The 72,089-nt window shown below is 46.6% G+C and overlaps 1 protein-coding gene across 2 annotated transcripts; it reads right to left on the reverse strand.

Moving 5' to 3' along the window:
• Positions 1 to 11,796: 11,796 nt before the first annotated feature.
• LOC149348660 (uncharacterized) lies at positions 11,797 to 23,283 on the reverse strand. 2 transcript variants are annotated; one of them, XM_089588237.1, is made up of 7 exons: positions 23,100 to 23,283; positions 19,375 to 21,708; positions 19,250 to 19,291; positions 17,038 to 17,124; positions 15,089 to 15,336; positions 12,816 to 12,975; positions 11,797 to 12,263 (listed from the first exon to the last, which is right to left on the reverse strand). In XM_089588237.1, exons 2-7 carry the CDS (start codon positions 19,598 to 19,600, stop codon positions 11,812 to 11,814), a joined length of 1,215 nt encoding a protein of 404 aa, XP_089444363.1. In that variant the 5' UTR covers positions 19,601 to 21,708; positions 23,100 to 23,283; the 3' UTR covers positions 11,797 to 11,811. The 2 variants fall into 2 exon arrangements, with proteins under 2 accessions (XP_089444363.1, XP_089444364.1); XM_089588238.1 differs by having other exon boundaries at positions 12,861 to 12,975; positions 23,100 to 23,282.
• Between the last annotated feature and the right edge of the window lie 48,806 nt (positions 23,284 to 72,089).

Genomic DNA, 72,089 nt, shown 5'->3' on the forward strand with positions numbered 1-72,089 from the left:
TACCCTTTGTTTGGTCAGGTTGCCAGTTGCCAGATCACTGAAAAAAATATTCTTTCGGAAAACTCTGCATTCATTTCCTGACAATCCCGATGTAATATATATATAGATGCATTCGAGAAGTGTGTAATTTTTGTGTGTAATTTTTGTAGTGCCTTGGAGTGCCCAGTGGGAAGGAGTACAATGGTGAAGGTTAGATTAGAGCGCGCAGGCTGAAGATGCCACTGGGTTCGCTGTGTCCGGAGGAAGTGCATCTTTGACCACACCTTGAGTAGACCAACGTACCTTGCGCCATGGCTCTCCTTGGGCGCAGATGCACTTGCACCACAAGAATTCACAGTCATCATCATCAGTTTTCATCTTTTCAGTATGCCTTGTAAAATCAGAGTACGTAGAGTCTTAAATTCTTTGTGAAGGGGGATGTTAAATAACTCTTCTCCTAAAACGGCTGAACCGTCAACCTTTGTGGGTTGGCGCAATAACTTCTACGTTCAAAGTTCTTGTGAATATATTGGCCCTTCCGTTGCACCCACTCTTTGCAATATTTTTTCTGAGCCCTACTGACAGAAACGTAAAATCGAACCTCAGTGACCTTTACTTTCGCAAATTTAGTTATGTTGATGACTTTCTGGTATTTACAAAAACAGACAACTTCAATAGGCGCGTTGGTGATATTTTAAATGTCTTAAAAAAAAAACAGCTCTGAACTCTCCTTCACCTTAGTAAATTTTCACAGGTTCGTTTCTTCTTCGCACCGGAGGTGCTCCGCCAGAGACGGTTTGTTCCAACTGGAAGACTGAAGCTTGATCTCTGCACCAGGGGTGCCCCGTCAGAGACGGTCTCAAGATGTGTGGACACGCAGGGATAAAAAAGGGAATAACTGAAGATTTATATACGAATATTTAAAGAATATAATCTTTACAGAATATACAAGTTCGATACAACGGCAAAGAGACAACCAAAAGGCGGAACTGGCTAATACTAGGGGAGGCCCCTACTCGGCGTAGCCGATGATGCGTAGCATCTCACCTTAGCGCAGAACCCCGCTTCCGGCTCCGGGGCCCAGTTTTAAAGCCCTAAAGGCCCGGCCCACATTCCGCAGCACCCAATCATTCTGCATTCTTCATAACATTGGCTAATCGAGAGCATGGTCAGCCCTCCAACTACCGTAGGGTAACACCCTTTCCAGAAAAACAAACGCACGGTCGTGCCAGCATGTGCGCGAATCGGTTCCGCGGGGCGGGTGGACACCCGTACTTCCCGGTGCGTTCGCGAGCGGCCGCGTTCCAAGAAAGGAGACGATCCGCTTTGAGTGCCCCCAGCCGCGTTCCAATGACCCCCGCGAACGCTACCGATCCCTTACACGCCCTTCCCAATATTCTACAAAGGGCTCAAATGCCACATTTAGAATTATAACAAAGGGATCGGTACGGACCCCAAAACCACCCTGTGGGTGACATGCCGCAGCTACACCACGAACAAAACCACAAACAAAAAATGCACACGGGCACCAACACAACATTACACAAAATGCACACTTAAATACACACAGTGGCATGCCTGCCGTGCGCCGTAACACAGCGTCCAAGTTGGTGCGTTGCACCCAGTTCACCACCTCCAAGTGGACACCCTCGTTCTGCTCGCGTACTAGCACACACACACACACAGACACTCGCAACTTGAGCGTTCAGTAGCACTCGCACGACGTCCGTAAGTGGCCACGTGAGCCTCCTTAGTCGCACCGAGCGTCGCTGTGTGCGTTTCGAGCCACCACGCGTCTCAGTCGATACGATCAACGCCCAATGGCTACTACGCTCATTAGGCCGGTGCCACAGCGGGGCAAGAATTCAAAATTGCTGCCCTCCAGGATCGGAAACAATGTCCTGATCCTCGATCGGTCCAAATCTCTGACCACACGACGCACCTGAGGGCCTGCTCTCTCTGGCACGCCGGTACCAACTGCGTACTGCGTAAGGAGCATAGCCCTTGCCCCGTATAACCATACCAATGCGGCCAGTCCGGCTACGCTTGATTTGGCGACCTGCACCACGGAACGCAATGTTCCACGTACCGACCTTCAACATGAAAGCCGCGCACCTGCCTCCTGGCACTTCGCCTCGCTTAAAGCCATTTGCCTCGTTCCTGCTCGGGCAAACACTGACGTTGCCGTTCTCTGCTTGATAGGCATTTGCCGGCTTCGTGGCATAGTCTAACACCGAGGCTCCATGAGCTCCCTCGCAGTCACTTGACCCGAGCTTGCCTTGCGGCAAGTCGCCACTCATTTCCGGGTCCTCAAATGACCTGGCCGGACACACACCGGGTGCGTTCGACAACTGCGCGGCGCTCTGCCCGGTCGGCCCAGCGGTCCCACCTCCGCTCTCTGCCTCGGATGTAGAGCTGTTGTCACCAGGAACGCTACGGGGCACTTCTTGCCCTATGGCCGACACAGTGTGTGTTTGCAGCAACGCCAGATTTTCACCGGTTACTAGCTCCGTGTCGGAGGTCACAATCTTAGTCATAGAGCCTGCAGGATTTAGATCACTCTCCTGCTTGGTTTCGGACAATTTGGTCTCGACTGGCCCTAGACCATCAGAATTGGGCTGCTCTTTTTCTTTGCTAGCCGCCCGCAGTGGCGAAGCTGTGATCCCTTCAGAAATCTCGTTTTCGCTCTCTGCGGCATTTCCCAACAAAGAGGCGTCCGCGCATATCGGCTGATTGCCTACAGCGACCTGACTGCTCTTTCCTCCACCTGTGCTTGAGCAGCATAAGTCTTTGTCTTCCAGCACAGGCGGCCTCACATCTCTGGACTCGGAGCAGTTCTCTCTGGCTGATTCACCGGATCTTCTACTCTCCTTGAGCTTAGAGATCTCGAGCTCTACCTGCTGGCGTCTTGCTTCTATTGCCTCCAAGACATACTTGACATCCTGAGGTTCTTCCTCGCGAAGCAGCGCCTTTCCGCCATTTACTTTCGCAAGTTGAGCCTGAAGGTCCGCTAAGCGCGCCTTCGCTAACTCAACCTGGTACTTCACATCGAGTGAGGGCCGGCATGGATAACTCTCCATACCGCCGTCTGTATCTCTCAACTGTCCTACCGGCTCGAACACATACATGCACAGGGACGCTAACAATGCGACGAAGGAAACTCACAGTTTCGATGCGTCGATCCGCATTGCCAACTCCTTGGCGTCGCAGTCCACCGCCATTTTCACCGGACGCTGCGATGAGCTGTCGCACGCCGCTGGTCCGCCGCCGGTGACCGTCAAGTTATCGACGCGCTGCTTTTCTGGACCGTATGCAGTCCCGCGTCGCTGGACTACTGCCGTGGTCCTTGCATCCCTGCCGCCGTCTCTCCGCAGGTCCATTCTCGAACGCTGCTGTTGCCTGACCGTCGCCTTTCTCCCTGCGTTCAATCTTCTTCCTGCGCCGTCTTCCGATGGCCGCAGGATCCTGTCGACTGCGCCAGTAAATTTTCACAGGTTCTTTTATTCTTCGCACCGGAGGTGCTCCGCCAGAGACGGTTTGTTCCAACTGGAAGACTGAAGCTTCATCTCTGCACCAGGGGTGCCCCGTCAGAGACGGTCTCAAGATGTGTGGACACGCAGGGATAAAAAAGGGAATAACTGAAGATTTATATAAAAATATTTAAAGAATATAATCTTTACAGAATATACAAGTTCGATACAACGGCAAAGAGACAACCAAAAGGCGGAACTGGCTAACACTAGGGGAGACCCCTACTCGGCGTAGCCGAAGATGCGTAGCATCTCACCTTAGCGCAGAACCCCGCTTCCGGCTCCGGGGCCCAGTTTTAAAGCCCTAAAGGCCCGGCCCACATTCCGTAGCACCCAATCATTCTGCATTCTTCATATCATTGGCTAATCGAGAGCATGGTCAGCCCTCCAACTACCGTAGGGTAACACCCTTTCCAGAAAAACAAACGCACGGTCGAGCCAGCATGTGCGCGAATCGGTTCCGCGGGGCGGGTGGACACCCGTACTTCCCGGTGCGTTCGCGAGCGGCCGCGTTCCAAGAAAGGAGACGCTCCGCTTTGAGTGCCCCCAGCCGCGTTCCAATGACCCCCGCGAACGCTACCGATCCCTTACAACCTTCGAACTTCCAAAACAGCAAAAGCTTCAGTTTTTAAATCTGAACTTGCGCTTTCTGCCTGATCATGTCTGCTGGTGTTACCCGTCCAGAAGTTCAAAACATTTGATGAATTACTTTTCTGCGCATTCAAAAGCCATCAAGCATGGTCTAGCCGTTTCCGGGCGGTCACTAACAATACTCACGGACTCTGAAACACCCTGCATAAATTACATTAATGGCAGGATAGGTCGTCATGCGCTCCGTATACTTCTCGCAGCGAGCGACAGAATTAAAAACCAGGAAGAACAAAACGACAAGATCCCACACAAAATTGTGTGGGTACCGGGGCACAGGGGGGTGGCAGAGAACCAAGAGGCCGACAAGATAGCTCGAGGATACATCACTTTCCGAGCATCCGAGGAGACCGCGGAACTCGCGCCAGCACCCAGGGAATACTCGGCCATACTACAAAACTACAGAGGCAGAAAAATGCGATATCCCCCACCGCACAAATCTCTCAGCAGAGAGGAAGCTGTTACGTGGAGACAATTAGAAACAGGCTCTTTCCCAAACCTACATATACTAAACAAAATGCACCCTACGATATACGCGGACAAATGTCCCTGGTGCGACGAAAAACCTACTCTATACCACATCACATGGGCCTGCCAAAACATAGACGTGGTCCCCAAAATACAAAACCCGAGTGCGGAGCAGTGGGAGACTCTGCTTTCCAGCGACCGCTTGAAGACCAACAAGGGCTGGTACAGCCAGCTCAAAGGGCGGCAGTGTCCAACGGAGCCCTGGACTGAGGGCAGCCGACCACTGATTAGAGGCGGACGACTTCGACAGAGAAGGGTCCTGGGGGTGGAACCAAGACGTCTCTGAAGATGCCCCCAAACCGCAGGAAAAACCATTAGTGAAAATAAACTTTCCCCTTCCTTCCTTCTGTGAGATCGGACCTGGTAAAATTATGTCTGCACAATGCTCAAAAAGCTGTTCATGAACAGGTAACTAGGCTGAGAGCATCGGGGCTCCCTGCAGCGGCCCGCTAAAGTCTGTGTGAGAGGCTTGCAAGTTCTGTCAGGTCCGACTTTGCCAGCAGTAGACACAAGCTCAAAAAAAGAAAGGTTGCTGTCATCCCGTGCATTCATACAAGTTCACATTCGCTGAAAAAAGTAGGTGGACGCTGTGGTTTTGACGTCGTTTTCTCCGCCCCTGCCAAGCTTTCCCGTCTGTGCGCAGCCGTCCAAAAACGGGTGGACGCAACACCACGTCCCGTCAAGTAAAGTATGTGGCGTCAAGCACGTTAACAAATATGTTGAATGCTGGAAAAATGTGGTCTACAAAATTTCTATGACCTGCGGCCATGCTTACATCAGCCAAGCCGACCGCTGCTTAAACATACGCCTTATGGAGCAAACGTATTCCTTTAACCAAGACCGCTCTAACATGTCTGCCCACTGCTGGGAATGTGACCGGCTAGGAAAACGTAATCGATTTGCGGCAAAATTTGATAACACTACTGTTCTTTTTACAGATCTTAATCAACTCACACGCTAGCTGAAGGAAGTGTATTACATCGGAAAAGCAATCGGCATGTCTATTAGCACCCCTTCAGTCACCCTAACAAGCCATGAAATTGCTTTTTTTGATGACACTTGAGTTTGCCTCGTGTATTTGTTCTTGACTTCATTTCTTGTTTACTGCATTGCTTTAGATCTCTTGTTGATGCGCGTATAATGGGTTCCTGATTAAAATTCCTGGTGCGGCGTCATTGAACCTTAGTCTCTTGCTTCTTTGTATTTTCACAATTTTGCGTACATACTGTTGTTTTTTTTCCTAATAAAACGTTCATTTGAGAGTGAGCGCTTGTGTCGTTATGTCGTCTTCTTCTCTTCTTCGTCTTTTTTGCTCTCGTTAACCCTGAGTATTTCGTCCTTCCTGATTACGTACTTTTTCCTTGCTTAGGTTTAATTATCTTTTCTTTCTGTGCGACGGTAAACAAGTCCTTTTGAGGCCATGAAGCATAGCGACACTAGTGAGGCACAGTGCATTGAGATGGAAGAATTGAAGCAACGACCTTTGCAAAATACTTAGCTATGGCAATTTTCGTTATTCCGAAAACCCTGCAATTACAGTGCTCTTAAACATCATACGATGCATCCGGACACATTTTACCCATTTATCCATGCTTGTGATACGCAGTTTTCAACTGATCTCTTTTGTGACGTACAAGTTTGATAAACAAAATGCGAACAGCACAGAGCCAACGAGAGGCCAATGATTTTGCAGTTGATGCTTCTAGCTTTTTTTCCTTCCATCCAGCTGCAAGCAGAACTAAAAGACGTAAGAACTGTTGATCGCGCAAGCGCCGCACTCTTCGCATTTCTTTTTACCGCGATATCACTCAGTAAAGTCATATATGTCTTCCACATGTCAACGACACTTGCACTGGCTTGTTTCCTTTCAAAAAACAAGTGTGCACATCCTTCTGAGCTTCCTTGTTGTGCTGCTCCGAAGTTCGCTGCACTGTTTCTAAGCAACAATTTGTCAGGCCACCATATCCTTCATTTCTAAGAAAAATAGATGGGAACTAAATGAGATTTTTTTTTAAACTTATGTGTTTATTTATTTTTACAAGCGTAAACAGAAAACGTCATCTCGAACGTCACTTTCGAAAATCACCTCAGGAAAACGATGGTGCTGCTTTAACGTTCATGTTTGTTTGCCCAAACAATGATGAAATGGCTGCGAAGCTGAAGCGGCATTAATTAGCAGTCAATTAGTATTTAGTCATTAATCGGTAATTAGTAATTAATTAGCAATTTGTCATTACTTCGTCATCAATTATGTGTGACGTCACCAGTGCCACATAGGCTTTCGGCTTTCGGCTCTAGGCACTTTAGACAGTCAAAGCGCACCCTAAATTTTTTAATTTACCCTACATAACCTCACTCGCTCCTCTCTCGTCAAACTCCATCTATTCTATGTTTGAAAGTGTTTTGGTACCTTTTGTTTGGTCAGGTTGCCAATTGCCAGATCACTGAAAAAAAAATATTCTTTCGGAAAACTCTGCATTCATTTCCTGACAATCCCGATGTTATATATATAGATGAATTCGAGAAGTGTCTTCTTACTTATTTTAAGTAATACTCAAAAATCTCAACGACGACACCTTGCCTTACATGTCGCCGCTTTTTGTGTGTAATTTTTGGAGTGCCTTGGAGTGCCCAGTGGGAAGGAGTACAATGGTGAAGGTTAGATTAGAGCGCGCAGGCTGAAGATGCCACTGGGTTCGCTGTGTCCGGAGGAAAGGCATCTTTGACCACACCTTGAGTAGACCAACGTACCTTGCGCCATGGCTCTCCTTGGGCGCAGATGCTCTTGCAACACAAGAATTCACAGTCATCATCATCAGTTTTCATCTTTTAAGTATGCCTTATAAAATCAGAGGACGTAGAGTCTTCAATTCTTTGTGAAGGGGGATGTTAAATAACTCTTCTCCTAAAATGGCTGAACGGCCAACCTTTGTGGATGGCGCAATAACTTCTATGTTCAAATTTCTTGTGTATGTATTGGCTCTTCCGTTGCACCCACTCTTTGTAATATTTTTTCTGAGCCCTACTGACAGAAACGTAAAAAATCGAACCTCAGTGACCATTACTTTCGCAAATTTAGTTATGTTGATTACTTTCTGGTATTTACAAAAGCAGACAACTTCAATAGACAACTTCAATTTGGCCGCCGCGGTGGCTCAGTGGTTATGGTGCTCGGCTGCTGACCCAAAAGACGCGGGTTTGATCCCGGCCGCGGCGGCTGGAATTTCTTTGGAGGAGAAATTCTAGAATCCCGTGTACTGTGCGATGTCAGTGCACGTTAAAGAACCCCAGGTGGTCGAAATTTCCGGAGCCCTCCACTACAGCGTCTCTCATAGCCTTAGTCGCTTTGGGACGTAAAACCCCCGTAAACACACCAACCAACTTCAATAGTCGCGTTGGCGATATCTTAAATGTCTTCAAAAAAAAAAAAAACAGCTCTGAACTCTCATTCACCTTCGAACTTCCAAAACAGCAAAAGCTTCAGTTTTTAAATCTGAACTTGCGTTTTTTGCCTGATCATGTCTGCTGGTGTTACCCGTCCATAAGATCAAAACCTTTGATGAATTACTCTTCTACGCAGTCAAAAGCCATCAAGCATGGTTTAGTCGTTTCCGGGCGGTCACTAACAATACTCACGGACACTCAAATAGCCTGCCGAAATTACATGAATGGCAGGATAGGTCGTCACGCGCTCCGTATACTTCTCGCAGCGAGCGACAGAATAAAAAACCAGGAAAAACAAAACGACAAGATCCCACACAAAATTGTGTGGGTACCGGGGCACATGGGGGTGGCAGGGAACCAAGAGGCCGACAGGATAGCTCGAGGATACATTACTTTCCGAGCATCCGACGAGACCGCGGAACTCGCGCCAGCACCCAGGGAATACTCGGCCATACTACAAAACTACAGAGGCAGAAGAATGCGATATCCCCCACCGCACAAATCTCTCAGCAGAGAGGAAGCTGTCGCGTGGAGACAATTACAAACAGGCTCTTTCCCAAACCTACATATAGTAAACAAAATGCACCCTACGATATTCGCGGGCAAATGTCCCTGGTGCGACGAAAAACCTACTCTATACCACATCACATGAGCCTGCCAAAACATAGACGTGGTTCCCAAAATACAAAACCCGAGTGCGGAGCAGTGGGAGACTGTGCTGTCCAGAGACCGCTGTGAAGACCAACAAGGGCTGGTACAGCGAGCTCAACGGGCGGCAGTGGCCAGCGGAGCCCTGGACTGAGGGCAACCGACCACTGATTAGAGGCGGACGACTTCGACAGAGAAGGCTCCTGGGGGTGGAACCAAGACGTCTCTGAAGATGCCCCCAAACCGCGGGAACAACCATTAGCGAAAATAAAGTTTTCCCTTCCTTCCTTCTGTGAGATCAGACCTCGTAAAATTATGTCTGCACAATGCTCAAAAAGCTGTTCATGAACAGGTAGCTAGGCTGAGAGCATCGGGGCTCCCGGCAGCGGCCCTCTAAAGTCTGTGTGAGAGGCTTGCAAGTTCTATCAGGTCCTACTTTGCCAGCAGTAGACACAAGCTCAAAAAAAGAAAGATTGCTGTCATCCCGTGCATTCATAGAAGTTCACATTGGCTGAAAAAAATAGGTGGACGCTATGATGTTGACGTCGTTTTCTGCGCCCCTGCCAAGCTTTTCCGTCGGTGCGCAGCCGTCCAGAAACGGGTGGACGCAACACCCCGTCCCTTCAAGTAAAGTATGTGGCATCAAGCACGTTAACAAATATTTTGAATGCAGTAAAAATGTGGTCTACAAAATTTCCGATGACCTGCGGCCATGCTTACATCGGCCAAACCCGCCGCTGCTTAAACATACGCCTTATGGAGCATAAGAATTCCTTTAACCAAGACCGTTCTAACATGTCTGCCCACTGCCGGGAATGTGACCGGCTAGGAAAGCGTAAGCGATTTGCGGCCAAATTTGATAGCACTACTGTTCTTTTTACACACCATAATCAACTCATGCGCTAGCTGAAGGAAGCGTATTACATCGCAAAAGCAATCGGCACGCCAATTAGCACCCCTTCAGTAACCCTAACAAGCCATGAAATTGCTTCCGTTGATGACACGAGTTTGTCTCGTGTATTTGTTCTTCACTTCACTTCACTTCTTGTTCACTACATTGCTTTAGATCTCTTGTAGATGCGCGTGTAATGGGTTTCTGATTAAGATTTCTGGTGCGGCGTCATTGATCCCTAGTCTCTTGCTTCTTTGTATTTTCACAATTTTGCGTACATACTGTTGTTTTTTTTCCCAATAAAACGTTCATTTGAGAGTGAGCGCTTGTGTCGTTATGTCGTCTTCTTCTCTTCTTCGTCTTCTTTGCTCTCGTTAACCCTGAGTATTTCGTCCTCCCTGATTACGTACCTTTTCCTTGCTTAGGTTTAATTATTTTTTCTTTCTGTGCGACGGTAAACAAGTCCTTTTGAGGCCATGAAGCATAGCGACACTAGTGAGGCACAGAACATTGAGATGGAAGAATTAAAGTAACGACCTCTGCAAAATACTTAGCGATGACAATTTTCATTGTTCCGAAAACCCTGCGATTACAGCGCTCTTAAACATCATACGATGCATCCGGACACAGTTTAGCCATTTATCCATGCTTGTGACACGCAGTTTTCAACTGATCTCTTTTGTGACGTACAAGTTTGATAAACAAAATGCAATCAGCGCAGAGCCTACGAGAGGCCAATTATTTTGCAGTTGATGCTTCTAGCTTCTTTCTTTCTTCCATCCAGCTGCAAGCAAAATTAAAAGACGTAAGAACTGTTGATCGCGCAAGCGCCGCGATCTACGCATTTCTTTTTACCGCGATATCACTCAATGAAGTCATATATGTCTTCCACATGTCAACGACACTTGCACAGGTTTGCTTCCTTTCAAATAACAAGTGTGCACATGCTTCTCAGCTTCCTAGCTGCGCTGCTTCGGTATTCGCTGCACTGTTTCTAAGCAACAATTTGTCAGGCTACCATACCTACCATTTCTAAGAACAGTGGATAGGAACTAAATGAGATTTTTTAAAACTTATTTCTTTATTCTTACAAGCGTAAAACGAAAACGTCATCTCGAACGTCACTTTGGACAATCACCTCAGGAAAACAATGGTGCTCCTTTAACGTTCATGTGTGTTTGCCCAAGCAATGAAGAAATGGCTGCCAAATTTGTCCTCGGATAACAAGTCGTGATATTTTCTCATTATGAATGTTTTCACATTTGGAAATTAAAGAACTTATCGGCGCCCCTGGACCGCGCTAGAGTTTGCAGGAACAGACAGGTTTCTATCCTAACCGCTGTTTGCGGAACATCGTGAACAAACAGCTAGCCTGTCCAAACAATATTTCATGGGCTTTTAAAAAGCTTTCTGTTCGCTTTCACTCTCACAGGCTCCCAACTGGTATAACAGGTATAACTCGTGGGTATAAAAGGCGGTTTTTTTTCGAAAAAAAAAATGTAATTGAATAAATAAAGCCACGTCCTCCTGAAGGTAACCATTCTAGCCACGCGTTACTAGAAGCATGAATCGCACTGGCATGCGGAACAAAAGTAGCAAGTTTATAATCAACGAGGCATAAGTATCAGATTAGGACACTTAACCCAAGCAGCACACCAACAATGGACCGACGCTGGCATAATGCTGGTCAAAACCGGCTCGAAAGTCGTACCGACGTCGGCATTGGGGCAAAAAGTTACTTTTTCCAACCTTGGCCTGATGTTCGGACCAACACTGAACCGATATTCATGCCACTATCAGACCACTGTTCAGCCGCTCTACCAACACTGAACCGACATTCATGCCACTCTCAGACCACTGTTCAGCCGCTCTACCAACACTGAACCGACATTCACGCCGCTATTGTACCCACTTTCAGCCGCTCTACCAACACTGAACCGACATTCATGCCACTATCAGACCACTGTTCAGCCGCTCTACCAACACTGAACCGACATTCATGCCGCTATTGTACCCACTTTCAGCCGCTCTACCAACACCAGCTTGACATACCACAATTAGGCCACTGTTCAGCCTTTCTGCTAACGTTTGCCCGAAGTTTATGCCATTGCATTTCCAGTTCAGCGAATATTCACATTCCAGTTAATGTTCGCATTGGGAAAGCCATGGGTTTTGGCATTGCAAAGCTGCAATCATCTCTTCTATACACATGCACAACAAAATGAGGCAACGAAAGAATCCAACTGAGAAACAATTTATTAAATAATTAGGCACCGTGGCTGGGGACGCGCGGTTGCGCGAGTCCTGCGAGGCAGCGAGGGCCGCGCAGGAGGCGGGACCTTGGGAAGGAGCCAGGGCCGCGCGGGAGGAGGATTTCTGGGAGGTGGGGGCCGCTTGGGGAAGGGAGGGCACTGTGCTGGGGGCTGAAGCACAGGGGCTCGCAGTGGTTGCCAGGCCGGCAGCGGTACTTGGCAGAAACGCTTCGGCAAAACGCCTTTTGCGTCCGCCGCCACGGTCCACTGAACCTGGCAACCACTTCCTAATAAACCCCTGCGCTTCCACCACATCCGCCCCCGTCTTCTCACAGATGGCATCTGCATAAGATAAGCGTTCATTTTAGGCCAGCAGAAAAAGTTTGCTCGTTAACAGAAATCAAGATTATTTCCGCAACAGAGAAAACAGAAAAGGCCACAAGTACATGTTAACTCAAAGTGCGTGCCAGAATGAAAGGACTACAGTATCCAAATACAACTTGAGGAGAAAATCCACCTGAAAGCTCTTCTAACCAACTGTATAAAGCTGCTGCGACATCACGGTCGACCACTTTGCACTACTAACATATGGGAGCACAAATGGCTGGCAGATACAAGGCACGACTACGATCCATGACAAGAGATGGATGTGACTGATGGGAGGGCTTTCTTTGAAAGGCATCTGCTGACTCATATATCTTCAGATGCACATGGAAGAAAACTGCAGATGACTACCCCCATAAAAACAGTAACAAAATATTCACCTGTAATGAAAAAGAAAACTGGTAAAGTATCAACTGAAAAGAAGAAAAGAAAACAAAGCGCAGCAGAACCTGGTGCATGTTCTTCCACTCATCTTTTAAAATTCAGTTAAAAGCTACTGCAACAACATACCTGTTGCCACCTTGCATAACTTGAGGGCAATAAATGACCACTTGCCCTTGCGGCCATGGAGGCTGTACATCCTCTGTACAGCCACCCCTATGATGGCGGTCATTATGTTGGAGCCCACCTCCCTCAGGCCCTTGCCCCCCAGGCGGACCAGCTGCTTTCGCTGAAAAGAAACACCACAGGTGCACAAGCTATTAGGCACAAACATCAATTATAATTTCATTTAGTTTAGCAGAATCGAATAGCTAAGACAATTGTGTGACTACCTGTCAACAGCCCATGCGAGTACCTACAATCATAATGCATAATTTCTGTATGATACAATAGCTTGACTAGTTGCTACCAGCAGAAAGCACCACCACCAATATGGACATTCTTTTTTTTCCCAGTTTACTAAGAGCAGGGAAACTTTAGCGATTAAGCAAAGGTGGCCAACTCCTACCCATTATGCTTTGCATCTTGGACATTATTATATTATAACTATAATGCTTTTTGCAGATATCTATGTACTGGATGTGTTTTCTCTGCACAGCCGTTACGCTAAAATTGATTTGGTTTGTAGAACTTAAAGTTCCAAAGTGACTCAGGCTATGATGAGGGACACCATAGTGGAGGGCTCCGGAAGTTTCGACCACGTGGGGTCTTTAACATGCGCCACTGACATCACACTGCACACGGGCGCCTTGCTTTTCGCCTCCATGGAAAACTGGCCATCACGGCTGGGTTTGAACCTGAGTCTTTGGGTTCAGCAGTCGAGTGCCCTAACCACTGAGCCACCATGGCGGGGCTCACTACCCTGAAATTGAGCAGTCTAATTAATGCTATACAAAGGGCGCTTATTTAAATCCCCAAGCACCTGAGTAAAGCTGCGTGCTTAGCAACCACATTTAATTAAACGATCTTGCTTGTTTTTGGCAGCAGATTAAGTAATGAAATGTGCATAATGTGAGCAAAATACAGGGAAGATGGTGGGTTAAAGCTGCCCCATTATTTGGGAAACCTAGCCGAAATTAAAGACGCGCTGAGAGAGGACCAACTTCCAGCTGTGTTCACAGCAGTTCATGCAACCGTATATTAACCGAAAGCTCAGCTTCCTGTAAAACAGACCTTACAACATCCTTAATGTTAGCTACAAAGTCCACTGCTGAACTAAATTAAAACAGCACAACAATAAATGACAAATGTAAGGAAAATGAGGGGCTCGTTATGAGACACCTACGAAGAAAGGCAGCCACAGGCAACAAAAGCATAGGGGATTTTTTTTTGCTGTTGATCGATGTAAAACAATAATGTAATCACAGAAATATTTGACTGAGAAAAAAAATTTGTTGGAACCAAGTCTGTTATGCAACGACCGGCCACTGGCAGAGCTCTGGAAAACTACATCGAATGACATTGAGTGACACCACCTGAGAGCAACTGCCCCAAAAAAGCCTGTGACTGCACCGCCAAATACCAAGCTACTACAAGATGTGACAGGTGCAATGCTTCGCACAGAACCAGCATCAGTAGCTTGGTTTGCTGTTTAGCGCTCCTTCTCGCCTAAACGCTCTGATGCGACAGCAGTCTCGCAGGTGGCATTTTCTTTGCATTGCGTGGCTGAAACATGATGTGACAATTGGCACTTGCCGTAAGCAATATTGCGAGCGCCACATGTTCAGCACTGCTACTGAGCCCAACAAATTGATAGGAGCCAAAGAGCAGATAAAGAGAGTCCCCTAACAGCTGTCCCGACACGTGATGCAGTTTTTGCAAGCTCTGCTACCGGCTGGGCATTGCGTACCACTTTTGCTTCCAACAGTAAATCTCACCACACAAGGAATCGACAGGGCGTTCCAGTGAACACTCTCAAAAATTCCTAAAGAAGCGCAAGTTCGATATGGGAAAACAAATTTTTTTTTTGGAGGAACGATCTCTCAGCAGTGGTGGACATAATTTACTGCATAACTGTGCGTGTGTACCTGCAAATATTTCTTCTATTTTGAACTCCCTATTCTTAGGAATTCCTGAAAATGTTCACTGAAACAGCCAGTGTGTATATCAGCAAGCAACTTTCATGAACAAGACATTTACATTAACAAAACACACTGTGACAGCACACTCCAGCACAACAGTAGGAATTATATCTATGAAGAGCATGTTATTCACAGAGCACGGCATGCAAACACTCTTGGAGCTCAAGATTTCTTCACAAACCTCGCAATTACATTATGCATGCAAATCGTTAGTAGGCATTCATTTTTTCCAGACACGAATTATCAGAAACATTAAATCACCAGTCCAGCAGCCACGCTGTCGTCCTGGACGGCAGCTTCCACAGTGTCCAACTCCTCGGGGGAGAATGCGGGCAGTGCAAGGGTGGGAGGCGGTGGCGAGGGGGACACTGGCCGAGTCCTCTGCTCCAGCTGCCGGTCCGACCGCAGCAGCACATGATCCTCCAGCCTTTGTAACCGCTGCATTAAGTCGCGCTGCTGCTGTCGGACCTCCAGCACCAGGCACATCAGCTTCAGCAGGGTAGCTGAAACTGAAGCAATCAACAATTTCAGTGAGAGCAGGGTTAACCTGGGCGCAATAATATCATTTGCGCACTGAGGTACAATAAAGAACAGTATGAGGCTAACAGTAGGCAGCAACACACTCTGTACTATGCTCCTAAACTTCCACCAGTTTTTATCCTCCAGGACACTTCTAATTCATGTTCGATTCCTTGCTAGCCTAATTTAAATGCCATAAATGTCACCATGCACTGACAAACCCCTAGGTGAAATGGAGCTGCTCTATGTGTGATAGCTAGCACAGAACCTGCAGCCTTGTTGTGTAAAGGACTTCTCAGTCTATGAGCTTCGCCAATTTTTACATTGCTTCATGGGCATTTCCACTGCTATTGCACCATGGCAGAGATGGCAGCAGTTAGTCGCAAATGGATTCTTCCAGTGTCATGAGAAGCATGTGCTAATAGAAGCGAGAAAGCAGAGCAGGCCTGTGCCCTTAATATAGCATTGCACCATTTGGAAAGTATTGCTCACGGCAAAACCCACATTGGCCAAAATGCTGGAGGTAGACATCTGTTCTAACTGCAAGTGCTGGCAGGGATCAATGCATTAAAACTGCAACAAAGATAGCCCTTATGGAATTATAGCCCTTAGCTGACAGGCGAAATGCAACAAAGAGATGGACCAAATGTTTCTTGCTAGGCACAGGAGGTGCCAAACCGTTGAGACATAAAACAAGGTCACATTTATCTCTTACCACGCATCCATTTTGCTGCAGGCAAGACAAGACTAGGAGCCAGCTGATGTGCTCCACAAGGCAGTTAGGCTGTTCAGTTCTTTCCTAAGCAAGAGGTCCTCCTTCAGAGCATGCCACTATTATTGGCTGCTTATCTCCTTCAGCACCCTTTATGGGAGCTTTGTGATAGCGCAATTAATTTTTTTTCAGCACATTTCGCTGCATCCAAGGCACTGCATTGACTTCCAACCAGTAAACTTTTAAAATACTTTGAAAGACAATGAAAAATTACAATATGGGCCTTGCTGACCAACCGCGACCAAGCGACCAAATTATGCTGGTAAGGAAACAAATGCACAGAACATGGGACTACTGTGTAGAGTGCAATTCGTAGGAGTGGCTTCCTGGTGGTGATGTAGGCCGAGAGAGGCAACAGAAATGCCAGGATCCAAAAGAACCCAACAAAAGCACAACATACAGCTCTTGGGAAGGGCACAGAACAACCACTCCACTATGAATCACAAGAGGAGAAAGCAATGGAAGTACTAGGTTGTAAATTCCAGTACCACTTCAGTTCAATACAATCGTTTTTGAGAAATACATGTGATGATTTTCAGAGTGACCCCTTTCAAAGCACATAGTTTGAAACTAGAAATGTGCTCCTAGCACCGTTTCAAGAGCCACTGAGGAGAACTCCGTGCAAATATCTTCCTGAATAAGTATATTCTCTAGGTCTTTCTGGGCCCGTTGACTGCTGCTCGGCAGCAGCAGGTACAATGAGAAATTTAAAATTTGCTGTTTTTCTTTAAGGCAAAGCAGATCTAGCTTCTATATTTTGTTGTGTCACTTGATACTAGACAAAATAGGAGTGTAATTAAAAGAAAGGAACACAGTGAAAAGACGAGACAAGCAGCATTTGTTCTGTCCTCTCACTGTGTCCCCATGTTTGGCTTGCATTTCTCTTTTTGCACAAAAGTAAACAAAGTGAAAATCTCACCATCAACAGTCCCAGCTGTCGACCCCTCCAGCTTGCTGGGTGGCTCACTGTTTTCGTTCACGCTCTCCCCAGCGTGATTCAGTGGGGCTGGAGATGAACATGCGTCATTGATGGCAATCCAGGAAGTACAGAACACACTACTGTGTACAACCACAATGTCACATTTCTATCCTAATTGAATGCAGAAATGCTACTTCAGGATATTTTTGGAGAAGGGACAGAACAGTTGCATGGCCAGGCTGTTTTGCATACAGGTGATCTTTTTAAAACACAATAGACACAAAATTACGAAGTTCAGAAACAAATTCCTGGTTATATAGAGATGCCCCCCAGGCAATAGTAACACTTCCTTTGGCTGAAAAGATATTTTAATTTGGTTTCAATCACAGGCTGTACAAAGACTTCATAATTCAAAACCCATCAAAACCGACACCTCCATGACAAGTAGTTGACGTGACAAACAATGTCACATCATGCAGATACCTATGACACATAAAAGAACGTTGTGATCCGACTGCGGCGGCGCGTTTCGATGGAGGCGAAACGCAAGAGGTGCCCGTGTGCTGTGCGATGTCAGTGCACGTTGAAGATCCCCAGTCGGCTGAAATTATCCCAGGGCGCTATGGCACCTCCTTCTTCCTTTCTTCTCACACTCCCTCCTTTATCCCTTCTCTTATGAATGTCCACCGAAATGCGAGAGAATTACTGCACCACTTTCTTTCCTGAAAAATCAGTTTTCAATTTTTTTAAATATGTGTCTATAGTACTTCAATAATTACATTTCTCATGCACCAGCATGGTGCATTGGTACCGTATTTTCCGGTGTATAAGACGCGGCTTTTTTCAAAAATCTTGCTGGTGCGTCCTATACAAGGGTGCGTCTTATATGCGAATTTTTCGTTTTTTTTTTAGAGAGTTCAGAAATTACTCAGGTTCATGTTCAAGCCTTTTTTACCGAAAAAATATCACTAGCAAAGAAGCGGTTGTAACACGGTTAATACTTCAATACGGGGACCACCGTGCGCAACTTTTTTTAGGTGAACTTTATCATGAAACGACGGGGATGACGACTTCCAGGATCACAAACACACCACCGTTTCGGAGGCCCCAAGCAAAAGTAATGTGAAATGCCAAAAGATGACGACAATCACGCTTCTCGCCATTGTCAAGACAAGCCAGGACAAGCCGGCGTTCTTTTTTCAGCCACCCTTTGCCACTTTGTTTGCTCCATGTACGTAGTGCGAAGAGAATATTTCAGTCGCGTTGCCACCAGAAATGGGCGAACTTTTTGATAGCGCATCCGAAGGTGAAGACTTCGAAGGTTTTAAGTAGAAATAAAATGTTCTTATGGACATGTGGGAGAGTTTTTTCGTTTTTCTTTCTTTTTTTCCAAAACGTGGGCAGGAATGACGTGAGTGTTGCCTTTTTCGACCACTTAGCGTTGCTTAAGAATTTCTCACAAGTACGGTGAATTTCGTGATGGTCGCGCAAGCGTGTTTAATTGATCCTCACTAGCCCAACTGGGAAAACTGGGGTGCGTCTTATATAAGGGTGCGTCTTATATAGCAACTTTTTCAATTACAGCCTGCATATATGGCGGGTGCGTCTTATACACTGGAAAATGCGGTTCATTTAAGGACACAAAAGAAACTGTCATGGCGAAACCAAAAACAGAGAGCGGAATATATGTCATGTGAATAGAAACCTGTTCGCAGTACTGTTAACGTGGGTAAGAGAGTTTGCCACGAAATGGTTACTGGCAGATTCACTGCTGATCTGAGAGCATGGCAAATGTAAAAAGCTGATGCCAAGTCTGAGCACGTTCCATTTCTCTGCAAGTGCAATTAGCTACGGTGGAGTTTTTTTCCCAGATTTTGCAAGCATACTACCATAAATCCCCAATCAAAACTAACACAATGTCGACCTTACATTAAATAGAAATGAGAAATGGTGTTTTAGTTTTAAGGCGGTTAACATCCAAAGGCGACTCAGGCTATGAGGGACGCCATAGTGAAGGGCTCCGGAAATTTCGACCACCTGGGGTTCTTCAACGTGCACTGACATCGCACAGCACACGGGCCTCTAGAATTTCGCCTCCATCAAAATTCGACCGCCTTGGCCGGGATCGAACCCGCGTCTTTCGGGTCAGCAGCCGAGCGCCGTAACCACTGAGCCACCGCGGCGGCTTAACAAATGAGAATTCATGTCTTACGTGGTGACGGCAGCTGTACAACATCGTTGTGGCCCTCATTTCCTAAAAAAGAATTGCACATGAACGTCTTGTTGAGTATGCAAAATAATTTCTCATCAATAAAGAAATATGAGAATTTCAATTACCAGAAACTGCCGAGCTTTCTAGGGCTGAAGTGAACTCGTAGCGCCGCACCTTTTTTTCGGCGCTCTTGTAGGATCCTGCAAACATTCTCAATATCTCGACAAAAACCATGTCATCTCCAAGCAACAGTACGGATTTAAAAAAAAACAAAACAACTGAGGCCGCCTTACTGGAAATCAAAGAAAAGCTAATTGAAAATATAGAAAATAAACTGCTAACAGTTGGCATATTCCTTGATATGAGGAAAGCGTTTGACTCGGTTAACCATAAGATATTGCTTGAAAAAATGCAGTGTTATGGAATACGCGGCGTTCCTTTAACCTTATTTGCTAGCTACCTTGACAACCGATCTCAAACAACTATCATTAACGGTATTTCATCTGGGATCGGTCAGATTGTGTCTGGTGTGCCACAGGGCTCCGTTCTAGGACCAACGTTGTTCTTATTATATATTAATGATATCGTCAACCTTCATCCAGCAGACAACATTATAATCTATGCAGACGATACTAACGTATTTTTTTCAGGGCAAGATAGTAATATTTTGCAAGCAGCCTCCAATAGTTGGTAATCCCAATTGTCTGTTTGGTTAAAATCAAATAGGTTAGAACTTAATGTCAGGAAAACAAAGTACATACTGTTTAGAGCCAAAAATAAGGAAGTTCCGAACAACTTCCAAATTCACTTCGAGCAAGCTCCTATAACTCGTGTCAGCTCTACAATGTTCCTTGGAGTCATTTTTGAAGAACATTTACTCTGGACAGATCGTGTAAACTACATTTGCACTAAAATGGCTCGCTCTGTTGGTATCCTAAATAAATTTCGCACAATACTGCCTCGAAAATTCAAACTACAAATTTATTTCTCTCTAGTCTTTTCGCATGTACAATATTGTTTGTTGATCTGGGGAACGACTACCTCAACCAATTTTGTGAAAGTACTTACTTTACAAAAAAGAGCTGTACGAGCGATTGATAACTTACATTACAGTGAGAGCACGGGTCCTTCCTTCCTCAACCATAGACTGCTAGCCATCACGGCCGCTTACCACAAGAAGCTTGCTGTTTATATCAGAAACCTTATGAAAGGAAACTGGCAGACTTTCGAGAGCACATATTTAATTGCCCAAACAGCATACAGTCTTAGGCACCCTCAATACCATGCACCAAAATCTCGTACAAACTATGGGTTTCAAAAACTAACTCACATAATTCCTCATAATTAAACACGTATCCATACTTAACAGAATTGTCACTACAAAATATGTCCGAGGGCTGCTTTGCTGACTTGATGCCCGTTCAGCTGCCTGTATAGCAACACTCAGGCCAACAGACTATCAGTTTGAAAGCCTGTGAAACACTCATGTGGCAGAGGCATTGTTTTATTTACAATTAAAAGTGTGATTCTGGTTTCTAGGATTTAACAGCTTTAAGCTATGAAGAATGACGTAGCGGAAGACTCCAGATTAATTTAGACCACATGGGGTTGTTTAACATGCACTGATATTACACAGCACAAGCGCATTCTGCACTGCTCCATTTCACCACAGACAGGATGTAACCTGGGCCCTCGGCTCAGCAGCATGGACCACTCAGCCACTGCGACAGGCTAACAATTCAAACTGAACTAAATGTAAACAGCTGGATGAGTTGGTTCTGAATTTGCATTATGAAACACTGTCTCAGTGCACAACAAACATGGATGAGGAAAGAGCACACAACGCAAAGCATCAATTGACGTCTGGCATTTGTATTGTGTGCTCTTTCCTTGTCTGTGCTTTTTGTGTGCCAAAAAATGTTTCATAATGCAAAAAAAAAAAATTACCATACTAAACCTTTCTGTACTAAATATTATTAAGCATACTGAGTGCAGCACTAATTCTGGGAACTACAGGTCTTCAAAAACAACGCACTAATGAGTTTCAGAAGTAGTTCATCAGCTTACAAGTGCAATAGCTAACAGTTCATTCTGCTCCTCTTTTTGACAGCTGGCTAAGCGGTGGCTATCAACATGACTTCTTAGTCGTAATTTAGCCATGCAGAGGTGCAGACTCACAGAATCTAGCAAAGAGGCCTTTACAATCGCTGATGAAGCTACCATCAATATGTCTGCAATAAGACTACTTATGGCAAGTGGTAACGACGACCACTGGGCAACGCATCCACTCCCCTCCGAGAGCTGGCTCGGCCTCAGCTTTTGCGAGCCGCGTCACCTCCGAGCTCCTGGCCACAGGCCAGTAGCACTCTTCTTTTGTCTCTGTGAGCCATCCGACAGGAATGACTGCAAGGCAGTCGTCCTCAAGAGGAAACTTCACCACAGCGAATGGTTTTGACATGCTGCACAGAGGAAACACGACAAAAGATTAATGGGGAAACAAAGATTTTTACCAGACACTGTCTGTGCCATACTCTACTGGCACTTGCCTGTTTGGGTGCCGAAAACTTCACACTACCATGACAACTGACAGGTACTCTTACAACCATCTCGTTCTACTTCGCAACGCACTTCTGAACTTTCATGAGTTGAGAGTTACAAGTGTCACGAGCGCCTGCAATTTGGGACTTATTTAAACAATATTTCTGTGCCTGCTGTCATGTGAACCAAATAACAGCCAGCAATAGTGGCGTGCAACTTCACTTCATTGAACATCAAACTGAGTGCAGTCTACCAGGAGCATAGTGATGAAAAAAGAAACCAGTAAAACGCAAGATTGACCAAATGAGGAAGAGAGAAAACAAGCGCGTTCAATTAGCGAGCTCGAAACTAGCACTCGCTATATGTAGAGTCACACTGATCTAGACTTTGTAATACAAGGCTCTCAGTAGCGGGAAGGGACACACATAAATAAAAAGTACTCTCAATTTTTTTTCTGTAACCGATCACTGGCAGGAGCAGCATTACTTCTGGCAGTACAGAAGAATTGTGTTCATTCATCCTGTTCTTGTCACATTTCTCTCATCGCACGGAGACTCGCAACGCAACAATGTCAACACTGCCATGGAAGCATTTTTCAATCAGGCACAAGGCATGCAGGCTGCGACTCTATGACGTCTGACATGCATGCCTGAACCAAGCGATTAGCCTCACAAAAGCAAAAATTGGCGATGAAAAACACTCAACTGCATCGCACGTGGCAACTGGTTGGTCATGGGGGGCGCCGCAGAGAACGGCTCCGGAAATTTCGACCACCTGGGGTTCTTTAGAGTGCACCGATATCGCGCACAGTACACGGGCCTCTAGAATTTCGCCTCCATCGAAATTCGACCGCCGCAGCCGGGATCGAACCCGCCTATTTCGAGTCAGCAGCCGAGCGCCGTAACCACGTGACGACTGTCATTGCGATCATGATCATAATATCTATACACGTACATAAATGTACGATGTGCCGTGAGAAACAAACCCTCTCAGAAGCAATGCGCCAACAAGATTTGCCGGGATAGTGCGTTCACCCTGATGAAGGAACACACAAACACACACGACGTTTAGAAGCGCTTCCCTTCGTGTACGTGTGTGTTACTTCATATTACCCCAACCCTTACACGCAGTTACACCTTGCAATGCGCCGCTGAGTTAATCAAAAGACAACTGCTGACAGATGCCTACAGACAAGTTAGATAAAGGGGCGACACACGAGGCGTGCTCATTGTCCTCACTCTTGACAAGTTCACAAGTAAATATTAGCTGACAACTAACATGAAAGGGAAAAAAGGACAGAATGTATACTTACGCAAGCAGTGCCTCCTGGTTCCCCTCGGTGACTCACGCGTGCCGCCACCAAACTTCAAAAAGCTTGAAGAAATAAAAATTCACAAGCGAGCGCTTTGCTGCCAAACGTCCAAACGAAATGACCACAAGCTATGGATTGGGATTGGCTTGGAACGCACGTGGGAGCGAGAGCGGATGCCTACGTTTATGCGTAAAGCGGTGGATAAACACACGTTTAGTTTCGGAAAATTTCTTTGAAGCTTAGTGTTGACAACACCGCCAAGAATAATTTTTATCAATTTTTTTACACTTCAATTTATTAATGAGCAAAACATCGTATTTTATGCGACAGCTAAGATGGAATGGCATGGCTACTTTTGACTACTTTCAGCTCAAGTTTTGGCTCCTTTTAAAATGTTCCCAACGGCAACCCTGCCCGCGAGTCATGCCGCGAGTGCTCGCGCTTGTTTTTCTTTTGTGGTGTGGAGGTGTTGGTCGTACTGCCTGTCTGCTGTCCCTTTGTGCGGCTGTTGCGGTTCTCGTCTTTCACCGCAAAGCTTCTGCATTTCGCCATGAATGCAAAGCAACGCAAGTACCGTATCGTTGAAAAAGAATACCGTGAGATCTTGCAAGATCTCGGTATTTCACAACGGCCGGTCGCATCTACGTCTTCAAGCTTGGATCAAGGCGGCAGGAAACGATCGCACTCCGAAACATCAGTCGACGTACGCACCCCCCAACTCTTGCTACCGTCCGAAGCAACCACGCGACGCAGAAGCGAAGTGCGCGCTGAAGACGCGTGATTGAAATCTATGACCGTAATCAATATGAAGACGATTAACCGATAGCGATTAATACGTCCCTATCGAAAAATCTCGTATATATGTGTCATATGTGTCTGGTTCATACGAGATTATGGAATATCTCGTATGTGTCATATGTGTCTGGTTTACAATTTTTGGGAAAGGAAAGGGAAGGGCTGGGGTGGAATTATAAGGCAATTAACAATAAAATAGCTTCCATTGAAGTTAGTAAACTAAAGAAAGTAAAAAAAAATTCGGACGCGAAAAAAAAAACTACGCGCCGTTCCGGATTCGAACCACCGACCTAGAGATCTACAGCTCACTGCACTACCCAAGACACCACTGCTGGCATGGTAAAAACTGCTTTACATTTCGATGACAAGACTTATGCTATGCTTCCCACTACTTTAGAATTCGACGGTTAGGTGCGAGGACAAATGTTTATTTTTAAGGTATAGACCTTTCCAAAAAGGGCTCCCTGGGCGCTGCCATATTGTTCCCTGGACTGCAGTGGGCACCTCCCGCTAGCACGGTGGAAGCGGCGAAACTCCTCCTCTCTGGACTGCTAGAAACCGGTTCCGCCGCCGGAAACAATATGGCAGCGCCCAGGTTGGAAAGGTGTTTAAGGAGCTGAACTACAGCCGATTGCACTTCCACTGATATTGTGGATCTTGATGTGCTCTGTGATAAGCACTGAAAGATCTGATATTTGTATGTATTTTAATTTTCACAGCGCCTGCACCATTGATCGTAGTACTCTCATTGCGCACATATTGTTAACTACAGTCGGAGCTCTTGCATGAAAATACCTGGCGTTATTAGCTCAACTAAGCCCAGAAGGCAACATTTGCCTTCTGGCTGAACGTTTGTCCAAGCACATTGGAAACGCCTAACGTCATACTGTTTGGATAGGCGCGGTTTACAACAGGAGGGCACAAGCAGAGAATCAAGGAGAAAAATATTTGAAACAGGCCAAGAGTTTTTTTTTATGCGTTGGTTGGGCACTTGTTAATCGCTTGTTCATCCCTTCTTTTCCGCGTGTTTCAAACAGCAAGGCCCACTCTATGAGAGGCACTCATCAGCGGCTGTGTGTTTCGCACGAGATTGATGTAAGCTGATACGGTGCATATCGGAGCTCCTGTGTACGCACGAGTGTCGCGTGTCAGTTAAGGTATGCCACATATGTAATCCATACAAGTCACCTTTCCGTAGCGCGTGAACTACTATATATGCAGCAGATGTGTTCATCTGTGACATTTGTGACGCGTATGAGCTCGTACGCAGCCTATACGCGTTCATACGAGACACATTAATTTGTGACACACATGAACTCGTATGAAGTATATGTGCTGATACGAGGCGCATTTGTCGACACATATGGCTCATATGGTGCCCATATGAGTCAAACGAGGCACATATGAACTCGTATGAAGCCTATATGTGTTCATATGAGGCACATATACTGACACATATAACTCATATCGGCTGCATACGAGGCAAAGGGAGAGAACGAGTACCGTGGAGGCGCAATGCCTTCGTATTCTTCCAATTCGAGTTCCCGCAGACGATGTAACGTTTTTTTCTTAAGCTATATGTATCTCTTATATAAGCGCATGGTCAGCGCTGTCCTATCATGGAGCAAACGCACGTTATTGTTTACCCATTCCTGCTTTAATGGAGTGCTCGACACGTTGCGCCATGCATATATGTTTTGGTGCTGTTCTGCAGGTATACCGCATTAACTGCGACGCCCAAGCACATCAAGGTACAGCGTATTTAACGTTAGAGTCGAGAAGTTATTTTTATAAAATGCTATTTATAGTTTTTGAAATTCAGGCCTGAAAATCGGTGCTGCATGTATGTTTCTCCGACTCGCATTCTTTCATTGCACGACTGGACTTTTTACATTTACACAGAACGAAGACCACAACCTTAAAGGGGGAAATAATCGCATGCATGCATGCAACTTTGCATATTTTAGTTTAAAAAACTGAGATTTAAAAAATCTCACAGGAGGTTATGCGGGTTTTTACGAAGATATCATTATCTACGCCCCGAACTATATATGCTTATAAATAATTAACAATGTGCGAGCTATATATATATATATATATATATCGCGCCTATCGCCGCAATTGAGAAAACTAAGAAGTCACAATAGCAACTGCATGATGCTCCATAGCAGTCGGCACTTCAAAGTTGCGTTGCCTATTGCAGGAATTGGCCAGCTTCTAAATATGGCAAAGTCAATGCAGGGGAAACATTCGAGAAAGTGGTCCAATACTGCCAACTTCTAAAAATGGCTGAGCCAAGGCGGGTGAAACGTCCGAGAAATTGGTCCAATACTACCAACTTCTAAAAATGGCTGAGCCAAGGCGGGTGAAACGTCCGAGAAATTGGTCCAATACTACCAACTTCTAAAAATGGCTGAGCCAAGGCGGGTGAAACGTCCGAGAAATTGGTCCAATACTACCAACTTCTAAAAATGGCTGAGCCAAGGCTGGGAGAACGTCTGAGAAACTGGTCCAATACCGCCAACTTCTAAAAATGGCTGAGCCAAGGCTGGGAAAACAGAGGCAACGCGGGGCCTTCACAGGGCTGTCGTTTGCCAACTCAGATCCTACATTGGACCGATGTCATGTGCTGCTTGGGAAGCCAGAGTCTAATGCCATTGGTAAGGAGAGCCGCCAACAGACCACCAAGTTCCTGGGCTCCTAGAAGGATTTGTTGGAAGTGTTCCAGCATTGCGTTAGAAAAATCTCGATGAAATCCGGTGAGCTACAATATTTTGTGTCGTCTTATTCTTGCAGGATGCTCATGCGACTGAGACGAACGAGACCAGCGATGTTTCTTTTTATGCATGTTTCTGATGTTTCTGTTTATGTTTATGTAACTCGCTCCACTCTCCTTAGACCATCTATTCCCTGTTTGAAAGTCTTTTGGTACCTTTTGTTTGGGCAGGTTAAGAGTTGCCAGATCACTGAAAAAAAAAATAATTTTTCGCAAGACACTGGATTAATTTCCTCATAATCCTGATGTTACTTATATAGATAAATTCGAGAAGTATCTTCTTACCTAATTTAATTTATACTGAAAAATCTCAACGACGACACTTTGCCTTACATGTCGCTGCTTTTTCTGTGTAATATTTAGAGTGCCTTTAAGCGTTCGTTTTCATATGCGCTCAAGATGTTCAAAATTTCCAAAAGGTGTTAGTTTACATACATAAATTTCTTACACTGCCTCCGTAGTGCGCGAGGCACTTACGCTATGGTTTTTGGGAAGGATACTCTTTGGCTAGCTTGGTAGTCACGTCAACTTCGTAAAATACATGGGATTACTACTTTCCTTACTGTCCAATTTATATTGCCCAAGTTTTGCCGGTCTTCCTCAGTTAAATCGACCTTTGTTTCCTACGAAGTGCATTAGCCGACGCACGAATCCCCTTATATCTAACTCCTGTCAGTACTACTTCTTGAAAACGTTTTTCGTTTCCCTTTACCGGTGTAAGCTTCATGGTCCTGAGCTTATTGCTCACTCCTTTGCCCAAAAGCTGCACTGAATAATTCTTTTATGCAGGTCTGAGGCATTACTCAGATGGAGAGCAAAAAATATATGTTAAAACAAATGCAAATGCAACAAAAGCAGGATTGGAAACCATCGTTCTGATGGCGTCCTCGCAAATGCCGTTATGATTATTATGCCTCTAGGCTGTCCCACTGTTTGGAGGTATTTCTAGAAAAGAAGGCGGGATGACATCGGACAGCGAATTAGACACACACGCACACACGCACACGCGCACACGCACACACGCACACACGCACACGCACGCACACGCGCACGCACGCACACGCGCACGCACACGCGCACGCACAAGCGCACGCACACGCGCACGCACACGCGCACGCACACGCGCACGCACACGCGCACGCGCACGCACACGCGCACGCACACGCGCACGCACACACGCGCACGCACACACGCGCACACACACGCGCACGCACACACGCGCACGCACACACACGCACGCGCACACACACACACGCACACACACACACACGCACACACACACACACGCACACGCACAGAGTAGTTGCGGAGCTGGGGCTGAAAATCGCAGTCACTCTAAGGAAACCTTCCGGTTATTGTTTTAATAAAAGATTTTGATGCAGAATTGTTGCCTAACAAAGTTCGACTGCCTTTATGAATACGAAGCTTCAGCAGCATCGAGCTATAATAGGCACATTTTAGCCAAGATCCTGCTTCATCACCAGCAGGCACTGTGTTGCAAGCCAGTATTGCGGATCTTTAGCTGCTGCGTCACACGCACAGCATTCCGCAATAAACTGGTCGTTCCGATGCCACAGCATGCTGTTTGTGGCAACATGGAGCAACAGGTCAGGAATGGGTTTGTTTGCATGATATAGCAGCCTTCTTTAGTAAACTGAGTCGCACAGAAACAGGACAGCGCTTACTGCGACAGCTACGTCTCAATCCACCCATTCCCACCACAACAAGTCCTACACCTTACATGATTTCTCTGCGCACGCAGGACCACATATAGCCGAAGCCCCTACCGCGCAATATAAGCGCTAGTCTCCATCAGGGTAGGCCGCAGGCACGAGCGAGCAATTACACGAAAACATACAGCAACCGCTCCGATATCATTTATGTCGACGCGGTAGAAAATTCGAAACCAGGATATTTCACGGCAGTCGCAGCCTATGAAGACGGCACAGTGAGGGCGCCGCCACTGTCCGGACTAATTCGCGTGCAGAACCGGAAGGAGCGGAAGTGGCCCACTCCACCATTGACAAAAACGTAACCGAGATTTCCAGAGATTCCCAGGCCTCGTAGCGTCAATACCTAAAGGGCGTGGCGACGTCGAGAACATATCGTATTCTTGCCACAGTCACCTGTCTCCACCGAACGGTTACTCTTTCGTGGGTCCATGGGCATGCCTCGATTCCCGGTAATGAGCGCGTTCATGCGCTGGCCTGAGAACTCTCCTCCCGGGCCCCGGACGATCAGGCACCCAACCCTGCGAAAGAGGCCCCATCGGTCCTCTCTACATATCATCAAAACACAACATTCTACAAACTCAGCCGCATGACACTACCACCACCCCACAGTACCTTGTCGCCCTCATTCAGTGCCACATGGCGACAATTACAGACAGGCCGCTTTGGAAGGATGGATGGAAACAACTCTATTAAACACACACAAAAAAAAAATCTTCCAGGGTGGTCCCCTACTGGTCCAGGAGTGCACGGGCTTGTGCTTCACGTGAAGCCCGATCCACCTGCCATTTCTGGCCGGCGGGCTGAGCGGTCCGTAAAGCAGCCTCCCAGGAAGAATGAGTGGGATTCGGGATGGGGGGTACTGCCTTTGGGGAAGGACATTCCCGAAGGTAGTGGAGAAGTGTGGATCTGGGCACGCCACAGGTGGTACATTCAGGAGGAAAGGTAGGCTGAAAGCATGAGAGACGGTGGGGGGAAATAAAACAGCCTGTCTGCAATTGTCGCCATGTGGCGCTGGATGAGGGCGACAAGGTGCTGGGGGGGGGGGGGGGGGGGGGAGGGGGTGGCAGTGTCATGCTGCTGAGTTTGTAAAATGTGGTGATTTGCTGATATGTAGAGAGGACCGATGGGGCGCTTCTTGCGCAGGGTTGGGTGCCTGGTCATCCGGGGTCCGGGAGGAGACTTCTCGGGCCAGCGCATGAACGCGCTCATTACCGGGGATCGAGGCATGCCCAGGGACCCACGACAGAGTAACCGTTCGGTCGAGAGAGGCTACTGTGGCAAGAACACGATGTGTTGCCGGCGTCGCCACGCCCTTTAGGTGGTGGCGGTGGGCGGCCTGGGAGTCTGTGCAAATTTCTGATACGTTTTTGTCAATGGTGGAGTGGGCCAGAGCAAGTGCGATGGCGGCTCCTTCCGTTTCTGCAGGCGAATTAGTCCGGATAGTGGCGGCCGCCCCCACTGTGCCGCTTCATAGGCTGCGACTGCCGTGAAATATCCTGGTTTCGAATTTTCTTCCGCGTCGACATGAAGGATATCGGAACGGTTGCTGTATGTTTTCGTGTAATAGCTCGCTCGTGCCTGCCGCCTACCCTGATGGAGACTAGCGCTAACATATATCAGAAGCCCCGACAGGCTGCTTTATTTCCCCCCACAGTCTTTCATGCGTTCACCCCACCTTTCCTCCTGATTGTACCACCTGTGGCGTGCCCAGATCCACACTTTTCCACTACCTTTGGGAATGTCCTTCCCCAAAGGTAGTACCCCCTATCCCCAACCCTACTCATTCTTCCTGGGAGGCTGCTTTACGGACCGCTCAGCCCGCCGGCCAGAAATGGCTGGTGGATCGGACTTTACGTGAAGCGCAAGCCCGTGGACTCCTGGACCAGTAGAGGACCAGCCCGGAAGATTTTTTTTTGTGTAATAAAGTTGTTTCCATCCATCCATCCATCCTTCTGGGTATAAAATGAATGCAGGTTTGTTCAAGATACAGTTTCTTTGAGGAGGTATTCACATCAGCGCAGCCTGGAAATTGATTAACTTGCTCACATTGGGAAAACAATGATCTACTCACTCACTGTCGATATCCTAGCGGCAGCTGTAGATGCCTGTTGGGCTGCCTCAAGAGTTTTTATTTTTTGCTTAGCCCCATAAATGCTTCATGATGTTTTGCCAACCAATGCCGTCCCTACAAGTTTCTATGCGCTGCCATTCTAATCTGTGCTGTTTATCGATCAGACCTCGGGCTCGCTGGTGGGCTTTTAACGTTCAAAATACATTTAATGTTGGTCAAATGTTTAGGGGAATCCCCCAAGGTGGAGAAAATTTGTAATCAGGGAGTAAATTACTCACTGGCATCCACCCAAGCGCAGCCATACGGCTACAAAGGAAAGCTATACAGCTGTATAGCTTTCCTTTGTAGCCGTATGGCTGCGCTTGGGTGGATGCACAGTGAGTAATTTACTCCCTTCTTACAAAATACATTTAAAAGGCATAAAAAGAAATTTGAACAGATCACAAAACTCCTTCCACTATGATGATGCTTATCCACGTTTCAAAGACCTACAAATCTTTTATCCCTCTCATGTGGTTCGTCATTAACCCATTAAAATTTTGAATCATTTTTCCTCAGCGTGGATCACGTATTTAATTGAAATAACTAGACAAAATAGAAAAAATGGTGACATGAAAGATAAGATGTTATGGCGATTATGCAGTATACATTAATTAGGTAAAAAGATATATTTTTAATTCTAGTAAATATAACTAAGAGCACGATTTTGATGAAATGAACGCAGGGAGTTACAAAAACATTTTTTTTTTTTTGGAAAACGTGCTTACCCTCGGCACTGTGGCCCAACAGATTTGGCTACTTCGACGCGTTACGTGCAATGCAAAGGTTGCTCTGCCTGCAAGCTTATCGAAAGCGCGTGTATTGTGGAGCGATATAGCCAAAATTAGCTGGGCCACAGCACCAGTGGGTAACCGCATTTTCGAGGTTCTAAAAATTGATGATGTCACTTATGGTGGACTACCTCAAGCAGCACAGGCAATTGGCATAATATTGGAAAGAGATGGTTTCACAGTGGTCCTTTGTAGGGCTAGCCTTTCCCAATACATTTCCAATGTTGAACCGATTATTTATGCTGCTCTGATAATGCCTCCTAATAATTAAGCAGACTAACAGTAATAGTTAAAAAGTTCACTTTTCAGAATCAGTTAACCCGCATGCTAATTAGTACGTCCTAGCTCTATTCTGATCCACTACACCGTTTACAGTGCTATGCCGAAGCTCTTCGAACTCTAAAAGCCGATTTTTAAAAATTGTGTAAAGGCTTAGGTGAAACACCCTGTGTGCTATTGTCGACGCAGAGCAGACGTGAGCGCCAGTCACTCCCACGGGGGCCGGAGGGACGCCAACTGCAGCGTCGTACCGCTGTCTTAGTAACGGTCTCCAGCACAAAGAAAACTTCATTCCCGAGCAGAATCGAACCAGCGCCGGCGATGACAGAGCAGCTTTGCTTACTGGTGTCGCATAAAATTCATCCACCGCAGCAGCCTGTAAGGCTGCGTGCATATACTTCATTTACATAGTTTTTTTTAAACATCAGATCTCAGTTTATAACAGGGTGTTGTGATGTAGTTGAAACCGACACTATCTGGAGTTTCTTACCCCTGGCGGAGCTACGTTAAATGTGCCTTAGCCTCGCAACTACGCGAAATGACGCACACACTACGAGCGTTTTCTCTTTACATTACACCAGCGACTTGGGCGTAGTAACGCCGATATAGAATCGTAGAGCTACTTACATAGAAGCTCATACGTTCTAAATCTGGTGGCTTATGAGGCAAAGCTAACGCAGTCTTCGAAGAGCGATAGTGACGAAACAAAGACGTCCTAAGTAAAAAAAAGAGCCCGTGGAGTCATCAGAACACGTTCCTTGTCGGTGAAAACAAATTTCCCAATTTCTCTAGCTTCCATGCGACACAACAGACAAGGACGAAGAAAGAAGACGCGACGGCTTCCGAATACGAACGCCATTTGGAAATCATATTGGTACCAGCGAACACACGGGATCACCAGAGAGGAGTACACGTGTGCAGTCCTGTATACTCCCTATTCTTGTGATCCTTTCTGTTCGCTGGTGCCAGTAAGCTCGATTCACGCCAAATGGCCGGCTAGGTCACCTTGTTACAAGCCATTTCTTCGGCGGCGAGTCCTCGTGTATTTTCCCTTTGGTCTCTCCTGGATTGTCACGCTTAACTGCAATATGTTAACGTAATAACAGGGATAGCTTATTGTCTTTGCCCCACCTCTGCAGTCTATGTGAATTGCTCTTGCTCGTGCTTCCTCCCGTCTGCGAGCATGGAGAAGATTGCACGCAAGCTTCCATTTCGTGTTGAAGCCGTTCTCTCTTCGCCCCGTCTGGCTGCGAATCACCTAACATCACTGTAACCTCCCATTGTATTCTCTTGTGCGAAATGGGAAAAATAGCACCTAGACCGGTTGTTCTTCCAAGCACAAATCAGCCGGGCTGCGGAAAAAATGACGGTTTTTGCGGGAAGCGGCCAGTGGAAAGAAGTATGGAATGTTTTCCGGTCAACAATTTCTCCACGCACCTTCAGGATACGAAGAGCTTCAAGCTGCCAAAACACACATAGGTCAATTTGAGACCTGTGGAGTCGCAACAAATAATTCGGGATCATATGTTTGTAATGTTCACATTCTTTTAAAAAACAGTGCCTGATTTATTCTTTACAATTTACTCTCTGGAAACAGGAGGAAAAACTCAGAATCCAAAATAGGGAAATCATTTGCCTGGTCTCTCGCAGAGTACTGCTGTCACAGTGTCCATGACCTTTCATATATTGTATCCATTTGGAAATTGCAGAGGCATTGCCATTCAAGCGTGCGCCATACTCCTAATGCTTGGCCAACTCTACTGCGATTATGGCGTAACATCTTGACGATGGCCTCTGCGCATGCTTCCTTCTCGTCCAATGGAAGCAGACGAGTTCAGAGTTTCCGTCAGCTTTCATCTTTTCATGCCATGTGGGAAGGGGCACAATGGTGCAAGGTTAGGTTACAGAAGGCTGAAGGTGCCACTGGGTTCGCTATATCCAGTGTAAATGCATCTTTGAACCCACCTTGAGTAGCCCAACGTACCTGGCGCTATGGCTCTCCTTGGCCGCAGATGCTTTTGCACTATAAGAATGAATTCACAATCATCATCATCAGTTTTCATCTTTTCAGTATGCCTTGTAAAATCAGAGTACGTAGAGTCTTCAATTCTTTGTGAAGGGTGATTTTAAATAACAGCTCACCTTAAACGGCTGAACGGCCAACCTTTGTGAGTTGGCGCGATAACTTCTACGTTCAATGTTCTTGTGTATGTATTGGCTCTTCCGTTGCTCCCACTCTTTGCAATATTTTTTTGAGCCCTGTTGACAGAAACGTAAAATCGAACCTTGGTGACCTTCACTTTCGCATATTTAGATATGTTGATGACTTTCTGGTATTTACAAAAGCAGAAAACTTTAATAGGCGCGTTGGTGATATTTAAATGTCTTCAAAGAAAATAGCTCTGGAGTGTCTTTCACCATAATTCGAACTTCCAAAACAGGGAAAGCTTCTCTTTTAAGATGTGAACTTCCACTTTGGCCTGATCATGTCTGCTGGTGTCACGCGCCCAGAAGTTCAAAACAACTGATGAATTACTCTTCTGGGAGTCAAAACAGATTAAACATGGTGTAGCCGTTTAACGGCCCTCGTAAAATCATGCCTGCACAACGCTCAAAATCTGTTCATGAGCAGGTAGCTAGGCTAAGAGCATCGGGGTTTCCTTATGCGGCCCTCTCAAGTCTATGTGAGAGGCTTGCAAGTTCTATCAGGTCCCACAAGAAAGGCTGCTGTCTTCCCGTACATTCACAGAACTTCACCTTGGCTGAAAAAAGTAGGTGGATGCTATGAAGTTGACGTCGTTTTCTCCGCCACTACCAAGCTTTCCCGTCTGGGCGCAGCCGTCCAAAAACGGGTGGACACAACACCCTGTCAAGTAAAGTATGTGGCATCAAGCACGTTGACGAATTCGTTGAATACTATAAAAATATAGTCTACAAAATTCTGACGGGCTGCGGCCATGCTTACATCGGCCAAACCGACCGCTGCTTAAACATGCACCTTATGGAGCATAAGAATTCCTTTAACCAAGACCGCTTTAACATGTCTGCCCACTGCTGGGAATGTGACCGGCTAGGAAAACGCAATCGATTTGCGGCAAAATTTGATAACACTACTGTTCTTTTTACAGACCTTAATCAACTCATACGCTATCTGAAGGATGCGTATTACATCGGAAAAGTAATCGGCATGCCTATTAGCACACCTTCAGTCACCCTAACAAGCCATGAAATTGCTTTTTTTGAGGGCACTTGAGTTTGCCTCGTGTATTTGTTCTTGACTTCACTTCTTGTTCACTGCATTGCTTTAGATCTCTTGTTGATGCGCGTGTAATGGGTTCCTGATTAAAACATATTGCTGCTTTTCCCAATAAACGTTCAGTTAATTGTGAGTGAGCGCTTGTGTCGTGATGTCGTCCTCCTCTCTTCGTCATCTTTTTTGTCCTCATTAACCATGGATATTTCGTCCTTCCTGATTACGTACTTTTTCCTTGCTTAGGTTTAAGGATTTTTTCTTTCTGTGCGACGGTAAACATGCCCTGTTGATGCCACGAAGCATAGTGACACTAGTGAGGCACAGAGCATTGGGATGGAAGAATTGAAGTAACGCCCTCTGCAAAATACTTAGCGATGGCAATTGTCGTTGTTCCGAAAACCCTGCAATTACAGCACTCTTAAACATCATATGATGCATCCGGACACATCTTACCCATTTATCCATGCTTGTGACACGCAGTTTACAATTGAGCTCTTTTCTGACGTACAAATTTGATAAACAAAATGCGAACAGCGCAGAGCCTACGAGTTACTAATGATTTTGTAGTGGATGCTTCTATCTTCTTTTTTCCTTCCATCCAGCTGCAAGCAGAATTAAAAGAAGTAAGAACTGCTGATCGCGAAAGCGCCGCACTCTTCGCATTTCTTTTTGCCGCGATATCACTCAGTAAAGACATACATGTCTTCCACATGTCAACGACACTTGCACTGGCTTGTTCCCTTTCAAAAAACAAGTGTGCACATCCTTCTGAGCTTCCTTGTTGCGCTGCTCCGAAGTTCGCAGCACAGTTTCTAAGCAACAATTTGTCAGGCCACCATATCATTCATTTCTAAGAAAAATAGATGGGAACTAAATGAGATTTTTTTAAAACTTATGTGTTTATTTATTTTTACAAGCGTAAACAGAAAACGTCATCTCGAACGTCACTTTGGAAAATCACCTCAGGAAAACAATGGTGCTGCTTTAACGTTCATGTGTGTTTGCCCAAAGAATGAAGAAATGGCTGCGAAACTTGTTCTCGGATAACAAGTCGTGATATTCGTGATAACTAGTCGTCGAGATATCATAAAGTCGTGATACAAGTCGTGATATAAGTCGTGATAGTCGTGATGATAAGTCGTGACATAGTCGTGATAGAAGTCGTGATATCTGATACGAGGCATACGTATCAGATTAGAAAAGTTAAGCCAGAGTGTAATGCCATTGATAAGGAGAGCCGGGAACAGACCACCAAGTTCCTGGGCTCCTAGAAGGATTTGTTGGTAGCATTCGAGCGTTGCATTAGAAAAAGCTCGACGAAATTTAGTGAGCTACAATATTGATTAAAAACAACTTTATTTGTTCAGTATTCTCAGAACAAGTGAGTGGGCCGCCTAGTCCGGTAGTCCATTGGCTGCTGCTACTGCGCTGGCCCTCCCCACCAGCCAGGGCTGACGGTCAGGATCATCGCTGAGCAGAATAGCCTCCCACTGCTCCATCGAGGGTTTGGGAATATGGTCAACAAAGGGATTAAATTGGAATGCCCACACCATATGGTAGAGGTTAGCTACCTCTCCACAGTGTGGGCACTGCAGAGAGTATAGTGTAGGGTACCACTGGTGTAATTTAACTCGCGTTGTGTATATGTTGGTTTGTAGTCTCCTAAGGGTGTTCCCTTCTAACTTATTGAGGGATTTGTGTGGTGTTGGGTACTCCTTTCTGGCTGTTCTGTATGGCTCGAGATTGTCATCATACACTGCTAAACCTATCAGGTCACGGCACCCTCTATGGTCATCAGGCGGAGACGCCCGGTATAGAAGAGCTCGGGCATGCCTGTGAGCGGCTTCGTTTCCTCCTGGTAGTTCCAGGTGACCGGGAAACCAGATGACTGAAGCTTGGTTGGGCGGATGCTTAGTTAGCAATGACAACCCTGACTTATGAATTAATCCATAATTGAAGCTGCGACAGGCGTTCTGGGAATCAGTGAGCACAACGGAGTTGGGGTTAGATGCTACAGCTAATGCTATAGCTGCCTCCTCTGCGTGAGTGGGGTTAGATGTTTTCACCGAGGCGAAGTTCACTATCGACCCTGAAGGCGTTGAGACTACAACAGTCATGACTCCATTCTTTGGTCCTGCTGCGACCACGTAAAGGGTGTCAGTTTGCTTGTCCCATTTCTTCTGCAGGGCTTCCCCTCTTGTTTCCTCCTCTCGATGTTATATGCGGGATGCATATTCCGTGGAATGGGGTGCACGTTGATGCGACTTCTAACATCGCGTGAGACCTCTTCCATTTGATCAATTCTATAGGGCTGATTAACATGGATATTCTCGAGCAGTTCTCTGCCGGGTGTTGTAAGTGCGAGGATATTGAGTTGTTAGAGCCATAGTGCTTCCCACATCTCTTTGAGGGTATTATGTACTCCTAGAGCCATGAGCTTCGCCGTTGGCGTGGAGTTCGGTAGCCCCAGATTCGTCTTGTAGGCTTTCCTGATGAGTGTCTCCAACTTTTCAATTTCTGACCAGGAGAGGTTAAGGAATGCCGTCCCGTACATTATCCTCGAGATCACGAAAGCTTGCACTAAGCGGATGGTGCCCCTTTTGCTTCCTGCCATGGTGTTTATTTCGGATACGAGCTACAATATTCTCGGTTGTCTTATTCTGGCAGGATGCTCATGCGACTGAGACAAACGGGACTCGCGATGTTTCTGTATATGTATGCTTTATTACTGTAGTGGAATGTGGCAACCCCAATTTTAGTATTTCTTTGCTTTCAGGTAACAGTTTTCACCGTGTGCTTCTAAAAAATTTAACTTCTGGTTTGACAATATGACTACATTTCATCCATGCGTTGTGCCAAAAACATGCTTGTTTCTTTTTCTCGTTGAGGACAATCATCGCCATCATTCAAAAAGCCGTCTAGATTAGAAATTCCTTGGACTGGCCCGCCATGTGGAGCTGATATGGGTGCCTGCACACTCCGGGAATCACGGCAACGAGGCCGCCAATGCCTTAGCGCGAGGTTCTTTAAACCGGGCGCCATCGGCCTCCGATCTGGGATTCACGCGGGACCGCAAGCACTCCTTCAGCGATCTGACGCAGGCCTTTCCGGCCTTGCGCCTGCTCTACAACCCACCCCACCCCTCCCTAGACAATTACCACCAGACGCTCTGGCGACGCCTCCAGACGCGCAGCCTCCCGTCCCCCTATCTGCAATCTCGATATCACTCCACTAGCCCTTCCTGTAACCTCTGCCAGCATCCCTCCGCTACCCTTTCCCACATCCTCTTCCTCTGCCCGGCAGACCCTCCCCCGCGGGGCCTGGATCGCCTCACCGCTTGGGAGGTATGGGAGACCCTGCTGCGCTCCGCGGACCCGGCCAAACAAGCCATCGCAACCAGCCGGGCTGCCGACGTCATGGTCCGCAGGAACATGAAAGTTTGTGTGCAGTAGGGCCGTGCGGGGGCCCAGGGGTCTGTGAGCCCCAAACCCCTCTGCTTACAATAAAGTTTTTATGATGATCATGGTGCTTAGACTGCAACAGAAAACACGCTAAAATATCTAGTTTAGCATCTCTGTAACAGCCGTATACGAACATCAGCATTATGATACCTTCTCGGCCTATGCCTGCGGTGCTTTTAAGCTCACAAGGCATCATGTAATGTTGTACTCGCTTTCGCGCACTCAGACTATATTAAGGCGAAACCCTTTAATGCCTCATACTGTTTTAGCAGCCGTGTCGGTGGTGGTGGCGAAAACTATTTGAAACTGGGGAGTTTGGGACACGTAGGACCTTGGGCCCCCACACGGCCCCACTGCACTCAAACGTTCATATCCCGGAGGCACATAACGCTGGCTGCCCGGCCTACGGCGATGGCTTGCTTGGCCGGGTCTTCGGAACGCAGTAGCGTCTCCCATCCCTCCCAAGTGGTAAGGTGCTCCAGGCCCCAAGGGGGAGGGTCCGCCGGGCAGAGGAAAAGGATATGGTCAAGAGTGGCTTTGGGGTGGTGGCAGAGGGTACAGGAGGGGTTTCTGTGGACTTGGTGGTAGCGCGAGCGTATATAAGGGGAGGGTAAAGTGCGTGTTTGGAGTCGCCTCCAAAGTGTCTCATGATAATTGTCGAGGGAGAGATGGGGTGGGGGGTAGAGTCGACGCTCGGCTTTGCAGGCCTGCGTCATTTCACTGAATGAGTGCATGCGCTCCCGCGAAAACCCCAGATCTGAGGCCGCACGTGCCCGGTTGAGAGAACCTCGTGCTAAAGCGTTGGTGGCCTCGTTTCCGGGATTCCCGGAGTGGGCAGGCACCCATATCAGCTCCACGTGGCGGGGCGGGTGTGCGGCGAGGGAGTTCAGTATGCGAAATGCAGGGACGTGAGCTCTCCCGCGAGCAAAATTTAGTATGGCAGTTTTAGAATCATATAGTATAAATCGGGCCTCCGTGCGTTTGATGGCCAGGGCAATGGCGGCCTCTTCAGCCTCCTCCGAAGTGGCAGCGGGGGATATGTGAAGGGTGGCAATCGGTTTGAGGGAAGGGTTTGTGATGGCTACAACCGCGTCCTCGCCTGTGCATGCAGCATCCACCCAAGCAGCATAGCGTGTCCTCTTTAAAATCCAGACCATCCTTGCCTAACCTTGAAACTAGAAGAAAAATATCTCGACTATGCCTATTCCACAAGTTCTATCATTCACCTTTAGGATCATCTATCATATCAACAGCTCATCGTCCTTCTAGCCGCAACAACCACATCAAGACCGTATACCCACCCGCTGCAAGAACAACATCTCATTTCCGTTCTTTTTTTGTCATATCATCTCGGGACTGGAACGATCTGCCGCCGGAAGCCGTACTCATCGTCAACTGCATCGACTTCAAGAAAAAGATTGAGGCCATCCTTGTGTAATCAGTAATCTTTATGTATCCTGTAATCTTTATGTATCCTGATCTTTATGTACTCTGTAATCTTTATATAATCTGCATGTAATCCGCCCATCCCTCATGTAATGCCCCACAACCGGGGCCTTTGAGGTAATAAAAAAATAAATAAATAAATAAATAAATAAATATGGTTCCATGCCATAGTGTTTGTGGAGCGCCCGAGCGCGAGCTCTTCGTCGGGGTTCGTGGTAAGTGGGGTGCATGTTTTTGGGGAGAGGCTTGATAAGTAGTTCGCGGTGGATATGGCGGGAGACCTGGAGCTGTGTGGGATCCGTGGCTGGTATTCGGATACCGAGAGTGTGTAGGATGTGTCTGCCAGTGGTGGTTCTCGCGAGACGTATGTATTGTGTCTGTCGGTGGGCCTCGATAAGCTCCCCTATCGTATTGTGCAGGCCTAGTTGTAGTAGTTTTTCGGTTGAGGTATTTAGAGGTAGGTGTATTGCTGTGTTAAATGCTGTTCGGATCATGACATCCAGGGTGGAGATCTCCCCGGCCTGGAGTTTCAGGTTGGGGAGCGTGAAGATAAAGCGGCTGAGGACGAAGGCATCAATGAGACGACATAGGTCATGCTCCTCCATGCACCGGTGGTGTGCAGAAACGCGGCGGATTAGGTGGGATATCGACACCGTAGTCAGCTTGAGTTTCCGTATGGTGAGTGTATTTTTCCCGTTGTTCTGGATGTGGAGGCCCAGTACACGGAGAGTGTTTACCTCCGGGATGTGCCAGTTTTCCAGTGTCACGGTGATGGGGGCTGTCAGGCAGTTTCGGGCTGTGGGGCGGATATGAGGAGCTCCGACTCCTCCGGAGAGCAGGAGAGTCCGATACTCCGCGCATGTGTTTGGGTGAGGGTAGCTTCCGACTGTAGAATATTCTCTATGTCTCCATCCCTATCATGGGTGATCCGTGGCGTCATATCATCGGCATAGAGTGTATGTCGAAGCTGAGGGATGCTTTGTAGATTGCGGGCAAGGGAAATCCGTGTCGGTAGCCATGTCGGCAGATGTGTCCGCGTTTTGACGGTGTCCACCGAGATATGTGGGACAGTTATTGTGTAATTTCCTTTCTTCAAATTCAATTATCAGTTTCTTCATTACAGCCCCTCTTTCTCTTTCTTCTTTCACTCCCACTTCCTCGCTTCCTGTACGGTTCGGTTAAGGTATCCACCAAGATGACAGAGAATTACTGCGCTATTTCCTTTACTCAAAAGCCTTTCGTTCAAAGGACAAGGCATCGCACCGAACGGGTGGTGGCGTTCCGTGGACTCCCTGGCAGCGCTACAACGCGCTGTCGCGTTCCACTATTAAATTCGAAGCTTAAGCGTCATTAATTAGCTGTCAATTACTACTTAGTCATTAATCAGTAATTAGTAATTAATTAGCAATTCGTCATTACCTCGTCATCAATTATGTGTGAAGTCACCAGTGCCACATAGGCTTTCGGCTTTCGGCTCTAGGCACTTTAGACAGTCAAAGCGCCCCCTAAATTTTTTAATTTACCCTTCATAATCTCACTCGCTCCTCTCTCGTCAGACTCCATCTATTCTATGTTTGAAAGTGTTTTGGTACCCTTTGTTTGGTCAGGTTGCCAGTTGCCAGATCACTGAAAAAAATATTCTTTCGGAAAACTCTGCATTCATTTCCTGACAATCCCGATGTTATATTGTAACGTACTTGCTGACCATACTCCCGCAGAAAGTCAATGCCGATAATGAGATCGCGGGAGCAATTGCACAGAACTACACAACTGACGACGAACGTAGATCCCTGAATCTGAACGCGAGCCGTGCAAATACCCTTTGGAGTAACGAGGTGACCACCGGCAGTACGGAGATGCACTACAGAACAAGGCGTAAGGACTTTTTTTAGAAGAGTCGCCAATTTATCACTGATAATTGAATAGTCGGCCCCGGTGTCCACTAATGCACTGACTCTGTGACCGTCGAGAAGAACAGGTATGTCCAAGGAAACGCAGCTGTTTTGGTCAGATGACGGTACTATCTGTTCACGGTCGGAGCGTAGCGGCGGCGGCGGGAGGTCTTCAGCGCAGCGACTCCCAGCGACCTCGCCCCCGAAGGTCGCTGGTCTCAGTTTTCCCGGCGAGGGCTCGGCGAGCGACCCTGTACTGCTCGCGGGGAGATGTGCGGGTTCGGGGAAGAGCGCCGCGGAGAAGATGAGCGCGGCTGATGCGGCGCACGGGCTGAAAGTCGCTGTTCCGCGAGGAAGTCTTCAATGGCTGGAGGCCGGTGGCCAAACCAGGGTCTGGGCGAGTCGGCTCGAAAGCCCTGCAGACCGAGGCGTCGATAAGAGCAATTGCGGTAGAGATGGCCTGGTTCTCCGCAGTGAAAGCAGAGTGGCCGGTTGTCAGGTGTGCGCCAGACATCGGCCTTCCGCAAGTGCACTCGGCGATCGTCGAAATACGGGACTGGTGGAACTGGGAGCAGCGGTGCAGGAGGCGTTACTGGAATCGGCGGTGGCGAAGCTGCAGCCGGGCGTCTCGCAACTTCGGCATAGGTGGGGCGGCTGTAGTCTCCCGGCAGAGGTGGCGTTTCGACGGTAGGACCCCTGAACGCCTGTTGCACCTCCTCGCGAACAAGAGCGGAAATCGAACCAAGTGCAGACTGCGAAGGGCTGCAAAACTTGAGGACCTCTTCACGCACGATGGTGCGAATCAGTTCGCGCAAATCGTCAGGGTGGCTCCTAGCGGTGGCAAACGATTCGGTGACTGCAGCAGCATGCACGGGCCGGTTGTAAGTCGCAGAACGTTGTTGAAGAACCTTTTCCATCGTCGCGGCCTCGGCAAGGAATGCAGCGACGGTCGATGGTGGGCTGCGCACGAGGCCTGCAAAGAGCTGTTCTTTGACGCCGCGCATGAGTTGGCGCACCTTTTTCTCTTCGGGCATGGCCGGGTCAGCTCGCCGGAAGAGCCGAGTCATATCCTCCACGTACATGGCTACAGACTCATTCGGCATTTGAATGCGAGACTGCAAAGCCCGTTCAGCCCGTTCTCGGCGATCCGTGCTGGTGTAGGTCTCCAGCAGGCGTCGGCGGAACTCATGCCATGATGTTAGCGCATCTTCTCGGTTCTCGTACCACGTACGTGCCCCATCCTCCAGGCAAAAGAAGACGTTTCGAAGCTTGGCTGCGTCGTCCCACTGGTTGAACGAGGCCACGCGTTCAAACTCGACCAGCCAGTCTTCGACGTCTTCGAGCTGACTGCCATGGAATGGTTTGGGCAGTCGCGGATTCTGCAAGGTATAGTAGGCTGCAGCTGGCATAACAGGTCGATGGGTGGGTGCTCTTGCAGACTCCAAAAGCCCGTGTTCGGGAGGTAGGCCTTGGTTTCTCCGGCTAGCACGGTGCACAGGGGTGTCCACCAGCGAAGGACTGGAGCCCAGGGTATGCGGAGGAGTATTAGACATATACAGGGATCTTACCCAGCGCCTACACCAGACTGTAACGTACTTGCTGACGAAGGGGGGCTTTATTAGCAGGCACGAAAGGGAAGGCCAGGCAAGCTGGGGCAACAACAGCGACAGACTCCACACGGCGCGAACCCTACTTCGTCGTCGTCGCCCTACTTCGTATGCGCCACCTGGCAATACTAGGTGGCAATATATATATAGATGCATTCGAGAAGTTTGTAATTTTTGTGTGTAATTTTTGGAGTGCCTTGGAGTGCCCAGTGGGAAGGAGTACAATGGTGAAGGTTAGATTAGAGCGCGCAGGCTGAAGATGCCACTGGGTTCGCTGTGTCCGGAGGAAATGCATCTTTGACCGCACCTTGAGTAGACCAACGTACCTTGCGCCATGGCTCTCTTTGGGCGCAGATGCTCTTGCACCACAAGAATTCACAGTCATCATCATCAGTTTTCATCTTTTAAGTATGCCTTATAAAATCAGAGGACGTAGAGTCTTCAACTCTTTGTGAAGGGGGATGTTAAATAACTCTTCTCCTAAAACGGCTGAACGGCCAACCTTTGTGGGTTGGCGCAATAACTTCTACGTTCAAAGTTCTTGTGAATATATTGGCCCTTCCGTTGCACCCACTCTTTGCAATATTTTTTCTGAGCCCTACTGACAGAAACGTAAAATCGAACCTCAGTGACCTTTACTTTCGCAAATTTAGTTATGTTGATGACTTTCTGGTATTTACAAAAGCAGACAACTTCAATAGGCGCGTTGGTGATATTTTAAATGTCTTCAAAAAAAAAACAGCTCTGAACTCTCCTTCACCTTAGTAAATTTTCACAGGTTCTTTTCTTCTTCGCACCGGAGGTGCTCCGCCAGAGACGGTTTGTTCCAACTGGAAGACTGAAGCTTGATCTCTGCACCAGGGGTGCCCCGTCAGAGACGGTCTCAAGATGTGTGGACACGCAGGGATAAAAAAGGGAATAACTGAAGATTTATATACAAATATTTAAAGAATATAATCTTTACAGAATATACAAGTTCGACACAACGGCAAAGAGACAACCAAAAGGCGGAACTGGCTAATACTAGGGGAGGCCCCTACTCGGCGTAGCCGATGATGCGTAGCACCTCACCTTAGCACAGAACCCCGCTTCCGGCTCCGGGGCCCAGTTTTAAAGCCCTAAAGGCCCGGCCCACATTCCGTAGCACCCAATCATTCTGCATTCTTCATATCATTGGCTAATCGAGAGCATGGTCAGCCCTCCAACTACCGTAGGGTAACACCCTTTCCAGAAAAACAAACGCACGGTCGTGCCAGCATGTGCGCGAATCGGTTCCGCGGGGCGGGTGGACACCCGTACTTCCCGGTGCGTTCGCGAGCGGCCGCGTTCCAAGAAAGGAGACGCTCCGCTTTGAGTGCCCCCAGCCGCGTTCCAATGACCCCCGCGAAGGCTACCGATCCCTTACACGCCCTTCCCAAGATTCTACAAAGGGCTCAAATGCCACTTTTAGAATTATAACAAAGGGATCGGTACGGATCACAAAACCACCCTGTGGGTGACATGCCGCAGCTACACCACGAACAAAACCAAAAACAAAAAAATGCACACGGGCACCAACACAACATTACGCAAAATGCACACTTAAATACACACAGTGGCATGCCTGCCGTGCGCCGTAACACAGCGTCCAAGTTGGTGCGTTGCACCCAGTTCACCACCTCCAAGTGGACGCCCTCGTTCTGCTCGCGAACTAGCACACACACACACACAGACACTCGCAACTTGAGCGTTCAGTAGCACTCGCACGACGTCCGTAAGTGGCCACGTGAGCCTGCTTAGTCGCACCGAGCGTCCCTGTGTGCGTTTCGAGACACCACGCGTCTCAGTCGATACGATCAATGCCCAATGGCTACTACGCTCATTAGGCCGGTGCCACAGCGGGGCAAGAATTCAAAATTGCTGCCCTCCAGGATCGGAAACAACGTCCTGATCCTCGATGGGTCCAAATCTCTGACCACACGACGCACCTGAGGGCCTGCTCTCTCTGGCGCGCCGGTACCAACTGCGTACTGCGTAAGGAGCATAGCCCTTGCCCCGTATAACCATACCAATGCGGCCAGTCCCGCAACGCTTGATTTGGCGACCTGCACCACGGAACGCAATGTTCCACGTACCGACTTTCAACATGAAAGCCGCGCACCTGCCTCCTGGCACTTCGCCTCGCTTAAAGCCATTTGCCTCGTTCCTGCTCGGGCAAACACTGACGTTGCCGTTCTCTGCTTGATAGGCATTTGCCGGCTTCGTGGCATAGTCTAACACCGAGGCTCCATGAGCTCCCTCGCAGTCACTTGACCCGAGCTTGCCTTGCGGCAAGTCGCCACTCATTTCCGGGTCCTCAAATGACCTGGCCGGACACACACCGGGTCACCTCCGCTCTCTGCCTCGGATGTAGAGCTGTTGTCACCAGGAACGCTACGGGGCACTTCATGCCCTATGGCCGACACAGCGTGTGTTTGCAGCAACGCCAGATTTTCACCGGTTACTAGCTCCGTGTCGGAGGTCACAATCTTAGTCATAGAGCCTGCAGGATTTAGATCACTCTCCTGCTTGGTTTCGGACAATTTGGTCTCGACTGGCCCTAGACCATCAGAATTGGGCTGCTCTTTTTCTTTGCTAGCCGCCCGCAGTGGCGAAGCTGTGATCCCTTCAGAAATCTCGTTTTCGCTCTCTGCGGCATTTCCCAACAAAGAGGCGTCCGCGCATATCCGCTGATTGCCTACAGCGACCTGACTGCTCTTTCCTCCACCTGTGCTTGAGCAGCATAAGTCTTTGTCTTCCAGCACAGGCGGCCTCACATCTCTGGACTCGGAGCAGTTCTCTCTGGCTGATTCACCGGATCTTCTACTCTCCTTGAGCTTAGAGATCTCGAGCTCTACCTGCTGGCGTCTTGCTTCTATTGCCTCCAAGACATACTTGACATCCTGAGGTTCTTCCTCGCGAAGCAGCGCCTTTCCGCCATTTACTTTCGCAAGTTGAGCCTGAAGGTCCGCTAAGCGCGCCTTCGCTAACTCAACCTGGTACTTCATATCGAGTGAGGGCCGGCATGGATAACTCTCCATACCGCCGTCTGTATCCCTCAACTGTCCTACCGGCTCGAACACATGCACAGGGACGCTAACAATGCGACGAAGGAAACTCACAGTTTCGATGCGTCGATCCGCATTGCCAACTCCTTGGCGTCGCAGTCCACCGCCATTTTCACCGGACGCTGCGATGAGCTGTCGCACGCCGCTGGTCCGCCGCCGGTGACCGTCAAGTTATCGACGCGCTGCTTTTCTGGACCGTATGCAGTCCCGCGTCGCTGGACTACTGCCGTGGTCCTTGCATCCTTGCCGCCGTCTCTCCGCAGGTCCATTCTCGAACGCTGCTGTTGCCTGACCATCGCCTTTCTCCCTGCGTTCAATCTTCTTCCTGCGCCGTCTTCCGATGGCCGCAGGATCCTGTCGACTGCGCCAGTAAATTTTCACAGGTTCATTTCTTCTTCGCACCGGAGGTGCTCCGCCAGAGACGGTTTGTTCCAACTGGATGACTGAAGCTTGATCTCTGCACCAGGGGTGCCCCGTCAGAGACGGTCTCAAGATGTGTGGACACGCAGGGATAAAAAAGGGAATAACTGAAGATTTATATACAAATATTTAAAGAATATAATCTTTACAGAATATACAAGTTCGATACAACGGCAAAGAGACAACCAAAAGGCGGAACTGGCTAACACTATGGGAGACCCCTACTCGGCGTAGCCGAAGATGCGTAGCATCTCACCTTAGCGCAGAACCCCGCTTCCGGCTCCGGGGCCGAGTTTTAAAGCCCTAAAGGCCCGGCCCACATTCCGTAGCACCCAATCATTCTGCATTCTTCATATCATTGGCTAATCGAGAGCATGGTCAGCCCTCCAACTACCGTAGGGTAACACCCTTTCCAGAAAAACAAACGCACGGTCGAGCCAGCATGTGCGCGAATCGGTTCCGCGGGGCGGGTGGACACCCGTACTTCCCGGTGCGTTCGCGAGCGGCCGCGTTCCAAGAAAGGAGACGCTCCGCTTTGAGTGCCCCCAGCCGCGTTCCAATGACCCCCGCGAAAGCTACCGATCCCTTACAACCTTCGAACTTCCAAAACAGCAAAAGCTTCAGTTTTTAAATCTGAACTTGCGCTTTTTGCCTGATCATGTCTGCTGGTGTTACCCGTCCAGAAGTTCAAAACATTTGATGAATTACTTTTCTGCGCATTCAAAAGCCATCAAGCATGGTCTAGCCGTTTCCGGGCGGTCACTAACAATACTCACGGACTCTGAAACACCCTGCCGAAATTACATTAATGGCAGGATAGGTCGTCATGCGCTCCGTATACTTCTCGCAGCGAGCGACAGAATTAAAAACCAGGAAGAACAAAACGACAAGATCCCACACAAAATTGTGTGGGTACCGGGGCACAGGGGGTTGGCAGAGAACCAAGAGGCCGACAAGATAGCTCGAGGATACATCACTTTCCGAGCATCCGAGGAGACCGCGGAACTCGCGCCAGCACCCAGGGAATACTCGGCCATACTACAAAACTACAGAGGCAGAAAAATGCGATATCCCCCACCGCACAAATCTCTCAGTAGAGAGGAAGCTGTTACGTGGAGACAATTAGAAACAGGCTCTTTCCCAAACCTACATATACTAAACAAAATGCACCCTACGATATACGCGGACAAATGTCCCTGGTGCGACGAAAAACCTACTCTATACCACATCACATGGGCCTGCCAAAACATAGACGTGGTCCCCAAAATACAAAACCCGAGTGCGGAGCAGTCGGAGACTCTGCTTTCCAGCGACCGCTTGGAGACCAACAAGGGCTGGTACAGCCAGCTCAAAGGGCGGCAGTGTCCAGCGGAGCCCTGGACTGAGGGCAGCCGACCACTGATTAGAGGCGGCAGACTTCGACAGAGAAGGGTCCTGGGGGTGGAACCAAGACGTCTCTGAAGATGCCCCCAAACCGCAGGAAAAACCATTAGTGAAAATAAACTTTCCCCTTCCTTCCTTCTGTGAGATCAGACCTGGTAAAATTATGTCTGCACAATGCTCAAAAAGCTGTTCATGAACAGGTAGCTAGGCTGAGAGCATCGGGGCTCCCTGCAGCGGCCCGCTAAAGTTTGTGTGAGAGGCTTGCAAGTTCTGTCAGGTCCGACTTTGCCAGCAGTAGACACAAGCTCAAAAAAAGAAAGGTTGCTGTCATCCCGTGCATTCATAGAAGTTCACATTCGCTGAAAAAAGTAGGTGGACGCTGTGATGTTGACGTCGTTTTCTCCGCCCCTGCCAAGCTTTCCCGTCTGTGCGCAGCCGTCCAAAAACGGGTGGACGCAACACCACGTCCCGTCAAGTAAAGTATGTGGCGTCAAGCACGTTAATAAATATGTTGAATGCTGGAAAAATGTGGTCTACAAAATTTCCGATGACCTGCGGCCATGCTTACATCGGCCAAACCCGCCGCTGCTTAAACATACGCCTTATGGAGCATAAGAATTCCTTTAACCAAGACCGTTCTAACATGTTTGCCCACTGCCGGGAATGTGACCGGCTAGGAAAGCGTAAGCGATTTGCGGCCAAATTTGATAACACTACTGTTCTTTTTACACACCATAATCAACTCATGCGCTAGCTGAAGGAAGCGTATTACATCGCAAAAGCAATCGGCACGCCAATTAGCACCCCTTCAGTAACCCTAACAAGCCATGAAATTGCTTCCGTTGATGACACGAGTTTGTCTCGTGTATTAAGGCGAAAGCCTTTAATGTCTCATCGTTGTAAGCAGCAGTTGTCGACAGTGAATGTCACGCTTTTCAGTTGGTCGAAACGGTCGTGACGTCACAGTGCGCCAATTTCAAACGGGGCCAATTGTACTTTGGCTAGTAACCATGCAACCAATTGAAGGGACCATATAGTGATGCTCCAAGTAAGTGGGACTGAGCTTAGTTAATTGCTTAATTACCCAATTAGCTTAAGTAACTTCTCTAGTCAGGCCATATAAATAAATATTGTACTTTGGCTAGTAACCATGCAACCAATTGAAGGGACCATATAGTGATGCTCCAAGTGGGACTGAGCTTAGTTAATTGTTTAATTACACAATTAGCCTAATTAACTTCTCTAGTCAGGCCATATAAATAAATAAAACTTAGTAAGAAATTGGTCGAGCTCGGGAATCGAACCCCGGTCTTCGGAGTGCGAGACGAGCATGCTATCCACTCCGCCATGCCAGCTCGATGGTTTGGAATGAACAAAGGCACGTTTAGTGAATACGGTGTCTTCGCTCACTGCCATCGTCCTCCCTTCCCTTCCGGCGAGGTTTAGGTGTCCACCGAGATATGAGAGAGAAATACATTTCCTTTCCTCAAAAACCAATTTACCGACGAGCGAGGCGTAGAACCGAATGGGCGATGGCGTTCTATGGACTCCCTGGCAGCGTTGCAAGACGCTCTCGCGTTCCACTCTTAGAGGCGAAGCTTAACATCTTAACCACACATCAGTGACCACACTTTAGGTCAAAAAAGTGCACCCCCCCCCCCCTGAATTTTGACGGGTGTCCACCAAGATATGTGAGACAGTTACTGCGTAATTTTCTTTCCTCAAATACAATTTTCATTTTCTTCATTACGGGCCATCTTCGTCTTTCTTCTTTCACTCCCACTTCCTCCGTTCCTCTACGGTGCGGTTGAGGTGTCCACCGAGATGACAGAGATTTACTGCGCCATTTACTTTCCTCGAAAACCGTTGCGTTGAAACGGCAAGGCATCGCGCCGAACGGGTGGTGGCGTTCCGTGGACTCCCTGGCAGCGCTACAACACGCTGTCGCGTTCCACTCCTAAAGGCGAAGCTTTAACTTAAGCTTAATTAGCAGTTAATTAGTATTCAGGCATTAATCAGTAATTAACCATTAATTAGTGATTTGTCATCACTTAGTAATTAGTACTCAATTACATGTGACGCCATCAGTGTCACAGAAGCACTGAAAGTGGTGCGGAAAACGCTTTCGCCTCTACGCACTTTAGACAGTCAAAGTGCCCCCTGAATTTTTTTGTTCTTCACTTCACTTCTTGTTCACTACATTGCTTTAGATCTCTTGTTGATGCGCGTGTAATGGGTTTCTGATTAAGATTTCTGGTGCGGCGTCATTGAACCTTAGTCTCTTGCTTCTTTGTATTTTCACCCTTTTGCGTACATACTGTGTTTTTTTTGCCAATAACACGTTCATTTGCGAGTGAGCGCTTGTGTCGTTATGTCGTCTTCTTCTCTTCTTTGTCTTTTTAGAGCGCAGCTCTTTGGCGTCCGTTCCTGGGTTTCGCGTCGTCCTCGGCGTCGGCCTCGTAACCAGCTCCGCCCCCCTTTCATCCCCCCAGCGCTATCGGCGTCAGCGGCATCAGTCAGTCGCTTCTATCTCTTCCCTCCTCCCTTTATCGTGTTGTCCGCTTGCTGCGCGCGCTTCTGCCCCCATCGTTTGCCGCTGGGTGTACACGCCGCCCCCCTCCCCCCTCTTCCTGCGAGTCTCCGGTTGTCAAAGCGCCGGCTCGAACTTAATTCCTTTCTTCGCTCCTCCTCCAATGCAAACCCTGTGCGGTGGCAATCAGAGAGCCAGATCGGTGGCGGCGGATCTGTATATGTGCACCGCCCGAGCCGAAATTGCGAATACGTGTGAAAAATAAAAAAAAAAATTCTGTGATAGCGCATACATGTGTTGCTCGATTTCTTTGCCTCAATCTATCGAAAAGGTGAAACAGCTTATTTGCTGCGCTCAAATTTCGCATTAGGAAGTAACGTAATCGTCGGTAATTTTTTTCTCTCGTTAACCCTGAGTATTTCGTCCTTCCTGATTACGTACTTTTTCCTTGCTTAGGTTTAATTAATTTTTCTTTCTGTGCGACGGTAAACAAGTCCTTTTGAGGCCATGAAGCATAGCGACACAAGTGAGGCACAGAGCATTGAGATGGAAGAATTGAAGTAACGACCTCTGCAAAATACTTAGCGATGGCAATTTTCGTTGTTCCGAAAAGCCTGCAATTACAGCGTTCTTAAACATCATACGATGCATCCGGACACCTTTTTACCCATTTATCAATGCTTGTGACACCCCGTTTTCAGTTAAGCTCTTTTCTGACGTACAAGTTTGATAAACAAAAAGCGAACAGCGTAGAGCCTACGAGTTACTAATGATTTTGTAGTGGATGCTTCTAGCTTCTCTTTTGCTTCCATCCAGCTGCAAGCAGAATTAAAAGAAGTGAGAACTGCTTATCGCGCAAGCGCCGTGCTCTTCGCATTTCTTTTTACCGCGATATCACTCAATAAAGTCATATATGTCTTCCACATGTCAACGACACTTGCACAGGTTTCCTTCCTTTCAAATAACAAGTGTGCACATGCTTCTCAGCTTCCTTGCTGCGCTGCTTCGGTATTCGCCGCACTGTTTCTAAGCAACAATTTGTCAGGCGACCATACCTACCATTTCTAAGAAAAGTGGATGGGAACTAAATAAGATTTTTTAAAACTTATGTGTTTATTTTTACAAGCGTAAAACGAAAACGTCATCTCGAACGTCACTTTGGACAATCACCTCAAGAAAACAATGTTGCTGCTTTTATGTTCATGTGTGTTTGCCCAAACAATGAAGAAATAGCTGCCAAATTTGTCCTCGGATAACAAGTCGTGATATTTTCTCATTATGAATGTTTTCACATTTGGAAATTAAAGAACTTATCGGCGCCCCTGGACCGCGCTAGAGTTTGCAGGAACAGACAGGTTTCTATCCTAACCGCTGTTTGCGGAACATCGTGAACAAACAGCTAGCCTGTCCAAACAATTTTTCATGGGCTTTTAAAAAGCTTCCTGTTCACTTTCACTCTCACAGGCTCCCAACTTCACATTTCTCGTGGGTATAAAAGGCGGTTTTTTTTCGAAAAAAAATGGAATTGAATAAATAAAACCACGTCCTCCTGAAGGTAACCATTCTAGCGACGCGTTACTAGAAGCATGAATCGCACTGGCATGCGGAACAAAAGTAGCAAGTTCAGAATCAACGAGGCATAAGTATCAGATTAAGACACGTAAGCCAGAGTCTAATGCCATTGGTAAGGAGAGCCGCGAACAGACCACCAAGTTCCTGGGCTCCTAGAAGGATCTGTTGGAAGTATTCCAGCATTGGGGTAGAAAAATCTCGATGAAATCCGGTTGGCTACAATATTCTGTGTTGTCTTATTCTGGCAGGACGCTCATGCGACTGAGACGAACGAGACCAGCGATGTTTCTTTTTATGTATGTTTCTGATGTTTCTGTTTATGTTTATGTAACTCGCTCCACTCTCGTTAGGCCAGCTATTCCCTGTTTGAAAGTCTTTTGGTACCCTTTGTTTGGGCAGGTTAAGAGTTGCCAGATCACTGAAAAAAATATTTTTTCGCAAGACTCTGGATAAGTTTCCTCATAATCCCGACGTTATCTATATAGATAAATTCGAGAAGTATCTTCTTACCTAATTTAAGTAATACTGAAAAATCTCAACGACGACACCTTGCCTCACATGTCGCCGCTTTTTGTGTATAATATTTAGAGTGCCTTTAAGCTTTCGTTTTCATATGCGCTCAAGATGTTCAAAATTTCCAAAAGATGTTAGTTTACATACATAGTTTGCTTGCACTTCCTCCGTAGTGCGCGAGGCACTTACGCTATGGTTTTGGGAAGGATACTCTTTGGCTAGCTTGGTAGTCACGTTAACTTCGTAAAATTACATGGGATTACTACTTTCCTTACTGTCCAATTTATATTGCCCACGTTTTGGCGGTCTTCCTCAGTTAAATCGACCTTTGTTTCCTACGAACTGCATTAGCCGCCGCACGAATCCCCTTATATCTAACTCCTGTCAGTGCTACTTCTTGAAAACGTTTTTCATTTCCCTTTACTGGTGTAAGCTTCATAGTCCTGAGCTTATTGCTCACTCCTATGCCCATAAGCTGCACTGAATAATTATTTTATGCAGGTCTGAGGCATTACTCAGATGGAGAGCAAAAAATATATGTTAAAACAAATGCAAATGCAACAAAAGCAGGATTGGAAACCATCTTTCTGATGGCGTCCTCGCAAATGCCGTTATGATTATTATGCTTCTATGGGGGCTGTCCCACTGTTTGGAGGTATTTCTAGAAAAAGAAGGCGGGATGACGTCGGACAGCGAATTAGACACACACGCACACACGCGCACACGCACACACGCACGCAACACGCACGCACACGCACGCGCACGCAGGCACACGCACGCGCACGCACGCACGCACACGCGCACGCACACGCGCACGCACACGCGCACGCACACGCGCACGCACACGCACACGCGCGCACGCGCACGCACATACGCGCACGCACACACGCGCACGCACACACGCGCGCACGCACGCAGGCACGCAGGCACGCACGCAGGCACGCACGCAGGCACGCACGCACACACACACACACACACACACGCACGCACGCGCACACGCGCGCGCACACACACACACACACACACACGCACGTGCATACGCACGCACACACACACACTGGGGAGCTGGGGCTGAAAATCGCAGCCACTCTAAGGAAACCTTCCGGTTATTGTTTTAATAAAAGATTTTGATGCAGAATTGTTGGCTAACAAAGTTCGACTGCCTTTATGAATACGAAGCTTCAGCAGCATCGAGCTATAATAGGCACATTTTAGCCAAGATCCTGCTTCATCACCAGCAGGCACTGTGTTGCAAGCCAGTATTGCGGATCTGTAGCTGCTGTGTCACACGCACAGCATTCCGCAATAAACTGGTCGTTCCGATGCCACAGCATGCTGTTTGTGGCAACATGGAGCAAAACGTTAGGCATGCTTTTGTTTGCATGATATAGCAGCCTTCTTTAGTCCGCCTGAGTCGCACAGAAACAGGACAACGCTTACTGCGACAGCTACGTCTCAATCCACCCATTACCACCCCAACAACTCCTACACCTTACATGATTTCTCTGCGCAATCAGGATCACATATATCAGAAGCCCCTACCGCGCAATATGAGCGCTAGTCAACATCAGGGTAGGCGGCAGGCACGAGCGAGCTATTACACGAAAACAAACAGCAACCGCTCCGATATCCTTTATGTCGACGCGGCAGAAAATTCGAAACCAGGATATTTCACGGCAGTCGCAGCCTATGAAGACGGCACAGTGGGAGCCGCCGCCACTATCCGGACTAATTCGCCTGCAGAGGCGGAAGGAGCCGCCATCGCACTTGCTCTGGCCCACTCCACCATTGACAAAAACGTAAGCGAAATTTGCACAGACTCCCAGGCCGCGTACCGCCACTACCTAAAGGGCGTGGCGACGTCGGCAACACATCGTATTCTTGCCACAGTCACCTCTCTCGACCGAACGGTTACTCTGTCGTGGGTCCCTGGACATGCCTCGATCCCCGGTAATGAGCGCATTCATGCGCTGGCCCGAAAACTCTCCTCCCGGGCCCCGGATGATCAGGCACCCAACCCTGCGAAAGAGGCCCCATCGGTCCTCTCTACATATCATCAAAACACATTCTACAAGCTCAGCCGCATGACACTACCACCATCCCACAGTACCTTGTCGCCCGCCCTCATCCAGCGCCACATGGCGACAATTACAGACAGGCTGCTTTGTTTCCCCCCACCGTCTCTCTTTCTTTCACCCTACCTTTCCTCCTGATTGTACCACCTGTGCCGTGCCCACATCCACACTTCTCGACTATCTTTGGGAATGTCCTTCCCCAAAGGCAGTACCCCCCATCCCCAATACCACTCATTCTTCCTGGGAGGCTGCTTTACGGACCGCTCAGCCCACCGGCCAGAAATGGCTGGTGGATCGGGCTTTACGTGAAGGACAAGACCGTGGACTCCTGGACCAGTAGGCGACCACCCTGGAAGATTTTTTTTTCTGTAATAAAGTCGTTGCCATCCATCCATCCATCCTTCTGGGCACAAAATGAATGCAGGTTGGTTCAAGATACAGTTTCTTTGAGGAGGTGGTCACATCAGCGCAGCGTGGAAATTGATGAACTTACTTACATTTAGAAAACAATGATCTACTCACTCACTGTCGATATCCTAGCGGCAGCTGTAGTTGCCTGTGGGGCTGCCTCAAGAGTTTTTTTTATTTATTTGCTTAGCCCCATAAATGCTTCGTGTTGTTTTGTCAACCAATGCCATCTCTGCAAGTTTCTATGCGCTGCCATTCTAATCTGGCTGTTTATCGATCAGACTTCGGGCTCGCTGGTGGGCTTTCAACGTTCAAAATACATTTCAAAGGAGTAAAAAAAACCTGATCAGAACACGAAACTCCTTCCACTATGATGATGCTTATCCACGTTTCAAAGACTTACAAATCTTTTATCCCTCTCATGTGATTCATCATCCTCAGTGTAGATCACATATTTAAGTGAAATAACTATAAATATAGAAAAAATGCGAAATTAAAGGTAAGACGTTATTGCGATTATGCAGTATTACATTAATTAGGTAAAAAGATAAATTTATAATTCTAGTAAATATAGCTAAGACCGCGATTTTGATGAAATGAACGCAGGGGGTTACAAAAATATTTTTTCAGTGATCTGGAAAGTGAATCTGAAAGAATAAAAGGCATCCAAACACTTTGAAACAGGGAATAGACGACTTCTAACGAGAGGGGAGCCAGTGAGGCTAAGTAGCCTGAAATAATACAGAGGATGAGTGCTCTAAAGCTTCGATAGCAATACATGATGCCTTATGAACTTAAGAGCACCGCAGACATGGGCCAAGAAGCTAGCATAGTGCTTATCAACATGAAGGGCTACCTCAAAGGCAGCTAAACTACATCTTGTTAGCATGTTAGAAAAAGAACAAAAGGATCTATCCTCCTCCGGATAGATCGCTTAGCTCGGGTGAGGCCTATGACTGGAGAAGACTCCAAGCTAGAAACTTCGCATCCCCGCTCTGGAGGAGCTGGACAGGAGGTGACACGAGGGAGGATGCGGAGGTGTGCGAGTTCTGCGGGCATACCGCTACACTCGAACACATACTATGGAGATGCCCCAGTGCCCCAGGATATGGCAGAATCAATAATTCAGAGGAATGGGAGACCATACTCAGAAGTGCCGACCTTAGCATACAACGATACGCTACCCGCCTGGCACCAGAAGCTGCGCGACTATACCGTTGCTAGTCTTCCAGCTGCGACGCTGCCCCTCCCCGGACGCCTGCGTGCGGACCCGGGGGGGGCACGGGTCTTCTTCTGGCGGAAATAAAGTTTCTTCACTCACTCACTTCTGGTGCGGTCCAGGCAATTACTGATCTACAACGTCTTATTGAATGAAGGCGATGCTCGGCTTCAACATAACGAAGAAACAGGGATATTTTTGACAGAACGCAACGACGAAATTTGAAAGTGATCTTGCCCATCAATCTAGAAGTTAAATTTTCTACAAGCCCAAAGTAAAAACTGCTACCTGAAAGCAAAAGAAAAAAAGAATACTATAATTAGAGCAGCGCAAATAAACGAAAACATCTGTAGACCCGCTTGTTTCGGACGCATAAGCATCCTGCCAGATACAGACGTCAAAGAATATTGTGGTTCACTGGGCTTCGTCTGGATTTTTGTAATCGAATACTACAACTTCTTCCAGGAGTCCAGGAATTAGGTTCTCTTTTCGCGGCTTTCCTTACCAATGGCATTAGACTGTGGCTTAACGGTCCTAATCGGATGCTTAAGTCTAAGTTATTTAAACTTGCTACTTGGGATCCGCATGCCACGGTTATTCCTGTATCTGAGTAAAGCGTTGCTAGAAGGGCTACCTTCAGGAGGACGTGCATTAATTATTTCAATTCGATCTTTTCCGATAAAAATGTGAAGTCAGGAACTTGTGATGGTGATAGTGAAAACAAAGTTGTTTAAAAGCCCATAGATATATTTTTGTTTAAGCTAAGCAATGAAAGCGATGTTCCACAAATTGTGGATAGGCTGAAAACCTGGCTGTTCCCGCTAACTGCTATGTGCCCCAGCGTCGCGAATAAGTTGATTCTATTTTTTACGCTGGAAAGCAATCATAATAAGAAAATATCACGACTTGTTTTTCGAGAACAAATTCCGCAGGCACATCTCTATTCTTGGGCAAACACACATCAACGTTAAAGCCGTATGATTAATTCTGGAGATGACACTCGCAAGTGACGTTCGTGTTTTATGTTCGCAAATAGCTCAATCAAAAATTATAATTGAAAAAAAATCTTATTTACTTCTGATCTGTTTTTCTTAGAAATGGTAGATATGGCGGCGTGACAAATTGTTGCACATAAACAGTGCAGCAAACATCGAAACAGCGCATCTAAAGTAGCGTGAGAAGCACGTATGCAGGGACAGCCGCTCTAAACACCGGTTATTGAAAGGGAACAATGACGTGCAAGTGACGCTGACATGTGAAAGACGAATACGATTTTATTTAGTGATAACGCAATAAAAAGAAATGCGAAGAGCGCTTGGCCTAGGCGTTCAGCAGTTCTTACTTTCTTCTTTACGCTTGTAGCTGGATGATAAAAAAAGAAGCTGGAGGCATTCACTCCGAAATTATTGGCCACTCATAGGCACCGCGCTGTTAGCATTTAATATTTATTGAACTAGTACGTTAAAGAAGAGCCTAATTGAAAGCGGGGCGTCACAAGCATATGGAGGTGGGCAAAACGAGCCCTGATCCATCGCACGATGTTTGGGAGCACTGTAGTTGCATAGACTTTAGGAACAAGGAAAATTCCCATTCTTGAGTATTTTGCAAATATCCTTCCCTCAATACTTCCATCTCGTTCCTGTGTGCCTCACAAGTTTTACTATCCTTCATGGCATTCATAACATATGTTTGCCATAGCATGAGGGAAAAAAGGCCATCAACCTAAGCAAGCACCTAATCAGGGAACAAGAAATATGTATTGCGAAAAATGGCGCCTGTGGTATTTGAAATCCATGATTTTAGAAAAAGAGAGAAAAGCTGGCAGTATAACTAGCTTCCAGGAGCAAATACTAGTGCAGTATATTCCTCGAAATTTCTTTTTGTTTTACACTGAGCACCATAGCTAGAATTGTAAATTTCGGTACTTGTCAAAAACCAATTAACTTGAAAACCATTCAGCCGCTTTAGAAGAACAATTAGTTTAAATCTCCTTTTCTCAAAGAAATGAAGGAATGTACATTACTATTTTGCAAGGCATACTTAAAATATGAAAACTCTTAGAAAATACGAGCTTGCTTGCTACATTAGGATGACAAGGAAGCATGTTCAGTGGATATATCCACGAAAGATAAGATGCATTAATTGCTGCAGAACAGGCCAATCATTAGGAGCATGGCGCCTGCTTCAGTGACAATGCCTCTTTAATTTCCAAATGGTATCAATAGTGACGAACATTGAGGCCGTTCACTCGGTTAAATCTTGGCAGTATTTGGCAAGAGGACAAGGGGTAATAATGTTACTGTTTTTCTTTCAAGTTCATGTATGTGTGAGGCAGCGTTTAAGGGCTTGCGATGTTGTAAACCGCCCCAGTAGCTACTACTTCGGGATGTAGTTTCTGAGCGTCGAAAGCTGTTTGCGGCCAACGGATATGTGCTTCTGAAGACATCTTCCGGGACGCGACCTGTTTCTCCGGTTCATTCGAATTGATTATCGGATCTGACGTGGCTGACGAGCGGACAATGGCTGTCTAAAGCGTTAGTAATATGAAGATGACACCTTGTATTCAGCGACCGGTGTGCGCAGGTAGCTTCGGCAGTTTTGGCGCCTGTGCAAATGCCATGGTATTGCCTAAAGGTGGATTTGCGCTCATCCCTGCAGGAATGTATGCGCACTGCGCCATGATTTGCTCCCGTGCTTATATACAAAGCTATTTCAATAAAAAAACATTTATTCCTCCCTTTTTTTACCGCTTGCCTTCCGTTCCGTAGGTCAGGACAGTGACCGAGTGAAAACCGCCAACTTCAAGCAAAATCTGTTTCACCAACCCTTACAAAAAAGTTTTAGACAGTCTATAGAGTGTCTACAGACACTCTATAGACTGTCTATAGAGTGTCCATAAAGACTTTATGTCCATAAACTCTATAGACTGTTTATAGACTAATTCTAGACAAGTCTATAAGCAATACAAGTGCCATAGACAGTCTATAGACAATCTATAGGTTTGTGGCTATACACTTTTCGTAGACTTTTGTCTACATACTAATCCTAGACAACAGTTTATAGGCAATACAAGTGTCATAGACTGTCTATAGACAATCTATGGATTTATGGCCATACACTCTTACTAGACTTTTGTCTATGGACAGTCTATAGACTATGACTAGACAAAAAGCAACATTTATAGGATGTCAACAGAGTCAATAAGAAGTCTATAGACTGTCTATAGACCATTTTTATTGAGGAATACACCTTCCCTTGCCGCCGCCTTGAGTGGAGTGGCATAGCGAAGGCCTTGCTACACTTGATGCTGAATACGCTATTGAAGAGATTCTCCTCAGTTCTCCTTTCTCAGCTGCTGCTTGCGAGGGTGTTTCTGAGTGGTGCAGAGGTACCGGCCAAAAGAAAAAAACGGTTAGATTCTACTTGACCGTCCTTGCTCTCTTCAGCGAAATTTCTTTTCTACTTTACTGCCCTGCGACGTGTTTGCGACGCCAGGTTTCCCGCCGAATGGGACCTTTAAAGCGACCGCTCTCAAAACTAAAGTTAACGATATTCTGTTTAATTGACCAAGCGTTCATACTTCTCCTCCCATTGTCCGCGCTTCGTCTCTTGGTGACCTGGCTGCAGTCTTGAGATCCGGAGGGTGAACTGTGCCTGGACTGTAAATCCGCCGACATGCTGGGCGCTTAATTGGCTGTCTAAATAAAATATATTAGTATTTTCTTCGACTGCTTTATTTTGGCCCTCAGTGTAACGGCGTGCAATAAAAAATGCGGAGGTGACTTCAACTTGCCAATAAGAATAGGTTTTTTAAGTGTAACAATTAATTTGTGAGAGTGTAAACAACACATCCGTGAGTACCGGTGAGAGCGGGCACAGAACTGAAATTGCGGGTAAAGACAGCCACTAGGAGCCCCAATATTTCCGTAAAGGACTGGATTTTTACTGCCCTACCATGGTCCCCGTTACCAGTGTCCTTCGAAGACCTCTCAAATGGACAATGAATTGGCGTTAAGAAGCAGCTCTCAATGAATGCCGAGAATTTCACCATGGCAGCGACGTTTCACCCTGACGGCAGTTACGTTGCCTGTCGGATGGGTTAAGGTAAGATATTCTGTGGGGTAGAGTGGAGCAGCAAGACTGATTCATTGCTTTTATAACGACCCTTGAGCAGCTGGTAATATTCACGATATTGATAACAGACAGTTTGTTGCGTTACGTAATTTTTCATACTCTTATGCACTCCGTAACGGACAAAGCGTCAAGAAGTCAAAAAGCGCAGTACCGAATAACGAAAATTTCTTGAATTAATCAGTTTACTGAGATTTTTTTCGAAGATGCATGTAAAGCCAGAAACCTGGAAAGCATTTAAAATTACGATAACAAAGTTTGTCTACATGATTATATCGCAATTTCATATTAAGGTGCTGCTGTCAGATATAATAATTAGCGCGTTCGCCAGCTAAGAAAACGCCAGCTAAGTATACTTTTGGAACGCTTGAACTTAAACGACAAAGCATAGATTAAGAAGCAATTGATTTTCAAAGTGGTAACAGTTACAAGATGTATTGAAATGTCTGTTTATCATTGCTTTTTCCCGGTTAGGAAATTTCCTAGAACTGTAGAGACACACCCCGGGTAAGAGACTGCTTCATAAACCGCTCAGAACAAAACATCAGCTCTTGTAGGGGTGTGCAAGCAGGCACATTGCTGGATGGAATGCAATAAGCATTGGTGGGGCTGGATAAAAAAACAGTAATAAAAAAAGTTGAAGAGAGCCCAAATGGTATCTCCGGCTGCATCTTTTACATCAAAGATGACTGAGTGGTTCACGGATTTTAAAATGCCAGTGCGTTCGTTCTCAACGTGCGCAGAAGAAACTTCAACTTTAAGGAAGATGTATCGTAAAAAAAACTTTCCGCTGATTTCGTCCTCACGATGGATGCTAAATACACACAACAACAACAATGCCTGATGTTATGCTCCGTGCGTCATGAACAGCCTGGGGTGTTAATGCGACAACGATTCCGTGGCGGATTCAGCTGCGCATAATACGATTTCTGACGTTCTGCAGCCTCAGAGCGCAGCACGCTGCCTGCTGCTGATCGCGTATGAGGCTGTCCACATGACGCTTATTTTAGTTGATAGTGACTGAAATGTCTTTATCTATATTGGTACATAGCTACCGGAAAACTTTTAAAATATTTGATTCCAAGAACGTCATCAAACTTTCTCGTTTGTGGCAATGTTGTTTTGATGTACAGCTTATGTGGTGGAGCAAATGTCAAAGGCACTGTCTTCCCTTTAAGGCGCCGGAGAAGAAAGACCATAGGCTCGTTTACCTACGCCATGACTTTGATCTGCCCTTTGTTTCTAGCGCATGTTGTACCTTGAGGGTTAGAATTCAAGTGATGTTGCAAAAGCGGTCAAGTTTATTCTGAAGGTGCATGTCTCTACAAAGAGGTCGCTTAATCGCTTTCCTCTAAGCTCGTAATTGACCTGCCACCCTTTCCAAGCACAACTACAATACATGCATTGACCCTCAAAACTTTGTCATTATCCCAGAATCAAAGCATTATCACGCAGTATTACCACCCCAATCGCCATATGCATTATCGCATAAGGACACAAGCTCACCCAAGAGATGATCTTCTCGTAGGTTTCTGGGGCATGGCTCAATCTCCCGTACTCTTCGCGTTCATGCTCTGGCCCGATAACTATCTCTTGGCATCTGAAGATCGAGCATCCAAACCAACTCAGGAAACCTCGGGGGCTATGCTTGTATACCATCAAATCACCACTCATCACAAGAACAGCCGGTTCACTCTCCCACCACCTCACTGTATACTCGATTCAAAGTGCAGTTGCAGTTTGGTGGCAACTTCACGTAAACTGTGACGTCTCACTTGTCTTCCTTCATCGCTACCATCCTACCCTGACTCTCCAATTCGTGCTCGACATGTCGAGCCGTGAAGACCACTCACATACGCTACAAGTGCGAATGCCCTGAAACCATGGCAGTAACCCCCTACCAAACACATCCCCTCCTCATGGGAGGTCCCTCTGCGAATTGCTCAACCTACTGGGCAAGCATGGCTAGTGACAAAGCTCTTCATAATCAGCCCAGGTCCGTCGACTTTTGGAGAAAATAGCAGGCTACCTTGAGGACCTTTTTAATTTTTTTGCTTCGAAATAAAGCTGGTGCTACCACCAACCTCTTCATTGTGCTTTTTGTTTTTCCACTTCCAAGTATAGGATTCTTGGAAATGAAATTAGAAAATTTTAATATTTTAAGATATAGTTATGGAAATAAGAAAGGTTATAACTAATTCTTGCGATACGTAGCAAAATTATTTTTTAAAGTCCATCGCTCGCATGGAGTAGTTCAGACTGCCATAGAAAACTAATCAACACAGTTTTCGGAGGTAGGAAAACCGTGAAATAGCAAACCAATAGAATTATGCTGATAGGAGATCTCCGGATATATTGACTGTTTTATTGCAATCTTATGATATATCAAAAAAATGTGTGCGTAATTAAACTTTTGTCTCGAGTGGAAGAAAAAGACGAGGAGTTTTTGGCCGCGCGCCGACGACGGCGTTGCTGCTGGTGGACCTCCCTGTTTTCAACATCGTCAAGGCCATCGCCACGGAACGGCACGACAGATCTTGGAGTGACAGGCACGTAGGCGATTCTCGATGCAATCGCGGGGTCGGTTTGTTGTGACTGGGACGCCATGGTGACGTTGGCTGTCCTAGATGTCCGCGATCCCTCGGGCAAGAGTCCGAATTCCGGCGCTTGGTATTTGTGCTCCTGGCAGTCGAAATCGAAAAAGTGTGCATTCTTCAGAGCGCCACGTAATTACAGAGATAGTTCGTGGCGTACTGCAACGTATAACGTATAAGGAAATAAAATGGTCGCAGCTGGCAGCGGCCTAGCTTAATTTGAGAAATACGTAAGTGGCCTTTGTCCTGCAGTGGGCGTAGTCAGGCTGGTGATGATAAAGAGTTTAGCGTTATTCATCCCCCTTTCAATCGATGGTGATCTCCCGTCATACTTTGCGAAAATAAAAAATGTCTCGATTGCATTTAACGATTATTAACTCTGCGTTATCAAAAGTATGCAGGAGGAAGCATATCCCATGCCCCGTATTGACGGCGTCCTTGATCGTTTGCAAACACGCGACTATTATGTTTTCCCAGGAGCTGCGTTCCGACTAATGGAAAGACTCTATGGCAGAGTCTGACGTATCCAAATTAGCTTCCATCACTCATGAATCATCACTCATGATTATCATGATACTCTGAATAATGGTGCAGTATTCTCAACGCTGCCGCCAAGCTTAAACGAATCATGTGTTATATCGTTTGCGTGGCTAAAGCGGAACATTATCTGTGCTGTTTAGACAACGTCGCCGTTTTTCTATGATTTTCTTACTAGTCTCATGCGCCTGTACCTCGTGCAGAGCTTCGTCATTAACGGTGGCCTTCAACTGAACTCTGAACCAATATGGAGATTGATGCTTCCACATTCTAGTGTAATAATTAGGACAACAGGCACATGTACGCTAAAAGCAGTGGGCCGTGGTTCCTGCTCATACAACTTTGCCAAAGATTCTCGCTGGCTTTCTTCGGCAGCGCTTTGTGAAGTGCGAAGGACGCACTCTCTCGTATTCTGTTTCATATTGATCGGCAGTGTACACTCTAAAAGAGTGCTTAACTGGTGTTTTACCAGCGCAAGAATACGCGCACGAAGAAACCCACAAGAAAGGCAAACGAGCGCTGAATTGCAACTTTATTTAAGAAAAACGCGAAACGCTTACATATATACCCTCAGAGCAACCACCCACCAGAAAAAAACCCGGGAAAACTAAAACACATGTCAGTCAGCAGGATAGAACAGCATGAACAAAGACTCGAACTATACATAGGAACTGATAACAAGCCAACCTCAGATTGGTGAAAAAACAAGCAGCGGGAAGAAGTTTCGCAAAGGAAGTTTTTCCTCCTTTATTTTCTATGTAAAAAACGAAAAGATACTAAGAAAAACGCGACACGAAAAACAAGCCCATAAAAGTGAGAAACAGAACGAGACAAAAGGCACAAAGAAGCACTAAGAACATGGAGCTGATGAAAAACACCATGTACATGAAAACCAACAAGAAACACGGCTATATGAAAGTCGATGAGGATGACGAAATGCATTAACGACCAAAAATGCACAAAATGCACCTGCAAGCAATCATGTCTTTAAAAGCGAAAACAAAGAAAGACGCAACATTAAAAGCCGTAAAAACTGCTAACTTTAACTGGCAGGATGGTGTTTAACTGGCAGGATGAATTCAGGTGGAAGCCTGGATTCATCTCTTCTAGTGAACTTGCAGGCAGAGACGCGCTTTCTTAGGTAGCTTGAATGATTTAGGAAGACATTAACAACCCTCCGAACATTTTGCGTTAATAAGATGAAATGCCTTGAAGGCAACGGCTGGACCCAGATACTGGAGTGTCGATGTAATATCTACATTTCTGGACGATTCTCGAGGGGCGGATATCCATGGATGTACCCAGCATCGGCACGAAATGGACACGGATGAAAGCAGGGACAACCAGCCGGTTGTTGTTGTTGGATCAGTTCAAACAACACATGCCAGCGGCTGAGGATTGGTCATGGTATGCTGCACACTAAAAAGAAAATCTTGGCAGCATTCAGTTGTCGTAGCTCACATTATACTTCGCATAAGAGAAGACATATGCGACCTACATACATAAGTAATATACACAACGCATCTGATATGAAAAAATGCTCCGGCCTGCTGTAGCTAGAGAGAGAAACCGCCACATTTGTACCAAACTCTCATGAGAGAACCGATGTTTCGGAACATCACCGCCACCTTCTTCAGGGTTTTCTACGGGGAGCATAAAACACGCTCTTAGCATTCTTTTGATCCCCAGCCACTGTTCCCGGAAAGGGGACCCCCGCCCTGTGAGTCATATGGCTCGGCGTAAGTGCGGCGGCGTGGTTAACCTGTGAAAAGGACACCGAGGAGAGAGCTCAGTACAATGGGTTCAAAATAGTCAAGTCTATTTCCATGCAGCAATGTGAAAAGAGAACATGAGGGACTCGAGATGAGGAGTTTAGTGGCATCATGGTCCACACATGTCTCGGAAAATGTTGTTAACGAGTGCCAAATGCGGTAGAAGGCGCGAGGGGAACAACGAAACTACAAATAGACGCGCATATAATGGGAACAACCGACTACTCATTGAAACGATGATTCACTTCAACGGGGCCCAGAAAAAGGCACGTTTTTCGCAGAAAGACACTGATAAAAATTGAAAGCAATATAGTCAATCATATTGCGAGCTAAAATTTTTGACATGCCAAAGATAGAAGCTCTTGCACAAAAGAAAAAAAAATCAAATGGGTGTTGCGGCTATTTATAAATAATAATAAAGTAGAAATGAACAGAAGCATCGCCAGTCCCGCTCGGCTGGGACGCATAAGCATCCTGCCAAGATCGTATGGCACAGGATATTGAAGTTTAATGGGCCTTGTCGAGATGTTTCGCATCCGGTGTCGGAATACTGCCATGTTCTTTGAGGAGTCCGGAAACTGAACTCAGTATTTTTCGTTCTTCCTATCACTGCGTCACGCTCTGGCTTGATCTTATCAATTCGGCAGTTACTTCTCAGGGCTCTTGTAGTCGCTGCTCTGGTTCCACATTCCAGCATATTTCTCGTATCGTATTGACGCGTCGCCAAAGGGTCATCATTTCATTATTTGAATTCTATTTTTCAATACCGTTTCATTGCCGTTTATGTGTACCGTTCACCATTTCACATACGGTTACACCGTTACCGTTATTACCGTTTATTTGTAAACACAACGGCAGGAGTCTATATGGGTGATATTGCTCTTTAAAATGCTTCGCATTACTGTTATTTATACTCTGAAAGGAAAGCGATGTTCCACAAAAAAACGGCTTGGTCCCCAAGCTGGAAGAGGCCGCTAACGTTTACGCCCCGAGCGTCATTTAAAAGCTCATTGGAATCACTGGAAGGCAAGCATCATGAAAATGACACAACTTGTTATTCGAGAGGAAATTTCGCAGCCAGCTTTCCATAGTTTCAGCGCACACGTGGATGCTAAAGCAGTGTATTTCTTTTTCCTAAGATGAATTTCGAAAATGACGTTTGAGATGACTTTAGGGATGTGCGTTCGCAAATCAATAGAGCACAGAAGCATAAAATAAAGAAAATATCAATTATTTGACATATCACTCCTAGAAATTTTGGCTATGACAGTAAGAGAAACTGTTGTTTATAACAAGTGCAGCGAACACCGAAGCAACGCCTTTGAAGAAGCATGGCATGCATGCAAGTGGGCTGTATTTCACTGCCACCTTGCTGATGAAGACGAACACAGATGTGAAAGTGTTGCTGACATGTAAAAGACCGGTATGCGTTATTGACTATTGTACGTCATCGAAGAACCTGATGGAAAACGGTATATTGGTTTGGTTTGGTTTGGTTTATGGGGTTTAACGTCCCAAAGCGACTAAGGCTATGAGAGACGCCGTATTGGAGGGCTCCAGAAATTTCGACCACCTGGGGTTCTTTTACGTGCACTGGCATCGCACAGTACACGGGTCTCTAGAATTTTTCCTCCAAAGAAATTCAGCCGCCACGGCCGGGATCGAACCCGCGTCTTTCGGGTCAGCAGCCGAGCACCATAACCACTGAGCCACCGCGGCGGTGTATGACAAGCATAAAAAGGGTCATTATTCATCCCACCATGACTGCGAGCGCTACTTTTGCAACGGCTTTGGAACAACAAAAAGTGTCAACACGCAGGATTTCTCGAAGGCCTTCAGTTGAATCTTGGTTGCGTAATGTCTTGCGCTTCTCAGCTATTACTATGTTCCATGGGATCGCTATACTATATTCTCGGGTTGCCCGCTAAGAACAGCGTACGCCTAAGCAAAGAAGAACTAAGTTAAGGAAAGACACAAGATATTACGGCAAATACGTGGCCAAAGACATTTTAAAGTCCTTCATTCTTGGAAACTGACGAAGTTGACAGTATACCTAGCTTCCAGGAGTTACCGCTGAAGGAGGTTGTTTCCGTAAATTCTTTTTCACCTGCGGTTTTTCTCAAGAGCGGGTGTCAGAGTCGAAATTGTTCTCAGTGGTATATGTGGGAAGACATGTTCTCAGTGGTACATGTGGGAAGACAGGTAACATTCATGCAGACCGCAATAATCAACTTCTAGACATATTTCATATCTTTCATCTTTCAGCATTTTTCAAAAATCATTCTATACGCTCTATACGCGTATAAAATCTATACATGTATAAAATCATTTTATACGCTTTAATAGTTAGCATGATATACTTATAATAAGGGAAATAATGAGCTCAGATGTTTGCATAAAATGAGAAGAAAGCATGTTCTGACGTCTTCAAGAAAAGCGATTCCTGGCATTTTAAGTGTAAGATGGCAAAGCAAAAGAAGCATGGCGCGTGTTCAGTGCGTATGCACCTGCAATTTCCAGAAGTTAACAATTGTGAAAGGACATGCCCATTAATACAACGGTGCACATTAATCCACAATCATAGACAAAATGAAGTGTGGCCAGTGGCTCCTGCTTACCCAAATCATGATTCATGGGCGCTCACAAAGTACTCGTGGAGAATATAGCCACTCCTTCGGTTGACTTCTCGATCTACCTAGAAATGGTCTAGGAGACGTAATGAAATCTTATGAACTTGAAAAAACAAACATCTTCAAGAGCATTCACGACGGCACGATTGATACCAAGATGGCCTTCGCGTTCGTATACTGCCTCAAGATTACCTTTGTGAACACCTGTGTGTGTATCGCCGAGTAGCTTGCGTCACTAGCCGTTGTTGCCACGGCATTTTTTAGTACCGGTGAACGCTTCCACACAGCTCCGTCAGTGCGCAGCGATATCCATTAGGCGCGTCTAGATTTCGGAAAAACGCTCGATTTTCTGCTGTATGGAAATTCCCTCGACCAGCGCCCTTCGAAAACCACCCAACTAGGTAAGGAATTGGCCATCAGAAGGTGCTCCCTATTAATGCCTAGAATTTCAGCAAGAGACATTTCCTTCAGGAGGCAGCTCTGTGGCCTGGCGGATAGATTGTTTGCGGTGATAGAGCGCAGGCGCACGATGAATTCGTTCGAGTTTTAGTGACGCAAACTGGGCTACTAATATTCGTGATTTGACGACACGGACCTCTGTTGCGTGTTGAATTTGACCAAGTCTTGGAGCGGCCCGTGGCGTACAGAGCGTCGAAGCGGTGGGAAAGTGGAATGCCAAAATTTGAAAACCTGCCACATAACTTGAAATTTTGCGATTTCCGTCCTACCCTTAACCTTTCTTACTATCACTCCCCTCTTTCCTTCAGTCCCCTTGTCCTCTCCCTGTCCTTTTTCTCACGCTATCCGCAGCTCAGGTGCTTCAGTCTTCTATGGCAGATGCCCCGGCTAGCAACATCTTTTGCGTCCATTGTTGTTTTTATAAATAAATAGCCATTAACAACCACACATCAGTTGGTTTATCGTGGGATGCTTTTAGAAGATGCATATGACGCAGGATACTTCAGAAAGCTTGATATAATAAGAGAGAACGGAATATGTCTTTAGGATTATACCAGAAACCAAGCTACGAAAGTACTCTTCTGGTCTGTAAAAGTCACTGCATTCGCCTGCCAGCAGAATACAACTCCTCATTTCCGATAAGAAGAGTTCTGACTTCGTCTAAGTCAAAATTACAGTCCGCAGCTTACGATGTTATTGATCTCGCGACACTTAGAAGAGCATATATCTTTTTGTTATTCCTTCGGTCGTGATTCTTTTCGAACGCTAAGGACTACATGCGGGTTGGATTAATGATCCATAATCTGGTCCCACGAGGATAGCAGCCATTGTAGGGATGCGCAAGGAGGCCCCGTGGTTGACAAAATGCAGCAAGCACTGATACGGTGGAGGAAAAAAAAGAGTAATAAAAATGCTGCAAGCAGCCCGACTACGCCTACAGTTGCGACTTGCACTTGAGCGGTTGTTTTGAAAATGCCAGCTTGCTCGCTCTCAATGTGCGGAGGCGGGATAGCAGCCTCTAAGGAAGATATATTGCAAAAGAAAATGCGCTCATTTCATGCCCAGGATAGATGTTTCATTACCCACAACGAAACAATGCCTACGATTTTGCTCCTCGTCGTCATGAACAGCATGGGATGGCAGCAGGACGAGGATTTTTTGTTTTGGCGGAAGCAAGTGCGGAAAATTCAGGGGGCGCTGTGGCTCTCTAAAGTGCTCCAAGGCGAAAGCCTTTCCTGGCGCACTGTTTGGCATTGACTGCGAGACTGTTTGCGCTGTACTAGTGCTTCATTTGACTACACATTACAGCAACACACTTTGACTGCCGACTTGGAGTGCTTCTTTAGCACGACTCTCTCTGCTTCGATGAGTTCGCTTGTATCCATGGCTCTGTTCGCAGTAACGAGGTATGTAATGTGGTCACCCACAGACACCTTACGCTCCCTGTCAAGCGGATGACAACTATTTTATTAGTTGTCGTCTGCTCCAAAAGGGGGCGTCAGGCATCCGTGGGTGACCTCATTACTGCGAATCTGCGCACTCTGACGTCATAACCATTTACACCAACCGAAAAGCGTGACACCTGTGCTGACAACCTTCTGCTGACAACATCTTGTCGACAACCTTCTGTCGACAACGATAAGGCACTAAAGGCTTTCGCTTTAATAATTGAGCTGCTGACGCCGTGCATTCTCAGTGCGCGGAACCCAGCCTGCTGTTGATACTGCAATATGTTGTGTACACGGCGCTTATTTGAGTTGTCAGTTATCTAAGATAAATTGGCCGGGTTCATTGCTATCGTCGCATATCACCTTGAGGCGCCTGAAAATAGCCCTTTAAGGAGCTTTCCACATAAGTGTGCACATACCAGACTCACAGCTTTTTCTGAGAGTGCGCTAAGCCTAGCAGTGGCTTCATTGTTCCAATAAAGTTAGGGTTCTTGCATGTCGAAATTAAGTTTTTATTTTGTGACCTCTAGCGAAAGCAGTAGATAATATATCACAAAACAATGAGCTGGTTATCACATGGTCCGCCAATTTTATTCAAACAAATTTTGCCGCGGATAATAATATCGAGTGTTTTTGATCAGTTTCGAGCGTCCCGTTCGTCTTCGAAACAAAAAGTAATTCCGTGATACCTCGGGCGCTTAGTGGACTGATCCGAGCGTTTTGTTGTTAGAAATTAGAATCAATCTGACACCTTGTACAGAATTTTTCACATTACTGCAAAAAATTACCCGCTGGTCTTTTGCGCCGGGAAAGAAAAAATTGCCTTCCTTGGGGCCCGAATATGTTATTTAGGCGTGAAAAGATATGTTTGCAATACAAGAACAGAACTGCACTTGAATGGGACAGAGACCACCTCATACTGTTGTTAGCTGCGTGTCGGCCGCCGTGTCGGCAGCCGTGTCCGCGTTTCGGCGACACTACTTACAAACTGCGTCGAGGCTGGGAATCGAACCAGGGCCTTTGGCATTTGAAGCGGAGGCGCTGCCACTCCGTCACGTAGGCTGAGGATTTGAGCATGAATAAAGGCGCATCTAGTGAATGCATGTTTCTTTTTATGAAAGAATAAATAAATAAATAAATAAGTAAATAAATAAAAGAAAAGGGATAAAAATTAGAAATAAGAAAAAAAAGAAAAAGAACAAGAATAAAAATAAAACATATGAAAAATAAAAGAAAACAACAATAACATAAGGAAAGAAACTAAAATAAAATAAAAAATAAATTAGGAGGAACCAAAACAAGAAACAATAAAAATAGGAAAAGAACCAAAATTAAATATGACAAAATAAAAATAAATAAAGAACAAACAGTGCCCCAGGAAAAGCTTTCGCCTTGCAGCACTATTATTAAATTCAATTTTAAGCGGTTTAGGAGACGACAAGAAACGCGATAACCGGAGGACATACTTTTTCTCGATGACGGCTGGAGGGAAAGGGGAAGGGGTGTGAGGATAAGGGTGAAGGAAGGCGGGTTTTTGCGGGAAAGTGGGGGGTAAGGGGTAAAGAGAGCCAAAGTGCCCCCTGAATTATTTTGAGTATCAGAGCCCAAATTATAATGGATGAGAGCTCGAATTTCTTCTCAACGGATAACCTTAAAGCAGAGGCCATTTTCAGCGCTCTGGTCGCTTTTGCAGGTGGCCTTGAACGGGATGCCATTCTCTGCGAGCAAGATTACAATGTTTGCAATGAGCCGCAGAAATTCCCTATTTTGATAGGCTTTTCGTATTTCTCTTCGTCCAGATTACCGCGTCAGCGCTATCTTCCTTTAAAAACTTGAGAAATAGGCCGAGATATGCTATTTCCGTTGCAAGACGCAGTAGCGTTTAAATATTTTCACAATTTTCGTGCAGTCTGGACTTCTCTATTGCCCTCTTTCACATTCTGCAACTTGTGAATACCAAGGCTAACGCAGGATGTCCGTTGAAAGCGACACTTCTTGGTGGGACAAAGTAACACGAGTCTTGGTGGATGCAGCAAATCAGGAATCAGCTCCGACGCGTTCCTTCCAATC

Source organism: Amblyomma mixtum, chromosome 4 (assembly GCF_055824585.1).
Source record: "Amblyomma mixtum isolate Tamu chromosome 4, ASM5582458v1, whole genome shotgun sequence".
NCBI classification, from domain to species: Eukaryota; Metazoa; Arthropoda; class Arachnida; order Ixodida; family Ixodidae; genus Amblyomma; species Amblyomma mixtum.

Coding starts and splice junctions, on each gene's coding strand:
- LOC149348660 (XM_089588237.1), bottom strand. CDS start 19,600: ATGCCAACTGTTAGCAGTTTATTTTCTATATTTTCAATTAGCTTTTCT. Junction 19,292..19,374: donor AGAAAGCTCGGCAGTTTCTG/GTAATTGAAATT, acceptor ATTCTTTTTTAG/GAAATGAGGGCCACAACGAT. Junction 15,337..17,037: donor GACAGCTGGGACTGTTGATG/GTGAGATTTTCA, acceptor TGATTGCTTCAG/TTTCAGCTACCCTGCTGAAG.